This window comes from Adiantum capillus-veneris, chromosome 7 (genome assembly GCF_014529385.1).
Source record: "Adiantum capillus-veneris isolate H3 chromosome 7, ASM1452938v2, whole genome shotgun sequence".
Taxonomy (NCBI): Eukaryota; Viridiplantae; Streptophyta; class Polypodiopsida; order Polypodiales; family Pteridaceae; genus Adiantum; species Adiantum capillus-veneris.
The window spans coordinates 58,932,185-59,004,273 of NC_140937.1; positions in this window are offsets into that span (position 1 = coordinate 58,932,185).

The following is a 72,089-nucleotide window of genomic DNA, read 5'->3' on the forward strand; positions in this document are numbered from 1 at the left end:
ATTCTTTCTCTGGATATCAAGTAGGCATGGCCTTGCTATTACGCAAATAATTCATGGAACGACATGAATAAACTAAGAGAGTGTTAAAGTAGGTAATCTCTTGATACAAACCCAAGAAAATCTAGTATGAATACTCTCTATTGGGTGTTAGGAATCATTTTCTCATGTTCATGGAGAGATATGATTATTTTGAGATCTAGTTGTGAATAAGATTCCAACTTGAGAAGAGTTGTTGCTTAGTTCTAACACTGATTATGTCTCTAGGAGTGGTATTTTCATGGGTATGATCCAACTAATACACAATCACTCCATCATTGTTGAGGATCACAATTTGATCCCATCATAGTTGTACTTTCAAGGAAAGAATTATGTAATCCACAAAGGGATAGTGAAAAAGTTCAACTTTCCAAGTTGATTCCAAACACTATTAGACACGGTAGATTGTGTTGGTTATCATTGGCTATTAGTTTGAGCAATTTTTGTCTAGAGTCTAACTAAGGCTTTGACATTACAAATTTTAACCAAACGGTTTGGATTGTAGAGCAAAACCCACAGTTATCAGCACAGTACTACTTGATTTTCACTAATCTTTTAATTAGTGTTACTAGGCCTTCTCAGGTAGGAGATTTGGTGATGTGCATTTCACTACAGGTAAATGAACATTGTGTTCAACATCCAGGTACTCATATTCTTTGGCTTTATTTCATTTTTTATAAATATTCTTTGATTCATTTCTTCCAAGTAGGATATATAAGCTTCAATGCTTTCATCCACTTTGCTCTTCAGAGACATGACAAGGTCATGAAAGAGCAAAGAATTTTGGCAGGTAGTGTGCTAGATATATTTCTGCATTATGCAATTAAGGACCTACATGGTAGTGTCTTATTTGGTACATGTTGTCACAAGAGGAGCAGCATGGTCTAGAAACTCATGGAGTTCAGTTAAGCCAGTGTGGAGCAAGGATAATGAGGGTCCCTCTCACTCATGTCGCAGAGTGTTTACATTTACCTCCACACACAAGTACATCTTGTACTTGTAGTATGTTCTTTTTTCGGACATCCTTATTTGAGACATATTCCACATGTGGAGAATATGAGTCTCTGGGACTGACACAAGTGCCCGTTATTTGAATTATGTATCACAACAAAGTCCTTAGGTGCTGGTCAAATCCATTTACTAGACCATTTTGAGCACATTGTATCAGGAATATTAGTGGTCAAAAATTGTCGGACACTTAGTAAGACTTGTTAAGGTTACAAGTATTGTTAAACAACTTTAACAAACGGTTGTTTATACACGTAGCAAAGTTATGTTTAGTTAATGATCTAGTTCATTTGGTACCTAAATGTGATGGATTTTCACATTCTATATGGTCCAAATATGTTGGCACGGCTTTTACGTAAAAATTACTTAGTTATTTTCTAGAGAGCCGTGAGCATAACATTAGAAATAATCATTAGAAAGTACGGTTATGGATATGCAAGTTTGGGTCTGTTTTTTGCTAAATGCATGCACACTAGGTGTTATAAGCCCTAGTGTTTAGCAAAGGCTGATTTGGAGTGGCATGCACATTCATGACATTAGTAGCTTTAAAGCATTCGTACTCTATGTGCACTATCTCTATGCTATCATCAATAGAGGGCATGGCTTGGTTTAGGAGCTTGTAGATCAATTCATTGCAATTAACCAAGATGGTTTCTCCTAAAATTATTGATAAATCAACAATAATACAAGGAATTGTGATCCTTGTTTACCAGTCATTTTGGAGGACTGTTTGTAAATGGTGGGGAAACACACCTCAGTATTGTCAATTATCTAGAGAGGATAGGCAGTTTACAAGTGTTAATCTTGTGTTAAAGGATATGCTAAGTGTGTATGTTAGCACCAAGCAATTTAATTGGAATGGTTATCTCTCTAGTTGGAGTTTGCTTACCATGTGGCAAAGCATGGTACAAAACTATGTGTAGTCTCTTCATGTTCTCAACCTTCAAAACCGGTTATGGTGGGGTTGTTTACTGATCAAGATTGATAACAAGTCAAGGACTTATACTTTGTTGATAAGGTATGTTAGCCAATTAATTTCATGGAAAGTGAAAAGAGGTACTCTTTTGGGTACATCTTAGTTGTGATAACTCGTTCACTCAAGTGAGTTCTAAATGGAGTCTATATGCTATATTGAATGGGCTAGTTACACGCAGCGGTTGTAAAGGGAAAATAATGTAGAAAATCAAGATGTTCTTCTTTATTTCATTGAACTTCCTAATGAACCATATTCCCAATCAAACAAACGGTTGGATCCATGAAGGATGCCACTGTAGAATACATTAGTGTCCTTATGGAGATATCACCACTTTTATTTTTGAGGACAAAAACGCGTCTCCAAGGGGGGAGTAATGCCAAGCCTAGGGTAAGATCGGGCAGGCCAAGGTCCAGGATGGACATGTGGTAAAAAGGGGGGTCCTATTATTAGCAGGTCCTATATAGGACAAGGTTGGGGGGTGAGTTGCATGGTTTAGTCCCATGTGGTTTTATAATTTGGTCTAGAGAGCATTGAAGCTTGAGCAGCAAGTAAAGAAAAAAAGGGATCATAAGGGCAGATGGGAGTCCAGTGACACTGACACATCAATTGAGGAGTCAAAGTATATCTCTAGCTCTATTCATTTGAAAATGACTCAGATGATCAGGTCAAGGGGAAGGAGAAAGGTCCTGGACAAGAAATATTGAGGAAATGTTAAAGCAAACCGCTAAAATGTCCAAGACTACACCCTCAATTGGTAAACTAGAGACCTAGTGTTCAAAGTGCTAATCCAAGGATTACAAGTCTGATGAATTTTCTCAATGTACATATTGAAAGGCGTTTGGCCATGTTGGAACAATTGCAAGATAAGGATCCATCACTTCAAGAAGGGAAAAGGTATGTCTATGATTGCATTGACAAACCTAGAGGTGGCAAAGACAGATGGAGCATTTGACTCTAGAGAGAATGAGGCCAGTACTAGTATTGAGCCTAGAAGAGGAAGACATCAAGGGGTAATGGCCAAGGGCAAGATAGAGTTTATTATGGACAAACTAATTTCAATTATTACACTAGTGGGAAGTACGATCGTTTTGCAACCCAATTTCCTGATAGCGTGAATCCCAAAGGAGTTGAGAACCAAAGCCAATAGAACTTGTTCCAATGCATGTCATCACCAGAAGCAAGGGAGTGGTGGTCAAGGACCTACCAGAAGAGACTACAAAGGAAAAAAATCAGACCAAAGAGGCTAGGAGATATGAACATCACATAGCTACTTGGAAGTTGGAGGGCAAAGCTAAGGTGGTCAATGAATGGCATGAGAAATGGACTCTGATAGCCAAGATTACTGAGGATCTCCTGGCCAAGAAAATGCCAAAGTAGCCTGGGTGCTTGGAGCTAGAACCATCCAGAGGTTGCTACCACATCCCTGAGTAGCTTAGGTAAATGTATGCCCATAGAAATGTCTAGTAAGGAAGAGGCTACTAGATGAGTCAATAACAACAATAGCAGATAGTCTGGTTGAGGAAGTCCAACAAGTCAGAACAAACTTGGCTAGAGCTGGGAACATTGACATGAGGATAATAAATGCTAGTGAGCAATCCCAATCCTCACCCAAGGGTCAAGGAAGCCAAATAAGTGGCACTGCAAAGAAAGTCAATTTAGATAGCAATTCTTGTAATGAGCAAGACAAAGTTTGTCAAAGTGTGTGAGTAGATTCAAAAGCTCACAATCAAATTAGATGATATCAGACGCACTTTATCAGAAGCACACATTCAAATTAGATGACATCAGACAAACTTTACCAGAAGCTACAAATTTCATAAAAAAGAAAAGAAAGCAGGCAACATAAGAAATGGAAATGGAATTATCTGCCATCAAAGATGATGAGGTGTCAGTCATCCAAGTTAATTACAAGCTTAGAAAAAAATGGGAATCTTTGTCAAGACTAATATTGGATGGCAAGGTAGGAGTGAATATTTTGGGCAGGCATGCTAGACAAAAATGGGGATTCTAGAGATGAATCCAGCACCATTCAAACTATGAGTGGCTGATCAAAGAGTGGTCTAGGCCATTTGTTTGGTAGAAAACTTACTGATCATAGTGGGCAAAGAAAAGTTTAAAACTAGCTTTCTAGTGATGAACATACAAGGTGCATATGGAATGATATTGGGTAGACCTTGGCTCAGAAGTGTTGGATCCATTCACGACTATGCTAGTTAGACAATGACCATTCAAGGGCCCAATCAAAATATTAAAGTCAAGATTGATTACACTAGAAGCTATCCATGAGACAAGAAGAGAACTGGTAAAATATGGAACAAAGAAGTTCAAAGACCATATAAGGTCTTTTGGTAAGAATATCACATTATGGGAATTTCCAAATTGACCGCATTCATGTAATTTGCAAATTATCCACTTAAAGTGGGAAAATAGAAGGCAAACGTGCTGATTTATGGTTGGTAAATAAAGTGCAAATTGTAATGGATTGTGGTGTTGATAAATACCAAAAGTTGATGCACTACATATGAACTCTTATAGATATTCCAAACTACATAAAACAAATGAAGATAAAAATAAAGATCTTGTTTAGAAAATTGACTTGTATAGTCACAATAGAAGCTCCAAATAAATTTACTCCATGTTTGATACCACATCTATACTTTGATCAAAGCGTGGTTGATGTGCACGCATGAGGCCTTCTTTGGCTTTTTGAGCATGCCTTTTTGGAATCTTAATTCTAGAAAATGGTCCTTCTTTGTTGGTTCGTTAAGACCAAACAATTGCATCTATAGTTTCCCACACTTGGAAATCTTTATAGTTGGCAACCCAAAAACCCTTCAAACAATTGTTGTAACCTTGAGCATCTATCATCCCACTCTTTCTTGCACAAGGTGCCCAATATTGGATCAATATTTTTTTGTAGTTTGGTGATGTAGGTTCATTATCAATGTCAGATAGAGCCCCTGCAAGCCAAACTGGATAGATTTTTCTTTCATTTGGAACTAGCATAGCAAAGTCACCTTGATGCACATGACACATAGGGTCAAACTCTTCCCTTGTTCTATCTTGTTGAGACCCACAAAAATGGTCATTCAACTCCTCAAGGCCTAGGAATTGTTTTGCTCCTTGTTGTAAACTCCTTGTACTGGGTTACCAAATTCTTGAGTTTTTGGCCCAAACATTTCATACAAGACTCCATCTGATATGATTGGTTTTCCAATCTCTTCAATTACATTGCTCCAATAATCTATCACGGGTCTATAATACCGTGGTACACTTGAGACATTTCCTAAATTCTACCAGAACTTTATATAATTCTTCAACCCTAAAATCACCTCTTCATGAGACTTTATATATTCTGACATTGGTACACAAGGTGGATCTCCATGCGGTAGCATTGTCTTTCCTTCTGTGTCTTCTCTCCAAAGGCGAATACTTCCACTCCAACTTGAAACACCTACATGTGCCTCATATTGCATCATTGGCGTCTCATCCTGCATAAAGAACCTAGATTGAAGTGGCTTGAAATAGCCAACAAGCATGTCTTGTCCATCACAATATTGCTTGAAATCGGAGATCTTTGTGAGAAAAATGGAGTTGGAGATGAAGATGAGCTGTTTTGTAATGTATCCATCAAATGTGGCAAAGTATAGCTTTGTGTAACTCTCAACTTTTTTGAGAACCTACTGAACATAGCATCTATGTCCTCATGTGTATGCCCAACCATTAAAAGTCCTAGCTAGATGGTTTTGAAAACCCCCCTTGCAACAAGCATTGACAAATAGCAAATAAATATTGATTCTTGTTTTCCCCTGCACAATTATCCAATTGTAGCAAAAAGTTCTTTGGCAACTTGCAAAATGTTGATCCAAATTCCTCCTCTGCAATTTCAGATGATTGCACAATGGGATCTTTTCCATCACCCAAGTTGTGGCAGTCCAAAGCTTCCCTTGAGTTGAAAGCATTTAGTAGTGAAACAGTGCCCCTCGAAAGTCCATTTTCTACTAGATCACCAAGAGGGTGCTCATCTTTCCTCTCTAGGTTATGTAAGCAATTAGAAAGTGAGCCGATTGTAAGATTTGGATCAGCTGGCCACAAACCATTCAAGACAAAGTGGCTGTAATGACCTTCTCCATGTCCATGAATGATCATGCCTATCAATGCCACCTGTAGATTGTATCATGAATCCACACCCTTAGGAACAATGCGTAATCTTGGAATGGCAGTCTTCTTTTGATCCATCTTATCATGGATTATGCATACATATTTTTGTGGTTGAGTTTCAGAATATGTGTGTCATGCATAATATAGACTCCTACAACTCTTTTGTTGTGCCATGTGAAATACTTTCTCCCTCAAGAGAAGAGCTCTCTCCTCAAGAGAGGGTTTAGCTTCTAACCTTGCTTTGATTGAGCTACAGATATTGCATTTAGAGAACTCACTTGTCTTTGTTAAACTGACATGTGGGTACTCTTTGTTCCTGTTAACCCTCACGGCACACGGACACCCTATGATCTATAAATGTTGTATTATTTAGAGTCAGGTACCGGGCTTGTCGGACCAATAGGGAAAGGTAGAGTGATCGCCGATGAGAGGCGCACTTTAACTTGGACATTCAAGGGATTAGTTTGTTAAGCATGGGCGCCCAAGTGTGAATGGGGTGAGCTCCTATAAAAGCCAACTAAACCTAATTTTTACTCATTCTCTCATTTGTGCAATAGAAGAGTGCTCTTGCTCCATCTCCATCTTCTTCTTCTTCACCTCCTCGTGTGTGTGTGTGTGTGTGTGTGTGTGTGTGTGAGAGAGAGAGAGAGAGAGAGAGAGAGAGTGTGTGTGCGATCGAGCATTACGAAGGCACGACGGCCGCGAAACGGTTGAGCGCGGCACGACTGCAGCTTCTTCTTCATCGCGGCGAGGAATCCACCACGAAGGCGAGCGTAGAGCGGTGAGTGACACACCCTTTGTTTTCTTGAGCTTGCTAGTTTAGGCTTGTTGTGCGCTTGGAGCCGTTTGTGGCTCGCATACGGTGTATTGGCAAGTCCCTTGCTTCAACAGTGCGGCAAGGAGCGCACATTTTTGGCGCCGTTGCCGGGGATATGCCCTACACTAAGCTCGGTTAGCACTTTACGCTTCCTTGTGGTGCAATTTCTATCATAGGAAAGGCAGGGAAGGAGTGTATGGAGATTTCTGTTTCTTGCGTTTTCTGCATTTGCTGTCAAGTTTCAATTTCTGCTATTGTCTGCGTTTTTTTCAATTTCTGCAATTTCTGCATTTTCAAGTTCGGCGTCTTCAATTTCTGCAATTTTCTGCATTTCTGCGTTTTTTCAATTTTCTGCAATTTCTGCATTTTCAAGTTCGGCGTTTTCAATTTCTGCAATTTTCTGCATTTCTGCGTTTTTTCAATTTTCTGCAATTTCTGCATTTCTGCGTTTTTTCAATTTCTGCAATTTCAATTTCTGCGTTTTCTGCATTTAAAAAAAAAAGAAAAAAAAATTTCAAAAAATAAATAAATCGGAAATTAAAAACGCGAGTGAGCGGGCGGCGAAATTTTTCGAAAATAAAAAACGTGACCTTAAAACGGACGGGTTGGTTTGTATAAAAGATAGATCGGGATCGGGATCATTTTCCCAAGCCAACAAGCCCAAGCCCAAGCCCAGGCCCAGGCCCCAGTCCTCAATCTTATGATATATACTAGACTCACTCTTATATATATACCCTACTCCCTCAAGAGAGAATGAGAGCATGTGGGACAAGTCCTCCACTCTCCTCCTTTCTCTTCCCACTTGCACCCTTAGACTTTCTAGTTTGGGCCTAGTTCCCTACTGGAAATTGACAGTTTTAGGGATTCCGAGGGCATAGAGTGACCAAACGGAGGGCTGTAAAGTACGGCACGACCCTCTGACCGATACGCTCGTTTCGAGCTATCATACGGCCCATTCCACGACACGCTCTAAAAAATCTAGCAAAAAAACAAACAAAAAACACGCTAAAAACTAGTCACAAGGCCTCTTAGAGCAGCTTTTTGACACCTTAGGGTATCAAAAGCACATGCACTTACGCTCTGGGCGGGTGCTAGAACACGAGCATATTGAGGGTGCCTCTATTCATACGGACACCCATTACCCATCCATGATAAGCTCTAGACCCTCAGCGGGGACACAAGGTAGCACCACCCAAGACCCTAAAATAGCCGCTAGTGATTCCTCCTCCGACTCAGAAATCATGGAAGCATACCCTACCCAAAACACTGAGAGAGAAGGCCATGCACCTCCCGAAGCTCCACAGCCTAGTACTAGTATGTTTAGCCGTTTCATGGAAACATTATGTAGAGCTACTCGCTCGGAACCTGATGCAAATGAAGCACATGAAGGGGGTGGGGAAGTGGACTCTCCTTTCACATCGCACGTGGACCCCACACCCCCAAAGAGTGTCCATGTGGATATCCTACCAACTTCTTACCAAGAAGGCCCTGTTGAGCTGCCTCCTTCAGAAGTTCCCTCTAGAGTACCGTTGGTGACAAGTAAAACCACGGGGAGCAACATTGCTTCTACCTCACAAGAAACCGTTAACACGTCGACTCTAGAAGGATTGTTCATTAATGATCATTGGACATACGACCTCCACACTGAGGTGTTGACGGATCTACACTCTGGCCACGCCTACCATGTAGGATGGATAGAGATTGTACAATCCACCTCTAGTGCCACGAGCATCGAAGATCAACAGAAAATGATCTGTAATGTTATCCATGGCATTATTCAATTAGAAAGGCAAAACCGAGGGGTAAATAATACTCTCAACTGGCCCCATGAGATTTCTGGATACGAGCAAGGCTCAACAGCCTACTCTATCACAAATGGAGACTCCTCTAATGAGCCCCATGGACCCATCTTACGTCATTTCACCTGGGGTCTCTATGCAATCTGAGCCTCCGAGCGAAAATTTTAGCTTCCCTAACTTGGCTCAACCCTCTATCAAGGAAAACACAGTGCTCACTCCAGGGATAAGCTTAACAGAGAATGTACCGATGACATCTACAGTTAGCGCAGTGCCACTACCTAGTGTTGTAGTACCTAATATGGGGCCTCGACCGTATGTGCCTCTAGCCCCTCATGCACACATGGCCCCCACACCTCCAATTGTACCACTTGCTTATGCTCCTCGAGTGCCGCTCCCTAGCTCTTATCCGAGTGGACCTATGCCCGGTTATGTTCCATATCCTGCATCATCTACACATATGCCAAGACCGGTACCCGTCCCTCTCCCACATATGATTCCAAGAGTACCTCCACCGGCCCTGCCTCCTCACATAGGTGACTTGGCAGCGTTTGCTCAAACCATAGGTCGATCTATCGCGGAAAATATGCGTCACGCATCTGATAGAGAGCCTAGAAGTAAGGCAGTACAAATTGCCAAACTCACGCAAAAATTCAATGGGGACGAAGATGCTAGGAAACACATTGAAGTGTTTGAACAAGTATGTGATTCCTTAGGGGAACGCAACGAACTACATAAGTGCAATGCCTTAAGCTTGACATTAAGTGGGAAGGCTGGAGATTGGTATAGGACCCTAAGGGTGGACGAGAAAACAATCTACCCTACCCTTCGAAGGTTATTTCTAAAGGAGTACATACGAGAAGGTGTGCTTTGGGGTGTAGCATCTCAGCTACAGAAGGCCGAACGTAAGGAAGGAGAGTCAGTAAGGGACTTCATTAGTCGTCTAAAGCACTTAAACTCTCGCTGCCCTGTAAATGAGCGCTTCAACAATAACCAACTGCTTGATCGATTCATTCGAGGGTTGAGGAATAAAGGAATCTATAATGGACTAGTGATTAGAGGTATCACAACCTGGGAAGATGTCACTGCCAATGCAATCCAATTAGAGGACAACTTGATGATAGCAGGCATGAGGGTGTCTACTGACACGAGATCCACTAGCTCACAAGCCATTGAGTATGAACCCATGACTGCAAAGCCCATTGCCAATGAGCCAAAGGTATTTGAGACATTCTTGACAGACCTCACCAAGGCAATCCAAGAGTCTCTTAAGGATAATCGACCCCCTCAAAATAGTCACATGTATCCAAGAAGGGAGCAACAATGGTGTTCCATTTGCTTAGGTCCACATAGCACTAGTGAGTGCCCTACGTATAGAGTAAAATTTAATGGAACTTGCAACGCATGTGGTAGGTATGGTCACCAAGCTAAGGATTGTTTAATGATCAAACGTATGATGGCAAATAGACCACCTGTAGCCTGGAAGGATGCGCCTCGAGCTCCTGTATTGATGCCTACTCCACCTGTTGAGCAACTACCGCAACACATGGTCCCTAGATCTCAAAATGTTGTACAAGCTACACCGCTACCACCTCCTGTGCTAGGACCGCAGCCCCCGCATCCAAGAGTCGCCCCTATGAACCAAGTGGGTTGCGAGCCATCAAATGCTTATGCAGATGGCTGTGAGGAGGAAATAGACACTAGTATTGCCTACGGACTTGATACATTGGAAGAGTGTCCTATATACTACATGGAAGATTGTTGGGGGCAAGTCAAGCCGGTTTATCAAGCTGCTGCTCTCGCATCCAGAGGTCAAAATATCAACACCCAGGCTAGGAGGCCACCTCTTCAATGCTACGAGTGTGGTGGACCACATCGAGCAGCGGAGTGCCCTATTAGGCTGCAAAAGAATGCTGCACAGATGCAAATGAATCAAGGGAGCACGTCTGCAATGCCAATACTCACATGTAATCGTTGTGGCATAGATCACTTGATTGCCCAATGCCCCTATAACCCAAATGGGCCTAAAATCACATCCCTAAATTTGGTCGAAATTGCTAGTGTGACATCGCCAATACCACCCGTCGCACCCGCTTATGCGATTACACGGTCCATGCTTCAAGGGCTAGGACATATCCTCGAAGAGAGAGATACCGCGTCAGTTATCCAAGCAAAGAAAAAGAAGACACGAAGGAAGAAGTCGCAGAATACGGAAAATTCAAAGCCAAGTTCCAAAACAAACATAGGAACAGGAGATGACCCCGTGTATATGAATGACCTCGAGGATGATTCAGATTCAGTCGAGACAATGGAGACTAGAACCAATACCACAAAGGGAAAGACCGACAAAGAAAACCGTAACATGGAACCAAATGAAAACCGAATAAGAGAAAACCATAAAGAGCCTCTGAAAACACCACAAGTGTTTCCAAATCCAATCCAAGACGCCCAAGATAAACCGCAGGGGCAAAAAGGGAAGAATCGTAAAAAGAAGATTGGGACGTACCCAAACCCAGTAGACGAGATTGAGCAGGTGAAACATCTAAGAGGTTTAGTGGAGGAGACTCAAAGGAAACTAGAACCAGAACCCATGCAGGTCAAAATTCATGACACAGTGTTTCCCACGCAAGTTCATCCACCCCACATGAACCATAGACCGTTAGCCATATCTAGTATCATCCAAGAAGGGAGTGAGGACGGGACATCAAAAAGTGAGCATACACCCTTCTTGTTGGAAAGGATGTTTAACGAAGGAATACCTGATCCCATTGAGGAATATGAGATTCCATCCTCACCAGTTCCTAGTCAAGGACCTACACCCTGCAAAACGCCAATGAATGTTGCCAAACTAGTGGACTTCATGTCTTCTGAGGTCCGAACCACGATCATAGCAAAGCTGTATGGAGATCCTGAGTTATTCCTTGCACTTCGAGCATTCCTTAACGGAGAGCTACGAACGGGATTACCGCAGTTTGCGCAACCAAATAGGCCTGACTCGATTATGATTGATGAGGAAAATCATGTGCAATCACTTGACTTAGATGGACACGAGTCTGTGATCGAGGTACCCATTAACGAATTAGGGAAGTATTTTGAAGGCGACGAGTCTAATGCGACCCTACCCATCACTACCAAGGGATTAACTATAAAGGGAATTCTTGATGGTGGTGCGGGAGTTAGCATCGTTACAAAAGATTGTTGGGAATCCATGGGAAAACCACGCCTCAGTGTTACTAACATTGTGGTAAAGATGGCAAATGGTACCATAGCCAAACCTATGGGGATGCTCAAGGATCTGAAGATCAAAGTTCTAGGACACAAGGTACAACATACGTTCATTGTAATGGATTTCTCTAAACACCTTATGTCATATGAAATGATTTTAAGACGACCATTCATGAGGGAAGCACAAATGGTTCACGATTGGTCTAAAAATCATGTCTATTTGCAATTCCAAGACTCTGTCCTTAGAGTGGATTTGGTGATTGGTAAGGTACACCCCTTAGGGAGTAAAGCCATTATTGATCATCACTCTGACACCACAGTTCACTCGGCCCCACTACAATATTGTTACACTTGTAAGAAGGATACAGACATTGGCCAAGATTCTCCTTATATGGATATCCTACCTGGGATGACTGAGTCGGACAATGTGGATTGGGTCCACCTAGCATCAACCATAGACACTTGGGGAAATAGGGGGACGACCTGGGTAACACCGGAGGGGGATGAAATGCCTGTACCCTTAAATATGCTACAAGCAATGCATATCGCTTCCGACAAGACTCATCCTAATGTAACGAAGAAAACATACAAGTGGGTCCCTAAAGCTTCTTTAGTGACCATAGCTAGTGCTAAAAAACAGAAGCCTTGTAAGAAACGTACCACTCGCTCCAAGAAAAGTAAGAAAATGTTGCGTTGGATCCCTAAACGACTATTGGAAGCCCAAGGATACTATGAAGGAAATGATCAAATCTGGGTACCCAAACGTAAAGTGTACTCTTACTTGTCACCTGGCCCATGTAAACCCAATCCTGTGGCTCCAAAACAAATTGAAAATCGCGAAAAGGAAAAAATCATGGAATGTTACACACCTGTTCTAGAGCTAGTTTGGGTACCAAAGAAAGAACGATTTGTTCCACCTAGCTCAGGAACAGGGAAATCAAATGAAGCTTCTTGCTCTTCATGTAGTTCCTATACGCGAATAGAAGCTTCGACACAACCTCCACCTACCACTGTACATATCCATACAAGCACAAAAGAGTTTGCACCTTCGGGGGTAAGTTCACCACCTACAACAACGTTGCAAATAAAATCATGGGAGAGTACCTTACCACCCTTGCAACTAGATGAAACGCATAGGGCGGTCAAAAACTATTGGTTAAAATCCTCACCTATTACCAACTGGAACAATTGGTTTCAAAGGGTGACAAGCTCATTTCAAACGATATGATCTACCCAAGGAAGGGGGGAGTGTTGCTGACAGTCATCATTCACTTGCTTCCCTCTCAACCTTTTTCCCTGACCTCTCAATCACCAATCTTAGGGAATGTACATATAAAGCTTTATACTCACAAAAAAAAAAGAAAAAAAAAAGAGCAAGAGCAATTAGCAAACGAGTATGCACATTAAAAGTCAAAACATTGACTCATACCTACACATGTCACATCTGGTACAGTGAAACAGAAACCTATGCCATGAAACACCTTTGATCCTCATCACTTGAGTGATGGAGGGTAGGTAAGATTAGTACGATAGGAGTGTTTCTATTTTAGAGTTGAGAGATTAGCGAAGTTATCTTTTCCCACTAATGTGCCTCCTGGAGGTATTCCTTTTGTTTCCTAGTGTGTACAGGAGCGTGTTGCTATTGATAGGATTTGGACCTTCATGGAACCTTTCTCTCGTTCACACTTCAGATCAAGCGCGACCATCGACACAAACAGGTGTTTCTTGTCCATTAGCATTGCCCTTATGTTTTTGCATCCATGTTTTGTCTGCTTTGATTGTGATTGGTAGCATAATATTTAGCGCATTTGCTTAGTATCAAACATTTAATTCAATGTAATGTTTTGTCATAATCACTTGTTTAGGTGTAAAAATCAAGCAGTCCGACTAAGCTAGTTTGACCAAGCTAGGTATTAGAAATCTTCTCTTAATACCATGGGGAATGCCTTCCTAATAAGCAATGGTTACTTAGGTTCTTAATCCGATTTAGGCAGCATTGTATGAAATGTACTAGGGCTTTCTAGTGGGCTTAACCCTAGTGACCTTTAGCTTAAGTATTATAAAGGGAGTTTACTAATGTGATGAGCCTGGGGAGGGTAACAGTGTTATATGACCCCCCAAAGTTACAAAATTAAAATGCTGAAAATGAACAAACAAAAAATCAAAGTGCCACAATGTAAAATTTTAAGCTGGAAGAGAAATCTCAGCTTGAATTGGTACTTCACTCACATGTATCGCCTATGGTACTAGAGCCCTAGAGGTTCCCAGTGTGGGCGTTTTTCCTTGAAAAGCAAAAAACCCAAGGCATACAAAATAAGCACACACATCAAATGGAATCAATGTGAAAAGACCTTGGGGGGTCAAAGAAAAGGCATTCAGTCAGGCGATGATTTCATGAGAAATTCCTTTTATGGTAGCTTAACTACAAGGTTTTCTAGATATAGCCTCTAGTCAGCCCTCGAACATGAATACTTGGCTCTCGCGATTAAACAACTTAATTGACCACAGAAAATTAAGAAGCTTACCCATGGTATTAATATTCGATCTCTAGTGCCTTTCGACCGTCAAATTAGCGACCCCAGACTTGTTTAATTTTTTACCTTTACATCTGTTTATGCATTTGATTACATTGCAATTTAATGTTCATTGCTAACAAATTGTTTGAAATTCTTTGACCAATCAATTTTTCTACCTAAAACTGTATATGCTTTTTAAGAGAATGCCATTACTGTGCCAATGTTGTTTGATTTTGCAGTGACTGAAGAAGGCTAAGGACATTCATCTCAAATGCTCTTCCACCTCGACGAACCAGCTTCAACTCAATAGCTTCCGAGGACGGAATCTACATCAGGAAGGGGGGCATGTTAACCCTCACGGCACACGGACACCCTATGATCTATAAACGTTGTATTATTTAGAGTCAGGTACCGGGCTTGTCGGACCAATAGGGAAAGGTAGAGTGATCGCCGATGAGAGGCGCACTTTAACTTGGACATTCAAGGGACTAGTTTGTTAAGCATGGGCGCCCAAGTGTGAATGGGGTGAGCTCCTATAAAAGCCAACTAAACCTAATTTTTACTCATTCTCTCATTTGTGCAATAGAAGAGTGCTCTTGCTCCATCTCCATCTTCTTCTTCTTCACCTCCTCGTGTGTGTGTGTGTGTGAGAGAGAGAGAGAGAGGGAGAGTGTGTGTGCGATCGAGCATTACGAAGGCACGACGGCGGCGAAACGGTTGAGCGCGGCACGACTGCAGCTTCTTCTTCATCGCGGCGAGGAATCCACCACGAAGGCGAGCGTAGAGCGGTGAGTGACACACCCTTTGTTTTCTTGAGCTTGCTAGTTTAGGCTTGTTGTGTGCTTGGAGCCGTTTGTGGCTCGCATACGGTGTATTGGCAAGTCCCTTGCTTCGACAGTGCGGCAAGGAGCGCACATTTCCAAATTCTACCAAAAGAAGACTGGGACAGCTTCTTCTCATAGCCCATTTGGCAGAGTGTCGTGTTTATTTCACTTAAAATATCCACTTGTTTGTACGTTGATGGAATCACTAATTGAGTCTCCCTTGAGCCATCTAGTAGTGTTCTACTTCTATGTGGCATCTTCTCTGAGTTGTTATCCACAAACTCATTTAGCAATGCTCGTGGTAAACTAGTATTTTGAAGTCCTCTCCTCGATGTACATTCTATAAATTTTCCTTGTAGTGGTAAAATGATCTCTTTGGTATTCCATGTAGCTCATACCATGCTCTACAGCAAACAATGGAGCCATATACCTTGAATTGGTATTGCCTCTTCTCATCTTTCTGATAGCATGTAGAAAGAACATCATATATGTAATTAGTTTGTGCTTTTTGAGACTCTCCCCAAAATTCTTGTCGTAACCTTGTCAAGATATCACGATCTACAAGCTGGCAACATTTTTTGCACAACAGTCAATGCATGAAACCCTTTGAATTGATTCATTTGATAGATAAAAAGTAGAAGTTGGTGCTGCTCTTGTTTTTTGAATCCTATTGAAGAAAGTATATCGTCTCTTCCTTGACAACTAGACAACATTACTCCCTTCAAGGTTTCATACAACATTGTCATCATTGGACACATCCTCGCATCTTTCATGCATACCATCAATTGGAGCGTTGTAAGGGGCTCCCATTCAAGAGTGCCTGCTTGATGGGCCACTTTAGCAAAGTGATGCTACCCACTTCAGTCACATCCTCAATGCTTACATTTTCCCTTTCAATACCCACACCCACACAATCATCACACCAAGTTCTTGAAAGTTGACATAATCATGTGGAAATACATATAAGATGGTCCCTTCATTCACAGTTTGCATCATTGTATCGTCCTTTAAAAGGACCCTTTGATGTCTCCAAGATTCTTGGATTGATGTTTCCAATTATGGGCTTGTTATAGGTACTTCATCTCTAACTAGAGGATCAGAATGATCCCCTTCTTCATCATTATTGTAGCTTTTATTTGTGTCGATGAAACTGCCATCTATTACAGAAGATCGCATAAGAATCTTTGGCCACTGAACGGCACTCCATAATGAGCCTTGGAGAGATGAAGTATCCATTTCCTTCAAGCATTCCTCCACTAGTATGGATACATCTCCTTGCCCTATCTTTGTACCACCAAAAGTGGAATCTGGATTTGTTCTACACATGCAACCAATTCCAACAGTTTCATTGTCAAGAATCATATGCACTTTCTCCCCAGATTCAAAGTCCATCCTGTAAGTGAGAAAGATGACCTTGTTAAATCCACAGTCATAGATAAATTCTCTTTGATCAAAATATACATTCTCCATTACACAAAATACACGAGGATATGAATACTATAACTCCACCATAGTCAATGGGATGAGTGCCAATAAAGTCTACACTAAACAATTGGCTAATCTTGTTCCTCAATTCTCTCAATTGAAATGGGGCTTGACTTGGATGGGTGGAGGACCTCAAGGACTAATCCCCCATGATACAACATGCAAAAAAATTTCATAGGTTGGTTGAGTGGTGGACTTTGAGATTAACAACCCATGGTGCAACAATGGATTGAACGCTAGCAGTCTTGTATCAATGCTCAATACCTTATTTTAAGAAGTAATAGCCCTTGCTCTTTTAATGGAGTCAATATTGGACAAGTGATGGACGAGCTTGTGCTTACAAAAAAGAGAATCCCCTTGCTATATTAGAGCATAAATAGCACAAGTATTGAACCTATTTTTAATGCCCACTGCCACCAATAAACTATTGTAGGACCCGTTTCTCAATGTCCAAGTAGCCCTTGAGGCTTTCAATGGAAGCAAGGTTGGAGAAGTCGTAGATCTTGGAACGAAAACCCCCTTGATGTATTAAAGCATAGCTTGGAAAATGGGTGGACCTAACTGTAATGACCAATGTCCAAGGTGAACTATTGTACGACCTTGCTTCTCAAAGCAAGGTTGGACAAGTGGTGGACCAAGTTTTGAATCTTGAGACCAAAAACCGCTTGATGTATCAGAGCAAGTGTTGGATCTTGAGACCAAAAGATCCTTGATGTTTTAGACCATAGGTTGGACAAGTGGTGGACCTAGTTCAAATGGCCAATCTCCAAGGTTAGGTGGACGACTACAAATTTGGACGACTATATTAGAGCATATTTTAACTTTAACTTTAATTTTTAATTATTCAATAAAAATTTAAATTTAATAATTTAAATAATTTAAATTATATTGATATTTTTACATTTTAATTATAATAGTGCCTAAATAAGAATAAAAATTTTGACTCAATGACATGCATGGACATAGTGTTTCAAAATGTGTTTTAGGTCATTTAAAACCATTGGTCAAGGGGCGAGAGCCTCTTGTCACCTCGCGGCGCAATTGCCGGCAGCACCCCGAGCTTTTTTCTTTTTAAAGGTACTTCGTACATTAGAATTACACATGGCATGGCCTCTTTATAGCCAAATTGGATTAATTTGGTCAGTTGTGAATCAATGTCTCATACTAAATTGTGGTCTTAATTGCTTACGTGGCATTTATCTAAACCTGGTAGACGAAAAGAGCATAAGTGTATCGTGCACCATGCACACAGAAAGCAACAGAGCATGCGAGCATCGTACATAGGCAGGATCGCTCACATGCAGCATCACACACAAGCCGCAACACGCACACAGGCAGCATCGCATGCGAGCATCGCACACAGGCAGCATTGCACACATAGACATCGCACACAAGCATCTCACACGTAGGCATCGCACAGGTATAGCATTTGCACACATAGTTTGCCCATCGACTTGCACACAGGGTGTGGAGGCGACATCATACACAACATGTACGGAACTGCGACATCCTACATATGACAAGCGTGTAACAACAGGTTTGTCTCTCCTCTCTCTCCCTTCCTCTCTATCTCTGAGTTTCTTTGTGTTTCTCCTTACCTCTCTGTCTCACTATACTTTTGCGTGTTTCTTTTGCACGCTCACACACATTAATTTCTCTTCAAAATACAAGAAAACGTAGACCAAACTTGTCAAATGTGCTCTCTAGCCTCTTCTCTCATTGTGCAGATTCATCAATTTACACATATTTGCCTATATTACATGCACATATGACATAATTTATGCTTGTGTATGTGTATGTGTGTTATTTCATTCTCAGATTCATGCTTGCATTATGTAGATACATGATAAGATGCACAAAAAGCATACATGCATAAGCAAAGATAATTAAAACATTGAAATAATTGTAAACTTGAATAAGTGACTTACTTGTGTGATCTATTAAGGTTGTTTCTTGCACTGAAGTGGTGGATCTTTATTGAGTTTATTTTTCTCTAATCTGCTTGTAAATTTGATTGAAACTTTTGCTTCTCAACAAAAGTAGTTAGTCTACATCTATGCCTATTGGACATAAATGGTTGAAATGTGGGCAAACAAAGAATAATACATGTAAATAAAAATGGCAACCTATTGGGATATAAAGAAATGGTTCACTTTTTGGGAATGAATATATACACTAGAAGTTTCTCCCTCTTTGATAATCTAGGCTAAAGATGCTGGCATTTTTCTCTTGGACATAGCTTGTGCAAGTAGTGGCTCTTGTGTAGGTTGGACAAATAGTGGACCTTGAGGCAAGTAGATTACAAGGACGTCAAAACAACACCTTGTATATTTAATCCTTCTTTGTGTATAGGTTGGACAAGTGGTGAATTGAGGTGAGTTAATTTAAATTTAGGCGGGATAGTTACATTAAAATGTGAGGTCCCCAACCCCAAGAAGATTGGGGCGACTTGATAGATGGCCTTTCTTTATTCTCCTTTTTCGTTGACGACACCCTACTCCGTTTCCACAAAGTAGAGATACGAGCAACAGAAGAGAGGAATCCTCTATCCATCGTGTTCGTGGTTATAAGGGCCATACGCCATAGGCCAGGTCGATAAATCAAGGATTCTAATGAAAGTTGTTTCCTAACATAAATATGAAATCCCATTGACATATTTAGAATCCATAAACAATGCCTTTTTTCCCACATTTAAGAGGCACGGTCGCCATCCATAAACCATAAATATGATATGAAACTTAGTCTAAACTAACTCGACTAATCGGGTCCATAGCTTTCAGGGGCACGTATATTTGGGACATCTCGACTCTTGGCACAATGAGTTTCTAATTTCACTTCTCTTAATAAGAGGAGTGCAAAGTTTCTCGACTAATCGAGACCACCCATCCTTGAGTGGCAACCTGTGCCAGCCCCCACTTTCCACCCCATACTCACACTTTTTATCTTGTTTTCTAATTACTACCGCACTGTTTTACATATACAAACAGTGTTCCTTAATCAATTTTAGACACAGATTCTTTTATACAGCCCTTCAAACAATACCAAAAAAATTCAAACAAGGCCTAATGAAGGCAACCTTATAATTCAACAAAAATAACTTTTCCAATTTCTCATGAGTTACCGCTACCCGCAGACTTTCTCTATCTAACCAACAGAGCCTTTGCAAAGATTTATTTGCTAACCGCGAATTGTGCAACCTTCCCATCTTGCTAACCGCCAGGCATCCCGCTACCCGCAAGGCATCTCTCTAACCGCGAGGAACAAAAGAGAGTGAATAACCTCAACTTAATCTCCGCTAACCGCGGATTCATCTCGCTACCCGCGAGGAACAAAAGATATTCTTTCAACAACTCTTCTTTTTAAATGATTCTTTAAATATGATCAACCAATTCCTCATATCAATCGGTAACAACTTATCAAACAATAACAATTTATTAAGCAATAACAATTCAACAAACAGTGATAATTTATCAAACAGTCCTTTCACTAATCTATGAAAACATATGCTTGTTTCTTGTGATAGAATCACGTTTCTTGGATAGTTTAAGGGATTCCCTATGCTTAACTTCCCAAGTCAACATGAATAACAATGCAAAATTATAAATTTATCTTACTAGATTAGCGACATGTTCAATTACCTCCCGTGTTTGAGGTTGGACGGCTTCGACTTCTTCCGCAACCAATACCTCTGCTTGAGCAACATTTGAAGTAGCCTTCCTCTGCACCTTTCTTGGAGGTGCAGCGACATGAGCGTCCTTCAAGCTTCGAGTCACTCGCTTTGGGGCCATTATAACCAGGTAGAGAAAACTAAAAGAGAGAAAGAGAACTCGAGAAATTAAAGGGCAAGACGACGATGGTAGAGAAGACTTGGAGATGGAGATGGCTTGAAGGTAAGAGCTTGAGGGAGAGAGCTTCCGCTTCCAAGAGTGTGTGTCTGTGTCTCTCAAAGTGAAGAGGGTCTTTATATAGGCTCCCAAGGCCAGCTAAAAATAGAGGGAAGGAAGGAGAGATAAGTTTGCATACGTTCATGGCTCTCTCTCTCTCTCTCTCTCTCTATATATATATATATATATATATATATTTGCGGACACGGAATTCGATGTACAATTTTGGTTCTCTAATTTTAAAAGAAGCTTGGCTTCCAAGACAAGAACTCTAAACGTAACTCCCTCCTCTTTCTTTCCCAAAAATACTCCTAAAATTGCTCTCTCTTTCCTAAAATTTCTCCTTCTTTCTTAAAGGTCACCTCTTATCTCTAGATAGAGTCTTGAGGCTTAAGTTCCCTTTAACCTATTGTTTTCAAGTGAATAAGGTTCGTAATTAATAGTTCTAGAGTCTGATTTTCAATCCGATCATTCCATTTGAACGCATTATGACTTAACAAAATGCGAACCTTAAATATATGCAAAGTGAATAAATTACTTTTATTGAAAAATGTTGGGTATATTATAGATAATCAAAGAACATTGGGCATGACACTTTTTTAATTTCAACGGTAAATTTTAAAATTGGGCGAAATTTTTGAAGTAAAGGGGGAGAATTTGAATTGAAGCAGAATAATTTTGAATTGAAGGTTGGAAAAGTGGTGGACGTTGTACACATCGCAATGAAACATAGGTTGGACAAGTGGTGGACGTTGATGTACAACATATGATGTACAATATATGTTTCAAATGAGCCTAGCTTGGACTGGTGGGGACCTAGCTTAGATAGGTGATTTTCCATGTTCCAATGGAGCCTAGCTTGGACACATGGTGGAGCTTGCTTCTATCCCATGTTTCAATAGAGTTAGTTTGGACAAGTGGTAGACCTAGTTTGGACAAGTAGCATGCCTAGTTTATACATGCGGTACACCTTGCATCTCTAAAGGTTGGACAAGTGGTGACCCTTTGGATTTAACCACACATTGTTTTATGTAGCCTATCTTGCACAAGTGGTGAACCTTTGCCACCCTCCATGTTTCAAAGGAGCCTTGACTGGACAAATGGTTTTCCAAGTTCCAATGGAGCCTAGCTTGGACACATGGTGGAGCTTGCTCTACCCTATGTTCAATAGAACTATCTTGGACAAGTGGTGGAGCTTGGAGAAAACCCCCCCATGTACAACATATCATGGATTTTCCAAAATGGTGAGAAACAATATTGTACCTTGTAGAATTCTTGGACAAGTGGTGGGCTTTGTAACAAAATTCTCCATGTAAAAACACATCAAGGGTTTTTCAATTGGTCAAAGTAAATCTCATTACTGGTTGAAAACACATCAAGGGTTTTCGAATTGGTAAAAAACGGTATCATTCATGGTTGTCTAAATCTGGGGTTTTTCTTATGCTCATGTTGCAAGGGATCCTAGCTTAGACAAGTGGTTTCCTATGTTTCAATGGAGCCTAAATTGGACACATGGCGGAGCTTGCTTCTATCACCATGTTTCAATAGAGTTAGCTTGGACGAGTGGTGGACCTTGGAGCAAAACTCTATATGTATAACACATCATGGTTTTTTCAAATGATGAGAAACAATATCGTAGCTTGGAGGTAGCTTGGACAAGTAATGGACCTTGTACCAAAAGTTTCCATTTAAAACACACCATAATTTTACAATTGGTGGGAAGCAATATTGTTCAAGGTTTTTATTAGCTTAGACAAGTGGTGGCTCTTTGCTTTTGATCATGCTTCAAGGGATCCTAGCTTGGACTAATGGTTTGCCATGTTCTAATGGATCCTTGCATGCACACATGGTGGAGCTTGCTTCTATCACATGTCAATAGAGTTAGCTTGGACAAGTGGTGGAGCTTGGAACTAAATCCCCCATGTACAACACATCATGGGACTTTCAAATTCTAAAAATAAATAATGTAGCTTAGGGGTAGCTTGGACATGACATGGGCCTTGTAAAAAAATTATTCATGTACAACATATTATGGGTTTTCCAATTGGTAAGAAACAATATTATTCAAGATATACGATTGGACAAGTGGTTTTCCAGGTTCCAATGGAGCCTAGCTTGGACACTTGGTGGAGCTTGCTTCTACCTTGTATCTCAACAAGACTAGCTTGGACAAGTGGTGGAGCTTGGAACTAAAACCCCCCATGTACAACATACCATGGATTTTCCGAGTGGTGAGAAATAATATTGTAGCTTGGAGGTAGCTTGGGCAAGTGGTGGGCCTCGTAATAAAATTTTCCATGTACAAGCACATCAAGGGTTTCCCAATTGGAGAGAAAAAATATCATTCATAGTTGTCCCTAGCTTCAACAAGTGGTGGAGTTCTAGCTTAGACAAGTGGTTTCCCATGTTGCAATGGTGCCTAGCTTGGACACATGGTGGAGATTTCTTCTATCCCATGTTTCAATAGAGTTAGCTTGGACAAGTGGTTTCCCATGTTGCAATGGTGCCTAGCTTGGACACATGGTGGAGCTTTCTTCTATCCCATGTTTTAATAGAGTTAACTTGGACAAGTGGTGGAGCTTGGAGCAGAACTCTCCATGTACAACATATCATGGGTTTTGCCAATGATGAGAAACAATATCGTGGCTTGGAGGTAGCTTGGACAAGGATCAAGCCTTGTAACAAAAAATTTCATTTAAACTACACCATGATTTTCCAATTGGTGAGAAGAAATATTGTTCAAGGTTGTCTGTAGCTTGGACAAGTGGTGGATCTCTACTTCTACCCATGTTTCAAGGGAACCTAGCTTGGACAAGTGGTTTCCCATGTCCTAATGGAGCCTAGCTTGGACACATGGTGGAGCTTGTAACTAAATCCCCCATGTACAACATATCATGGGATTTTTGAATTGTGAAAAACAACAGTGTAGCTTGGAGGCAATTTAGATAGGAGATGGGCCTTGTTAAAAAAGTTATTCATGTGCAACATATTATGGGTTTTCCAATTGGTAAGAAACAATATTGTTTAAAATATAACCTTAAAGGTTGAACATTTCATCCCTAACTTGGACAAGTGGTGGAGCTTTTTTTCTCTCCATGTTAAAGGGAGCCTAGCTTGGACAAGTGATTTTCAATTTGCAAATAGAGCCCAACTTGGACACATGGTGGAGCTTGCTACTAAAGATAATAGGCTACACAATTATCTTCTAGTATTTTCTCATGCCTAGTTTATGCATTTGGTATACCTTGCATCTCTAAAGGTTGGATAAGTGGTGGCCCTTTGGATTTAGCCACACATTATTTATGTAGCCTAGCTTGGACAAGCGGTGAACCTTAGCTTCCCTCCATGTTTCAAGGGAGCCTCAATTGGATAAGTGGTTTTTGAAGTTCCAATCAATCTTAGCTTGGACACATGGTGGAGCTTGCTTCTACCTTATGTTTCAATAGAAATATCTTGGACAAGTGGTGGAACTTGGAGAAAAACCCGCCATGTACAATATATCATGGATTTTCCAAAATGGTGCGAAATAATATTGTAGCTTGGAGGTAGCTCAGAAGTGGTGGGCCTTGTAACAAAATTCTCCATGTACAAACACATCAAGGGTTTTTCAATTGGTGAGAAACAATATCATTCATGGTTGCTAAATCTTGGACAAGTGGTGGGGTTTCTCTTATGCTCATGTTGCAAGGGATCCTAGCTTAGACAAGTGGTTTCATATGTTTCAATGGAGCCTAGATTGAACACATGGTAGAGCTTGCTTCTATCCCCATGTTTCAATAGAGTTAGCTTGGACAAGTGGTGGACCTTAGAGAAAAACACTCTTAATTAACAATATATCATGGGATTTCAAATGGTGAGAAATAATATCGTAGCTTGGAGATAGCTTAGACAAGTAGTGGACCTTGTAACAAAAGTTTCCATGTAAAACACACCATGATTTTGCAATTGGTGGGAAGCAATATTGTTCAAGGATGTTATTAGCTTGGACAAATGGTGGATCTTTTCTTCTTCTCATGCTTCAAGGGATCCTAGCTTCGACTAATGGTTTTCCATGCTCTAATGGATCCTTCCTTGGACACATGGTGGAGCTTGCTTCTATCACCTTGGAAAAGTGGTGGAGCTTGGAACTAAATCCCCCATGTACAACACATCATGGGAATTTCAAATTGTGAAAAATAAATATTGTAGCTTGGGGGGAGCTTGGACAGGATATGGGCCTTGCAAAAAAATTATTCATGTACAAAATATTATGGGTTTTCCAATTGGTAAGAAACAATATTGTTCAAGATATGAACTTACAGGTTGAACATGTCATCCTTTAGCTTAGACAAGTGGTGGAGCTTTTTTTCTCTCCATGTTTAAAGGGAGCCTAGCTTGGAAGTGACTTTCCATGTACGAATGGAGCCTAGCTTGGACACATGGTGGAGCTTTCTACTAAAGAAAATAGGCTACACAAATGGTGGATCTTCTTGTATTTTCTCATGCCTAGTTTATACATTTGGTACACCTTGCATCTCTAAAGGTTGAACAAAGAGTGGCCCTTTGGATTTAACCACACATTATTTATGTAACCCAACTTGGACAAGTGGTGAATCTTTGCCTCCCTCCATGTTTCAAGGTAGCCTCAATTGGACAAGTGGTTTTCCAAGTTCCAATGGAGCCTAGCTTGGACTCATGGTAGAGCTTTCTTCTACCTTATATTTCAATATAACTAGCTTGGACAAGTGGTGGAGTTTGGAGTTAAACCCCCCATGCACAACATACCGTGGATTTTCCAAATGGTGAGAAATATTATTGTAGCTTGGAGGTAGCTTGGACAAGTGGTGGGCCTTGTAATAAAAGTCTCCATGTACAAACACATCAAGGGTTTCCCCATTGGTGAGAAACAATATCATTGATGGTTTTCCCTAGCTTCAACAAGTGGTGGAGTTTTTATTATGCTCATGTTTCAAGGGATCCTAGCTTAGACAAGTGGTTTCCCATGTTTCATGTTGCCTAGCTTCGACACGTGGTGGAGCTTTCTTCTATACCATTATTTCAATAGAATTATCTTGGACAAGTGGTGGAGCTTGGAGCAGAACTCTTCATGTACAGCATATGATGGGTTTTGCCAATGACGAGAAACAAAATTGTAGCTTGGAGAAAGCCTCAACAAGTATTAGCAGGCCTTGTAACAAAATTTTTCATGTAAGACACACCATCATTTTCCAATTGGGTGAGAAGAAATATTGTTCAAGGTTTTCCATAGCTTGGACAAGTGGTGGATCTCTGCTTCTACCCATGTTTCAAGGGAGCTTAGCTTGGACAAGTGGTTTCCCATGTCCTAATGGAGCCTAGCTTGGACACAGGGTGGAGCTTGCTTCTATCCCTTGTCAATAGGGTTATTGTTGAGCGGAGGACCACATCTATACATTTTTGCTCACACTCATGTTTTTGTAAACACTTATTGTAATAAATGTCTTTTCGACATTTCATTTTTTTCATGGAGCCGATTCATTGTAATTAGCGGGACTCAATTGAGTTTCCAGCTTGTATTCCCCAAGTAGTTTCACTTGCTTATGTAATTAGATTAGAGATGTTTTCACACCTCCAAGGCTGAGGTATAAGAGCCAAATTTTGTAAACCTAAGGACACAATTTTGAATCATTAATCAAGGTGAGTTTTTGAGCGCCGTGACTGTGTCTGAGAGAGTGAGAGAGAGAGAGAGAGAGTCTATCCTCTTGCTACGCAAGCTATGGAGCCGCCATTGGAGAAGCGACACAACCATTGTGTTAGCAATGGCGAGAGCTACGCACTGATACCAAGCGTGTGTGCATTCGACTTCTACGTGTGTGCATTCAACTTCTACGCGAGGTGAGCTTCCACGAGCTTCTATGTGAGTTTTCTCCCTACCTGTGTGTCGGAATTGAGCGTGCCATATATCTATAGAACCGTAGCGAGTAGAGCTACACATTAGTACCATCGGAGTCGAGATTCAGTCACATGTATTTTTTTGGCTTGTCTTCATACGCGTTTACCGCATGGAGTGGTTACAGGTTGAGATTGTATTGTAGATTCATAGGGTATTTTCCTTACCTAGTGTAGAGACCCCCCTTTGAGTTTGAGGCTGATTCGATGACTCTAGATCATGTTTCGCATAGCATTCATTCGTAGTACGGATTTCAGTCACTTTCGTATTTGAGAACTTAGATTTGATTTCCTTGGTAGTGATTGTCGTTAGAAGGCGTAGGTGATTTGACACTCATCTATTTGTTTCCATGCACCTGCGGGTCAAGCTCCGTCCTCGTCTGACAATCTTGTTTGTTGGTTGAGTTCTCGCTATCATAGCCACCGCTAGCGGCATAACCGCCACAACATTTGGTGCCGCTGTGCCGGGGACGAGAGCCCTAAGTAGGTGACCTTAAACTAATCCTACAAGGTGATTTGTTTTGTTACTTTATGTAGTTTAGTTAGAAAGGTCTAGGAGTGGTGGACTCCGAGGATCTTTGAGAGGTACTAGGAAACTTGTGGTATTCCTAGGTTTTTCGCATTTGACAGTTTTTCAGTTTAGATTAGATTGATTTTTGTTGGTGTTGTGTGGTTGTTGAGATTGAGGTATTTACTAGTCTGTGTGTGGCAGTGAATCTCCTTATACTCACAATTGCAAAAACTCATTTTATGATTAGAAGTAGCTTAGGTGGGACTTGATTTGATCCTTATCTAGAGCTATTAATCAATGATTTATTTGCTTGATGTGTTTGTTTGCATGTTAGATCACTAAACCGTTAATTTGGTAGTGAAACTTGCATCAACAAAGTTCAGAGAAATTTTACGTGAGACTGAGTGTTGTTGAGCACTTAGGAGAGCTCTTGGGGGCTAAATAGAGACCAAAACAAAAAATTGACATTACCAGAGTGTTCAGAAGGGGGTTATACCCTAAGATCAACTTAAAACAAGGGCTTTAATAACCCTAGAAACTCAAAATACCAAGTCAGAGTGCAAAAAACGCAAAGAATAGGAAAAATTGATTCAGAGCTCATTTTTGCATTCAGACTTGATAAAAACACTTGAAACTCAAAGATAAACACTTGGAGTAGCTTAAAATTGAAAATTGGGCAAATCTGTGAAAAAAGACATCATACGCGTATAATGTCTTTTGGCACTTGCTGAAGTGATTTTTCAAATTTGACTTGACAAGGTTGTTACAAATACTGTGCAAAGCTCAAATATCAATTTTGGACTGAAATTGGGCAAAAAGACATCATACGCGTATAATGTCTTTTTCCTAATTCTGGGCATATTTTGATATTTGCTAACATAGATCCTTTGTGCTAGTTGTCTAGAGCTTGTATTTCAAGTTTCGTGCTAGTTGTCAAAAATCGAGAAATTGCCAAGAAAAGCCTAATCTGGCCATAACTTGCACAAACAGAGTTCAAATTGAATTTTGTGAGTGGACAGTGTATAAGGGTGCTACTGGGAGTGAGCAAAGCAAAAATATCCAGAATCTGTGAAAAAAGACATCATACGCGTATAATGTCTTTTTGAGCAAATCTGATACAAAATTTTCACTTGAGGTAACAGAAGTCTTCCACCTGACAAAACAAACCATTTGACCAAGTATCATTCACTTTGGATCACTTTTGATAGAGAATTGGGATAAACAAACTGCCGAGACTGAAAAGTTAGATTCCTCTAGGGGGATTGATGAATTTGAGATCCGGTAGATATCTCCAGAATAACCAATCGAGACAAAGAGAACAAGAGAGTGTTATATCAACCAAGGAGAGTGTAAACCAAGGTGTAGTACGACCGTTAGAGCCGATCCCTAAAGAAAGTAATTCCGATACTTCTTCAGAGAGATCTTACGAGTATTTCACGGAACACTTGAGACATTTAAACCTAAACGAAAGAGAAAACATCGCAGCAGGACCATCAAACCCTTCGGCCACAATGAAGCTATTGTTCATCAAGTATCTGTATGACAACAAGCAAGGTGCCAAGATCTACAAAGATGGTATGGACCGCTATTGTGTGAAAATAGAAGATAGATCGAGTGAGGTTAAAACAAACAAAAGATAGATTAGAGAAACTTGAGAGTCAAAACGGAATACGAGAAATGGACTCTAAAAAGTCGAAACTAAAGAGCGTCAAAGAGACAACGAGCGTGAGCTCAGGGGGATCAGTGTTAGTCAACAAAGTACACGAACCACTGGACGCATTGATGAGAGCTTACGAAGCGAGATTAAAGAGCAACCAAACACAAGAACAACGGTGGTTGACTTATCCAAACGCGGAATTGGAAAAGCAGAGACTCGAAATGTGTCAGAGAATGATCGAGACTGCACAAGCCTTGTTAGAACCACCTAGAGAACCAATGAATTGTGGAGTAGAAAACCCAATTCATCAAGAGACTATCCTCTCATGGGTAGTTGAAAAGCCTAACAGTGCACAAATGCCTGAAAAAATGCACGGGGATGAACGTATAGTGATGAACACAACATATCAAGAAATAGAGAGTTTTCATCCTGTGATACAGAGGTCTTAGAAGAGATGAGGATTACAATGAGTTTTGGAAACAAGTGAGAGAGGCGAACTTTGCAAACGAGCTGAGTTGTCAAGCTAACCAAACTAATGGGGAAAAAGACATCAGGAATCCTCCCATAGAGGAATTTGAGGCAGGATCTCAAGTGGACTTAGATCTGCATTCTTACTGGGGAGATGGAGGCTCTGTTAGAACAGTAGAGAGTAAACCTCATTCGCTGAATACCTTACCTTCATACTTAGGAGAATACGAAGCAAAATATGAGATTAGAGAACTTCCCTCACGAGGAATCTCTTCAAAAAAAGTTATGGACTCGCAAGGATTGATAGAGATTTTGTCAACACCAGTGATATGCACTATCACCCTAGCTGAGCTTTTGAGACTACGACCAAACATGTGGGCAACTGTAGGAAAATGCTTGGAGAAATTTGGGATAAAAGACCCAACTGCAAAACTGCAAGAGGGCATACGAGAGCTGAGTAAGTCACAAAAAAAGCTAAGCCTGTACCTTTGAACAAGGTCGGAGAGTATTGCGAAGGCGAAGAGGGGAATACAACCTTATTAGTTGAATTCCAGGGAGTTAACACGATGGCAATACTTGACAGCGGGGCTGAGGTAGCCATTGCTACGAAAAGAATCTGGAAAAAATGGGGAAAACCGGCGATAAGAAAAACGAGGTTGAAACTACAACTAGTGGACGGACATATGGAGAGACCTTTGGGACTATTAGAGAAAGTCATAGTGACTTCTTGCGGTCTTGGCAGTCTCCGCACTAGAAAATTGCGTTTATTTTATCAGAGCTCAAAAGGTATATCATCAGGGAAAGCTCGCTCGAGGGTTTTATCTCTATTCGCAACCTCTTCTTCTCCCGGCTTAGAGCAAAGGGCTACCCGGCATCGTTCCTTAAAGCGTGCTTTCTCTATGTTGCCTATGCTTCTAGGCCCGCTTTCCTTTTGAGAAGTAACCTCAAAAATGCAACACCTTTCGTTATCAAAATCCCCTTTACTCCCTTTACCCGCCAACTTAATTTGGCCAAAACCGTTAACCAACCTCTCTCTAAACACTTGGAAATCCACTCCGAGCTCCCCCCCTCTACCAAACCCGTCATTTGCTGGCTCAATTCGCCCAATCTCGGCAACCTTCTCTCGAGTTAGAGCCCTTCATCTTCCCCTCCTCCCTTTCCCCCTTCTTCTACTCCCTTAAACCGAACTTTGGCCGCTTCACCTTGCTCCAAAGAATCAAACTCATATCACCAAACACAACCCCCCCCCCCCCCCCCCCCCCCCCCCCCCCCCTTTTAAAAATTTATGTCCTAATCTCCACCTCCTGGTACCATCTTGTAATTGGCACACTTAAACCATCCCTTTTCATCCTTTTAAACCCCCCTTCCCTCTTTTTCCTACCCCTTGATAGGGATTTTTTCTAATAAAGAGGCCTCCTCTCCCTTCAATCCTTGTACCTACCTCATTGGAACCCCCTCCACCTTCTTGGATGGTTTCCTATTTAAACCCACCTTCACCTCTTGTTTGGGTTACACCACTGAAGAGCTTAATGTGAAACGCGTTTGGTGTTAACCCATTTTGCATCATTACCCCTTCCCCTCCTACTCTAGCTCTCTCCCCCTCTCTCTCACCGCTCGCTTTTTTTTTTTTTGGCATTGGTGTTGAATCGCTCGCTTAGATTCTCCGTAGCCGCTTAGGCTATTCATAAATTTAATCTCTATTATAGATGCAAGGAACCCTACGTCGATGAGTTGACAGAGCGGAAAAGACTTTATGTCTTTACCTACACAGAGGGATCAGAAACGAAAATTATCGCATACGACAAGTATGGAAGACGATACGCAGCAATCGATAAAAAGGAGTTGGAAGGGTATACGTACTTTGGGGGACCACTCCACCATTATTATGTCACTCCAAGCCCACTGAGACCGACACCTACAACTGTCATGCCAGACCCGATGGCAACAGGTGGAGAGAAAACTCACGTAGCTGATTCTTTCAGTCGACCTCAGTATTCTATGCCAAGCCCCATGGGAACATTACATTCTAGAAAGTCAATGGCTACGAATCGAGGTAGTGCAGTTCCATTCCCTACACATACTACGGTAGGTCCGATGTTTGCAGCAGCACCATCACATTTGCCTCCTAGTAGTAGATTCGTGGCAAGGGAGCCAACTAGAGCAGCCCATGAAGTCCATGACGTGAGAGGAAGTTTTAGTCGGGATACAGGAGCAATGAGATTGGTGGCAGACAATAGACGCATGAGACCATCTCAAGTGGCCAAGTGTATGCCGAAGAAGTATAGTGGCTCAGGAGATCCGTATGCACATGTCTCACTCTTTAAGCAAATCTTAAGAGCTGAGCAGATAACAGATTTCCACACACAATACGAAGGATTTGGTCTTACTTTAGAAGGGACGGCATTGACATGGTTTCAACCACTGAATGGCAGAGGTTTCTATGACATTGACCATTTGCTGCTAGAGTTTTTCGAGGAATTTTTGAAAAGAGGGATCAAACACAACACCGTATCCCAAATATATGCTTCAAACAGAAGGAGCAAGAAAAGATGAAGGAAGCTTCGCTTCGCTTCAAACAATACATAGAGAGATGTCCAATACGGGAACGATCGCAAGATGATAGACTATCTGTCCTCTTTATAGAAGAGCTGAGAAATGACACTCTCAAGAAAGACTTGCCCTTGAATGCTTGTACAAGTTTTGAGCAAGTGACCAGAGAAGCATTGTACTTAGTGGATAATTGTGCGGTTTATGGAGAGGTGACAACGGATACGGATGTCGCATCCAGTAGCTAGTGAAACGACTAGTAAGAAGAATGTCCAAACAACAACAGTGCCGAACATGGAACAAATGATAGAGGATGCTATAAGGAGATTAGCACCATATCCTAAACCAATGCCAAAACTAACGAAATGGTGTGCAATTGAACAAAAATGGATGAATCACTCAACAGAGGAGTGCTATTACAACAAGGGTTAGGTGAAGGAGCATCAGTATGCGCCTCCGGCTCAAATAGCACCACCTTAGGTACATCCAGTACCTCAATACCCAACGGGAAATGTACCAAGACCTATGGGGATAGAAAGACCACAACCGGTATTGGGGCAACAACCACCTCTACTAGGAGCGAGACCAGTGGGCATTAGATATGCACCCACCCTAGAGAATCAGGAAGAACAAGCTTTAGTGCTTGTTCAGACTTATTAGGTGAAGGCACTCACGAGCGGAAGTGCGACGCGAGAGAGAGTGCGAGAAGAAGAGCAGGACGATATGGTGAACTCGCTCTACTGTAATGTGTAGAGCATAGTGAGTTCTTATTAGGTTTTTACAAAAGAATATGAGTACATACCTGGCGGCCTGCCCACTTACCTGGGCGACCACATTGGGCTTTATACCCCAACAACCTCCCACTTAAAGTCCAATGTGGTACTTTAAGTGTGAGAGAAGCTACTATACAAGCTAATATACAAGAGATGTAGAGAAGTGATGTACTACCCTACACCTAACTGCTTGCGAAAATGCGCAAAGCTCTCTGAGGGAAGTCCTTTTGTAAGTAGATCAGCAGGATTTTTTGTGGTGTGAACTTTGACAAGCTAAAGTTGCTTATCCTCGAGCATTTCCCTGATGAAATGATACTTCACATCCACATGCTTTGTCTTTGAGTGATAAACTGGATTGCGAGCCAATTGTATAGCACTTTGACTATCACAATATAACACAGGCATCTCTTCTTTGATTCTCAAATCTGTTAGTAGTCGACTAAGACAAATTGATTCTTTGCATGCCTCTGATGCTACAACATATTCAGCCTCTGTAGTAGACTGAGTAACACAATCTTGTAATCTAGAACGCCATGATACTGCTCCACCAGCCAATGTAAAGACATAACCTGACGTAGACCTTCGGTTGTCTAAGTCACCTGCATAATCTGAGTCTGTAAAACCCTTTACACTTAGCTCCTGACTCCCATAGCATATACGCATACTCTTTGTAGCTTTCAGGTATCTCAATATTCCTTTCACTGCCTCCCAATGTTTCTTGCTTGGGTTTGACATGTATCGACTTACTACTCCCACTGCAAATGCAATGTCTGGGCGAGTAGCAATCATTGCATACATCAAACTACCCACTGCAGACGCATATGGAATCTTATCCATTTCAGCCTGTTCTTCCTCAGACACAGGACAATCTTGTTTGCTAAGTTTCACATATGGTGGCAATGGAACACTCAATGCCTTTCCCTTCTCCATATTGAAACGTTGCAAAACCTTGTCAATATACTCTGTTTGAGATAACCAAATCAACTTCTTTGATCTGTCTCTCTCAATGCGCATACCAAGTATATGACTTGCCTCACCCATGTCTTTCATGTCAAACGATTTTGCCATCTTTGACTTCAAAGATGAAATTTCTTCCAAGTGCTTGCCAGCAATCAACATGTCATCCACATACAAAATAAGGATCAACCAACTACCATCCTTAGCCTTCTTTGTATATAGACAGTGATCGAACTCACTACGTTTTTAGCCTTGAGAAAGCATAAACTTGTGGAATTTATGGTACCATGCCCTCGGTGATTGTTTTAAGCCATAAAGACTCTTTAACAACTGGCATACCCAATCTTCCTTGCCTTTCTCAACAAACCCTTCTGGCTACTGCATGTAAATTTCCACATCTTAATCACCATGCAAGAACGCTGTCTTGATATCCATTTGGTGCAACACCAAATCTAATATGGCAACCAATGCAAGAAAGCATCTCAATGTAGTCATCTTGACAACCGGAGAGAAGACTTCATCAAAGTCAATGCCTTGTTCTTGCTTAAAGCCCTTGGCAACAAGCCTTGCTTTGTACTTTGGCTGACTATCATGAGCGGTGATCTTATACCTGTAAACCCATTTACAAGGTAGAGCCTTTTTGCCTCGTGGTAATTTAACTAGCTTCCATGTCTGGTTTTTATGTAGAGCTGTCATCTCTGACTGCATGTCCAATTGCCAATTCCCGGAGTCCTTCATTTGCACTACTTCCTTGTAACATGAAGGCTCATTGCAATCAGTCAACATGACATAGTTCATAGATGGAACAAACCTATCAGGAGGTCGCGTGACACGTCCAGATCTACACACAATAGGTGGCTCAAGCTCAGCCACAACCTGTGGTTCCACTCTATCCTGTCCTTGCTCCTCTTGAGCCCTGACATTTTGTCTTGCACGTGCAGGTCCATCTTCTTGGAAGACAACTCTTCTAATCTCCTCAACCCTCTCTGGTTTAGAATGATATTTGGATTCATTAAAGTGAACATCATTGCTGCGGACAACCTTTCTGGATTCGGGATCCCAAAGTCTGTACCGCATCTCACCAGAATTACCATAGCCTAGAAAGATGCACTTTCTACTCTTTGGCTCAAGTTTGTTCCTAAATTCCTTTGGAACGTGAGTATATGCCTCACAGCCAAAGACTCTGAGATGCTTGTATGAGGGCACCTTGCGTGACCATACCATCTCTGGCACTGAATCCTTCTGCAAAACCTTGCTAGGAGATCTATTTACAAGATGAACAGCTGTTGATACAGCTTCAACCCAAAACCCATTTGGCAGTTGTGCATTAGACAACATACTTCTGACCTTCTCTTGTATGGTCCTATTCATCCTCTCAGCAACACCATTTTGTGGAGGATTGTAAGGAGCAGTAAGTTCACGTTTTATACCTTTTGACTCACAAAAGTCCTGAAAGGCCTTTGAAACATACTCTCCACCATTGTCAGTGCGTAAGCATTTAAGCTTCTTGCCACTCTGATTCTCCACAAGTGTCACAAACGTTTTGAAAACACTTAACGCTTCATCCTTGTGCTTGAGAAAGTAAACCCATACTTTCCTCGAGTAATCATCTATAAATGTCATAAAGTAAGAAGCTCCCCCTAGAGATAGGTTAGGCATAGGTCCACACAAATCACTATGAACAAGTGCCAACTGTGTATCTCTTCTACTGCTTCTATGCTTATGTGGCTGCTGTGTTTGCTTACCATACAGACAATGTTCACAGAATTCAAAATCATTAAATGAAAAGCCAGGCAAATAACCAGAACGAGACAAGATTTCCATTCCCTTCTTGGACATATGTCCTAACCGGCTATGCCACAAAGAAACGTTCGGCTGCTCGGTTACATTGATTACATTTTTAGAGACATTTGATACATAAATCATGTAAAGTCCTCCAGACTTTACTCCATGTGCTACTGTCATAAAACTGATTCCTCTTTCCACCTTTGTACTTTTCTCCAGACTTGCTACGAGATTGATTCCTCTTTCCACCTTTGTACTTTTCTTTGGTCCTTCCCCTGACAACTAAGGCTGTTCCTTTGCCTTTGTCCATTGTCTTTCTATTGGTTTCTTCAGTAAGCAGACTTCCTTCTACACCTGCTATGTTCAAACCATCTGGAGGTGCAGAATTACTCAAAATTGTGCGAAAAGTGTCCCAACTTTCCGGCAATGTGATCAACAGGAACATAGCTCTAACAGGTTCATCAAACTTGACACCTTGAGCTGACAACTGACTATAGATTGTGTTGAATTCATTCAGATGATTGGACATAGGTGTCCCTTCTTTCATCTTCAAGTCAACAAGCTTCTTAAGCCAGTATACCTGTGAAGCTGCACTTCTCTTCTCATAAAGATCACTCAGCTTTAACCATGCTTGATAAGCCGACATCTCGTCTGCTACATTGAAGTAAACGCTTTCTGCCAAAGTCAGCATAATGGTAGAAAGTGCCAATTCATCCCCTTGAGCTTTATAGGTTTTATCTGCTTCTTTTGTACCAACACGTGCCAAATCTACTTCTTCCACAATGGGAAATTGGTTCCATCTAGCTTCTTGATATTGTAAAGAGCAGTGTCTTGTGATCCAGCCATAGCTACGCTTCACAGTGGTTTACTTTCCTGGGAAAAATTCGGCAGAGTTTCCCCTGTAAACTGACCTCTGAACTCATATCAACCTGTCAAATGAACCAAGAAAGCTTTAGATTCTGCATAAATTTCGGCAGAGTCTCCTTTGTAAAATGGCTCTGGTGTACTCAAAAACAGAACAAAAAACAGCTCAAAAAACCACTGTCTCTTTGACACTGTAAGCTGTGGGTAAACCTGTCCGGCACATGTACTGTCTCTGACTGTCCAGTCACTGTCCTGTAAGCATAGACTGCGACAATGCCTCAACGGCAGTAAAGCAAAGATGCAATCCCAACTGTCTAACTCACAGTCAATACATCCTAGCTGCCTATCTAAGGGTGCTCGAGGGATCGCTCCAAGACCTGTATCACCGAAAGGATCTCAACATTCGAGAATCCCCAGCTCAATAAAACCTCACTCGACCCTCAACCAAGGGTGCAGTAAATCTGACAGTACATAGACTTCCCACAAAGTCATACATCCACAAATTTCCCACTATATGTTGTAACCACTACGACGGTTGTTTGCTGCGTGACTCACAGCCAGCAAACCCTCAACAGACATACATCATCTTTGACAATACATCCCATGTGGAAGTACCTGCAATGTCAGGATGAAATCTGGAATATCAAGCAGCAAACACAAGCTACCTGATGAACTAGTGGATGTCGCCTACAGTCTGTGTGTAGATGCGCCCGTGTCGTATGTGACACGCCTCCAAGAACTGTGAGCCGTCCTTCAATGTGTAGACAGCCACAAATCAACAGTCTGGGAGTGTCGATATCCTCAGCACCTGCAGTCGTAGGCCGAAAACCCCAAATTTGCAGAGTCGGATCTGCACCCGTCGAGACCACGTAGTCGAAAATGGCCTGCGTAGACCTTTGTCGAAGCCGAACGGTGGCCGAGATGACCTCAGAATGAAATTCTGACAACACCAAGCCCCTCGGACTCACCCACGAGATTTGAAGCCGTGTCTTCGCCTGTCGAATTTCAGTCCAATCTGAGTTGGTGACTCTAGCCTCCTGCAGTGCTGCCCCGAGCCTCGATCTGAGCTCTGATACCAGTTGAAGGAGTACGAGCGGAAGGGCGACGCGAGAGAGAGCGCGAGAAGAAGAGCACGACGATATGGTGAACTCGCTCTACTGTAATGTGTAGAGCATAGTGAGTTCTTATTAGGTTTTTACAAAAGAATATGTGTACATACCTGGCGGCCCGCCCACTTACCTGGGCGACCACATTGGGCTTTAAACCCCAACATTAGGAAGATTCCGGTGCACTCATGGCTCCTACTATGTATTACCCACCTGAAGAACCAAAATTACCAGAACCTTGGAGCATGATAGGAAATGTTGGACCACCAACATCCGCACACGCCTCAGATGAAGAGAGGTATAGCTTGGATGCAAGAACACTTATGTTCATAGCTCATGGAGGGTTGTCAAGCCAAAGACCAACTTATCCACAAATGGAAAATCAAGGGACACAAAGACCTGCATTAGGACTCTGTTATAAGTGTGGAGGTGACCATTTGATGAATGTTTGTCCACACACAGAGATCATTAGAATAAATGCATATTGCACAGAGTGTGGTGTCACTCACTTCATTGAGGATTGTTCAAAGAATCCCAACAAAGTGCAAAAGACGACATTGAACATGATAGAGTCGATTCCTACTAGCAGTGGGTCTGAAAATGAAACTCTGATACCAACGCAAGTTGTTACTAGAGCTCAAGCGAAGAAAACCACTAGAGAACCAGAGAATGGAAAGTCAGAGATTGAATTGGCTAGTCAAGGACGACGAAGCCATAGAAACACATGGAAAGCTAGGAAAGCACGCATGAAACTAAAAAAATAACGGCAAGACGTGATTCTAGCTGAGGGATTAAAACAAACAAAAGATAGATTAGAGAAACTTGAGAGTCAAAACGGAATACGAGAAATGGACTCTGAAAAGTCAAAACTAAAGAGCGTCAAAGAGACAACCAGCGTGAGCTCAGGGGGATCAGTGTTAGTCAACAAAGTACACGAACCACTGGACGCATTGATGAGAGCTTACGAAGCAAGATTAAAGAGCAACCAAACACAAGAACAACGGTGGTTGACTTATCCAAACGCGGAATTGGAAAAGCAGAGAGTCGAAATGTGTCAGAGAATGATAGAGACTGCACAAGCCTTGTTAGAACCACCTAGAGAACCAATGAATTGTGGAGTAGAAAACCCAATTCATCAAGAGACTATCCTCTCATGGGTAGCTGAAAAGCCTAACAGTGCACAAAAGCCTGAAAAAATGCACGGGGATGAACGTATAGTGATGAACACAACATATCAAGAAATAGAGAGTTTTCATCCTGTGATACAGAGGTCTTACGGAAGAGATGAGGATTACAATGAGTTTTGGAAACAAGTGAGAGAGGCAAACTTTGCAAACGAGCTGAGTTGTCAAGCTAACCAAACTAATGGGGAAAAAGACATCAGGAATCCTCCCATAGAGGAATTTGAGGCAGGATCTCAAGTGGACTTAGATCTGCATTCTTACTGGGGAGATGGAGGCTCTGTTAGAACAGTAGAGAGTAAACCTCATTCGCTGAATACCTTACCTTCATACTTAGGAGAATACGAAGCAAAATATGAGATTAGAGAACTTCCCTCACGAGGAATCTCTTCAGAAAAAGTTATGGACTCGCAAGGATTGATAGAGATTTTGTCAACACCAGCGACATGCACTATCACCCTAGTTGAGCTTTTGAGACTACGACCAAACATGTGGGCAACTGTAGGAAAATGCTTGGAGAAATTTGGGATAAAAGACCCAACTGCAAAACTGCAAGAGGGCATACCAGAGCTGAGTAAGCCACAAAAAAAGCTAAGCCTGTACCTTTGAACAAGGTCGGAGAGTGTTGCGAAGGCGAAGAGGGGAATACAACCTTATTAGTTGAATTCCAGGGAGTTAACACGATGGCAATACTTGACAGCGGGGCTGAGGTAGCCATTGCTACGAAAAAAATCTGGAAAAAATGGGGAAAACCGGCGATAAGAAAAACGAGGTTGAAACTCCAACTAGCGGACGGACATATGGAGAGACCTTTGGGACTATTAGAGAAAGTCATAGTGACTTCTTGCGGAATTGAGTACGAGCATACTTTTGCTATTGTTGACTTTGGCAAGGAGAATAACTATGATATTATACTTGGAAGACCGTTCATGAGACAGTTGAAAATGGTCCAGGATTGGGGTTACGACCACATATACTTGAGACATATGGAAACCACTACTCGTGTGAACCTAAAAGACCATAGCTACAAGGATGTAAACCGAACACCAGTTGAAGAGTTTGATTCAGCTACTTTGGCAGGATCACAGTTTCTAGCTTGGTTAGGCAAACCCAAAGAGTTATGGATGTGGGGAGCTTCGAACTGTGGAAGTATGAAGCGCGAAGAATGTGTTTTAGATAGAGAAATTGAAGACGAAACTTATATAGGTGAACCCTTTCCAGAGGATGCACTGGAACCATTAGAATGGACACACATTCTAGCAACCCTAGATGTTTGTGTGATCCAAGATGGTCCCACAGCAAAGTTCTGTGACAAAGATGGATATGATGTGGTTTCGTACTTCATGATGAGAGCTGTACTCGAAAAGGAGACTGAAAAGATTGATACACCAGACAAGGAAGATGAAGAGGAGATGTTTCACGACATTCCCGATCATCCAGAATGGGACAATGAAGCTAACAATGAGTCCACAGACAACTCAAGCGAGAACAATGAAACCATAAAGGATGTCAGATTCTACGACTTCCTAAATCATACTAAAAAACACAATAAAGGCTACAGAGAAAAGAGAAAAACAAAAGGGGTTAGAAACAATCCGATGCCTAGGATAAGAAGGAAAAACCAACTCCTAATGCTAGTAAAGGCGGAAGGTTGTGTCAAGGACAAGATTTTTGGAAAAACGAGAGGAAATGTGGAAACGAGCTCACGGAAAGACAAACAAAGCTCAAGAAATCAAGTTCAACCCAGTGAAACAAAAACCGAAACAGATAAAGCAGAAAAGAACATGAGAAACAAGGAAAACAAAGAGTCCAAATTAGAACGTCGAAACAAGTATAGAGAGTTAAAGAAAACTCTGAAAGAAGTTTGGACGACTGAAATCGAGAATGGTGAGGACGAAAACGCCAATATCAAGGGAAACATGGATGTTCCATCTCATTATAGGAAATTTACGATAGAGGATAGGAAGGTGATATTAACCCAGCCTATCAGAGAAGGAAGGAGAATGAATCCTATGATGGACTGGAGGACGCTAAAAAGGTTGAATTAGCAGCTCCAGGAGAGGAACCGAGACCGGTATACATAGCTACAGATTTGTCTCCGGAAGAAGAAGAGAGACTTTTGAGTCTTCTCAGAGAATACAGGGATGTGTTTGCATGGTCGTACAATGACTTGAAAGGAGTCGATCCGTCAATATGCCAACACACAATCCCTTTGAAACAAGACGCTAAGCCTAGCAGACAGAGACCGTACACGTATAATGACACGTTTGCTAAACGAATCAAAGAAGCAATAGACAAGCTAATGGAAGCTGAATTCATATATAAGATTGAACACACGGACTGGGTATCTCTGATTGTGGTAGTGCCTAAGAAAAATGGGAAACTCCGAGTGTGTGTCAATTTGAAGAAAGTAAATGCTGCAACAATTAGGGACAATTATCCCTTGTCAATAACTGATCATGTTCTAGAATGTGTATCGAAGAAAAGAGCATATTCCTTTCTAGATAGATTTTCAAGATATAATCAACTTGCCATTGCGCTAGAGGATCAACACAAAACAGCTTTTGCAATGAAGTGGGGAATTTATGCGTATCGAGTTATGCCGTTTGGTTTAACTAATGCTCTCGCAACATTCCAAAGGGTGATGACGCATGCTTTCAAAGAGTACTTGAGGTTGTTTCTAGAAATATACATGGATGACCTGTGTGTACACTCTCTTTTGAGAGATGAGTATCTAGAACACCTAAGAAAGGTATTCGAGAAATGTAGGACATATCGCATTTGTCTCAATCCTGAGAAGCGTGTGTTTATGGTCCGGCAAGGCAGAATCCTGGGACATATTGTCTCACATAACGGAATATCCACAGATATAGAAAAGATAAAAGTAATAGTGGATATGCCTAGACCAACCAACGCAAAACAAGTGCAGAGCTTTATGCGACATTGTGGATATTATAGACGATTCATTTACATGTACGCTATAATAGGCCAACCACTTTACAGGCTAATAGTGAATTTCGAATGGATAGAGGAGTGTGAAGAATACTTCAAGAAACTGAAAGAGGCACTCATTACTGCTCCAGTTTTGAAATCACCAGATTGGGAGAAGATATTCCATGTGCATATAGATGCTTTGGCATATGCAATAGGATGCATCCTGGCTCAGCCAAAAGAAGGAAACATGTATTTTCCAATCTGCTATGCTAGTCGACAGCTCAACAATGCTGAAAGGAATTACACGACAACAGAGCGAGAGGGATTAGGAATGATTTATGCTGTGAAGAAATTTCGGCATTATCTTCTAGCCAATAAGTTTGTGTTTTTCACAGATCATCAAGCCTTGCTCTACCTAGTGAACAAACCATGCAATACGGGACGGATAGTGAGATGGTTTATCATCTTATTAGAATTCGACTTCACGGTAGTAGTAAAGAAAGGAAAGACACATCTTAGAGCGGATCACCTTTCAAGGTTGACGAATGGAGAAGATCCTATAGGTGTAGATGACAAAATGCCAGATGCGTACTTATTCAACATAGAAATGATACCAAAGTGGTCTCAGGATGTTGTTAGTCTATTAACTTATGGAAGAGAGTTTGATAGAAAAGAATACAACCAGAAACAAGTTACTATTCAACAATCCAACAATCTTTAACTGATTGTAGGAAGGTTGTATCACTTAGGAATCGATAACATTTTAAGGTTATGCATCAATCGTGACATATATCTACGAGAAGCACATGTTCAGGAATGTGCATTTCATTGTTCAAGAAGGAACACGTACAAGAATCTGTTACAACTGGGAGTCTACTGGCCAGGAATGAAAGAGAGTGTACATGAATATGTCACAGTATGTATTACATGTTCGTCAAAACCGTCAGCTGAGTATTCAACATTGTATCAGATAATGATCGCTCCTGAATGGAGTCAATATATTGTTGAATATTTCACAAATAGAACTTTTCCAGAGGGAACCTCAAAAGCGCGTCAGAGAGCTATACGGACAGAAGTGTGAGATTATGCTTTAATAGAAAATCAACTCTATAAGAGAGGAAAGGACAACCAGCTTAGGATATGCGCATCAGAGTCAGAGTATGTGGTAATCCTAGAGCAAGCTCATGGAGGAGTAGGTAGAGGCCATTTCTCAGGTGATAAGACAACAAAAATTGTCTTAGCTATAGGAATATGGTGGCCGACATTACACATGGACGCTGAGGAATACGTAAAACGATGTGATGACTGTCAGCGGACAAAAGTACCACTGAAAAGAGATGATATGCCACTTAGACCAATGATGGGAGCAAGAGCCTTTGCAAAATGGGGGATTGATTATGTTGGACCTATCTCACCTCCTGCATACAAGACTCATGCACAATACATCATTGTGGCGACGGAGTATCTAACAAAGTGGGTTCAGGCAAAAGCAACTCAAAAAGCAGATGCTAGGACCACGGTACAATTTTTGTATGAATACGTCTTTGTACGATATGGATTACCAAAAGAAATTGTGAGTGATCGAGGCACACACTTCATAAGTGAAGTGATAGAGATCCTTCTAGACGAATTCATGGTAATACATCGCAAATCAGCTCCATATCATCCACAAGCCAATGGACAAGTTGAAGCGACGAACAAAACCATATGCACGGTCCTTACAAAGATTGTATCTGAGTCGAGAACTGATTGGGACCAGAAATTGCATTCGACATTATGGGCGTATAGGGTAGCATATAAAACATCCATAGGAACGACCCCATATAACATGGTTTTTGGTTTGAATGCTATTTTACCAATAGACTTTTTAATTCCAACACTGAGAGTAGCTAAGGAATTAGAGTGGACAGGACATGAGTTTTCAGATAGAATAGACGACCTTGAAAAGCTAGATGAGCTTCGCTTAAAAGCCGTGGCTTCAATCTGCGCTCAGAAAAGGCGACAAAAAGAGTTCTTTGATAAGCATGTGCGAACTAAAGAGTTTAAGATTGGGGACTTTGTCCTAGTATACACTCCAAAACAACATGCAAAAAAACTTAAAAAGCGGGGGATGGGACCTCTTGTGATTTAAGATCTATCACCAAGTGGGGCCGTCAACCTTGCTACATTATACAGAGAAGAAATGCCAAACTGGATTAGTGGATGCAGATTGAAGAAGTATCAGGTATTATTAATTGCCTGTGAGTAAGTAGAATAGGGATTTTTCAGCCTTGCAGTGTGCCTGCCTTTGTGCAGTTAACGGGGCATCACCGTCGAGAGCTATGGTCTTAATAGTGGAGTCCTACGGGGCTTGCCTACGGCTTAACCACTATTGAGCTATTAGAAGCTTGACAGCAGCCGGTGCTGTTTTGGTGTTGAAGGACCCTCTCTTCTATTCCTTGCAATTAATGGTATTCGAGCCGCGGGTACAGTAGCTTGAGTGCTTTTTCTAAAGGGGTAAAGAGGAGTAGCAACTAGGGCTTGAAGTGCCAAAATACACCTAAAAAGTTTACACCTAAAAGTTGTTAGAATGGCTGACAATAGTAAAGAGAGCGAAATTAATGTTGATAACTTTGATTTTGCTCATGAGCAAGCTACTAATGATGCTTCAATGCTTGTTAACTATCTTGTTTCTAGGCTTCAACAAGCCATGGGCAATCCATCTCTCCAAAGTGAAGTGCAATGGCAGCCCCGTGCTCACGGGATTCTCCAAGCGCATCACCATGACGAGAGAACACCTAGGAAGCCTCCTTGTGAGACTCCCAAAAGAGGTCTCTCTCCGATTTGGGAAGAAGAAGAGAATCCTTATAAAGGGCTCAAGAATTTACTTCTTGATGATGCATCTCCTTCCCAAAGGAGAACTCAAGAGCCTCCACCGAAGGAACGAGAAAGAAGCGAGTCTCCCGTCACCTCGGCGGAGATGGCTCCACGAAGACGGCGGGCTAAACGCTCTCCATCACCACCAAAGCGGAGAAGACCATCATATTCTTCTCATCACCACAATTCAAAGAGGGATGATAAAAAGCAAGAGAAGAAAAAGGCGAGAAAGAGGACACCCTCTTCTCCATCTTCTTCATCCTCTTCCTCTTATGAAAGCTATGGTGAAGACGACAAAGATAGAGACAAGAAAAAGGCGAGAAAGAGGTCACCCTCTTCTCCACCTTCTTCAAATTCTTCACCTTCTGAAGAAAGTGATGGTGCAACCTTTGAACCATCAAAAAGAAGAGGCCATAGGAAATCCTATGCCGCATGGAAGAGGTCGTCCAAGCTGAAGAAATTCAAAGAGGGAGGGAAGAGCATCTCTTTCCTTACCTATGATGGTACCTTTGGTGCTACGGACAAAGTCTTGGCCTTTATCCAACAATTCAATGCGGCGTTTGGAGATGAGGGCTTCACGGAGTCCTCTAAGCTGCACCATGTAGCTATGCACTTTCAAAAGTCCGCCAGACAATGGTGGTCTAGCCTATGAGCCAACGGTGAAGCTCCACGAACATGGAAGGCTTTAAGAGCTTCCATTATGAAGCAGTTTTTGGCCACCGATGCCAAAGACAAAGTACTCACCGAATGGCGAAGCTTAAAGCTCTCTCCCAATGAATCCATCCACAAATATGTAGACAAGTTTTGGGACTTACAACTCAAAGCCACTGTCTTCAAAAAGTTGGATTTTGGAGAGCAAAAGCAACAGTTTTGTGCGGGCTTAACCGAAGAAATGGCGGAGTATGTCAACTCCCAAAGGCCACGTACCATATCGGCGGTAATACACCATACTATGGTGGCCTCCAGAATCAATTTCCAAACGGGGGTTAAAAGAAATAATAAGCCCCCGGAAAACAAGGGTTCCAATGAGCTTAAGGGGAAGGACAATGTCCAAAAGTCTCCTAAGGGCAACTCCAACAAAGCTAAAGAGAAGGGAGTTTACAAAGGTAAGAAAAAACTCTCCTGAAGAGCTTGAGCGTTATCGCAAGGATAACCGGTGTTTCAAGTGCGGCGAACAAGGGCATGCGTACCGCGCTTGTCCCCAAAAGAACAACCGCCAAGATCCTCCTAGAGCTTCCTTGGTTGAAATCCAAGAGGAGGAGACTCACCAAACAACTCACAAAGGATCTCCTCTAGGCCATGCTTGGGGAAAGGTAAGAGAACATGATGCTTTTATTCTCTTTGACCCTGGTTCTACTCACAATTTTATATCTATAGAGTTGGCCACCAAGCTAGGCATACAATCCTACGAGATGGGAGATATCCTACCAGCAGACAGTGCCTTCAAGGGGCAAGAAGCTTCAGTCACTCCCTTAATCGAGAAATTGAGGCTTCATGTCCAAGGCTATGTGGACAAAGAGGACTTCTTTATCTCTCCTCTCAAGCATGAGGATGTAATCCTAGGGGCACCATGGTTTGACCGCCTGGCTGCCGATGTTAAATTTCCTGAAAGGAGAATCTCCTTTAAGTTTAGGGAAAAATACATGTATATAAATGCTAAGGAAATGGGTAACACCATCCCCATTGTACATACATCAGCTTTCAACAAGTCAATAAAGAGCTCTATTTCCGTGTACATGATTTTTGTTAAAGATTCTCAAAATGAACTTAATGCTTTAACAAAAGAAAATAAAAGCAACCAAAAGGAATTAGAGTTATCCAATTTTCTCAAGGGGTTTCAAGATGTTTTTATTGACGACATCCCTTGTGAGCTACCTCCTAAACGAGGTAATGATGACCATGCAATTGAACTTCTTCCAGGAAGTTCACCGCCTAATAAACCTCCTTATAGAGTTTCTCAAGCTCAACAAGAGGAGATTATGCGGCAAGTGCATGAGTTAGTTGAGAAGGGTATGGTTAGGCCAAGCTCATCTCCATTTTGCTCATCTGTGCTATTAGTGCAAAAGAAAGACAGCACATATCGTATGTGTGTCGACTATAGAGCACTAAATAGGATCACTATCAAGAATAGGTTTCCCGTTCCACGGGTAGAAGACCTATTTGATAAGCTACAAGGATCGACCTACTTCAATAGGATTGACCTAAAAAGTGGCTATCATCAAATAAGGATAGTTGATCAAGACATTGTAAAGACCGCATTTCGTACTACATTTGGTCTTTACGAATACATTGTCATGCCTTTTGGCTTGACCAATGCACCAGCCACATTCAACCGCTTGATGGAGAAGCTGTTCAGGCCTCATCGAACCTTCACTGGAGTGTTCTTTGATGATATTATCATCTACTCTAATTCATTGGAGGAACACAAGCAACACCTCCAGGTAATATTTCAAGTTTTAAGAAAGAATAAACTTTATGTTAATCGAAAGAAAAGTGAATTTTTCTTGCAAGAGATTCAATATTTAGGTCACATTATCTCTCAAGATGGCATCCAAATGGATCCATCCAAGTTAGAGGTAATAAAAGGATGGCCTAAACCAAGGAATCTTCATGAACTAAGAAGCTTTATAGGTATGTGTGCATACTATAGACGCTTCATAGAAAAGTTCTCACAAATTGCGAGACCATTACATGACCTAACAAAGAAAAGCGTTAGGTATACATGGTCTGCTAAGGAGAACAATGCTTTCGAAAAGCTTAAAGAAAAGCTTATCTCTCAACCTGTGCTTACACTACCGGATCTCTCAAAACCATTTGAGGTCCAATGTGATGCTTGTGGTGATTGCCTTGGAGCTGTTTTGCTCCAAGAAGGGCACGCCATAGGCTATGAGAGCCGAAGGCTCGACCTTGTTGAGCAAGCTCTAGGCATATACGAAAAGGAACTCCTTGCAGTTCTACATGCCTTAGACTCATGGAAGCACTATTTATTGGGGACTCCTTTCATTCTGCGTACGGATCACCAAAGTCTTAAGTACTTCATGACGCAGACCAAGCTCTCCGACAAACAAATGAGGTGGGTAAATTTTCTTTCGCAATTTCATTTTCATATTGCTCACATTGCTGGCAAGCACAATCAAGTAGCCTATGCACTCTCAAGACGGCCGAGAGTGAATGCGGTTTCCATAGCAACTCACAATGATCTATCTTCAATGATACATGAGTACGCTATTGATCCCGACTTTAGAGATGTGATTTCAGCCCTGGCATTAGGGAAGAAAGAAGAACCATTCACTTTACAAGATGGTTATCTTCTCTATGGTAATAGACTATGCGTTACTAACTCACTACGTGAGAAAGTAATGTATGAATCTCATGCTCCACCTTATGCGGGGCATAGAGGCATTCAGTGTACCTTAAAGGGAATTGAAACATATTTCTATTGGCCTACCATGAAAGTGAACATACAAGAGTATGTTTCCAAATGTGTGGTATGCCAAAAGACAAAATTTGATAGAGGGAAGCAACTTGGATTGCTTCAACCCTTGCCATTCCCTAATTCACCATGGGAGAGCATATCCATGGATTTTATCTTTGGATTGCCTAAGTCTATCCATGGGAATACGGGAATATGGACGATAGTAGAAAGGTTTAGTAAACAAGCTCATTTTATACCTGTCAAAAAGACTATCAAAGCCCATCAAATGGCAACCCTCTTTATTTCACAAATTTTCAAGTACCATGGCTTGCCCATGTCCAATGTGTCGGATAGAGATCCTAGAATGACCAGTAATTTCTGGAAGGGTCTCTTTGAGAATTTAGGTACAAGGCTAAACTTCTCTTCGTCCTATCATCCACAAACGGATGGCCAAAGTGAAATAGCTAACCTAACAATTCTCGATCTACTAAAAGCCTATGTAACGGAAGTAGATCAAAGATCCCAATGGGAGAAGTACTTACCCTTAGTGGAGTATGATTACAATAACACTGTACATACTTCCACGGGAAAAGCACCTTTCGAGGTAATTGAGGGAAGATAAAAAAGTCCCTTGCTACTTAAGGTACATGGGAAGATCTTCGCTGCAGATGAGTATAGCCGAGACCTACAAGAATCTTTTCAAAAGATTAAGGATGCTATCTGTATCTCACAGCAAAGGCAAAAGGCTGCTGCTGACAAGCACAGAAGAGCCCAAGCCTTTAAAGAAAACGATTGGGTCTTGTTAAAGTTTCCAAAGGCTCGATTAAGGCACACGACAGGCAAGAATCCTACGGGCCACCAAAAGTACTATGCGAAACTAGCAAAAAGGTACTATGGTCCCTTTCAGATTCTTAGGCCAATCAATGAGATGGCCTATCAACTCAAGTTGCCCAATCATTGGCTCATACACAATGCTTTCCATGTGAGCCTATTAAATCCTTACAAAGGAGAGCCACCTCAAGAACCAACTATTGAAGACCCACCGGAGATCGAGGACCAAGAGGAGGTGCTGCAGCCCGAGTCCATTCTCCGACATGAAGACAAGGTACTAAGAGGCGGTAAGACTATCCGACAATATCTTATTAAGTTTAAGAATTATCCTTTTGAAGATGCTAGATGGATGCAAGGCATACAATTAAAGGATAACCTAAACCTTGTCAATGCTTACAATGCTTCCCAAGAGTAAGCAAATGTACAAAATGTTAAAAATGAACAAAGTTTTTGTCTTATAAGACTCTCTTTTTCTTTATTTGTGCACAAAAATGAAGTAGTATGCATGCTTAGATCAAGTTTGTGGAGACGACGTCTCCCAAACACCAAGTAGAGCTTGTCACTCTACTATGGAAGACTGATTTAACTAATGTGTAGACATGCTTGCGGCAGCCTCAGGCTCTCAAGCACCAAATGGACTAGTCATCCATTATGGAATGATGTCGTAGGGTAACATAGGGATCCTCTACCCGCTAAGAAAAGGACTCATGAATATGCTTTATCTTCTCTACACCATAGTCGAGGACGACTATGATTTCAAGAGAGAGGTAATGTCATAATAATCAATATCTAATTCTCCTAAATGATTTTCTCATATTAAACTGATCATTTAATGTGGGGAAGTGCCAGGGGAGAAAAAGCTAGAATATTGGTTAAGCTAGCAGACCGGCCACAATAGGGATCCAAAGGGGGGGCCATCTGCAAAAGAGCCATGTGCAACAATGGGCTAAAAAGACCCTAAGGTTCAGCCCATTATGACTTCCAAAATGCTAAGGTTCCAAAATTCAAAGGTTGTGTCCAAAGGGTTAAAGCTTAGGGGGAATTGGATGCTTTGTGTGCTCTCCAAAGTCAATGCACATCCCTACATGGGAGGGGGCGAGCCCTTCTTCTAGGGGATGAGAGAGAAAGCCACACACACACACACACAAGCCCCTTTACACAAAGGGAATTAGGGACACATGTCAGCTCCCTAGCCCAGATGCCCACAAGGTGTGCCCAATTCCTATTGGATGACCCTTGAAGTGGACCAATGAGAATTAAGCTAGAGTAAATCTAGTTTAATTAATTTAAAAACATTTAATAAAAGAAACCAATAAGAATTAAGTCTCCTAGAAGACTATTGGGTAGTCTCCCAAAGGGTCCAATGAGCATTCAGGAGCCCCATGGCTTGCCTGATTCCTATTGGCCAGGAGGCAAAGGGGTCCAATGAGAGTTTAGTTTAATTATTTAATTACCTAAAGCTCTCACAAAGGGGAAAGGGGGACACATGTCAGAAGGCTATCACTTATGCTGCTTAATTGTAATTGGCTTGACTTGGGGAGGGCCAATGAGGCTTCAGCAAGAGCAATTAGCAAGAGGGCTCGCCCAAGAGAGAGAGGGGGCTGATTTTTGCAAGGCATTATCTCACACAAGCTCATGTGTGAAGAAAGAGAAGACTATCTCTTCCCAAGCTTTAATGGAGAACTCATTACCTACTCCAGGCTTGTGAGATAGAAGCCTACATCAACACTCTCTTGGCATGTGGATGCAAATCCAACCAAGAGCCAAGCTTCAATGCATGCTCATCTCCTCTACCAAGCTAATTACTAAGCTAAGCTATGCTACATATGAGTGATTATGTGAGGAGATGTACATCTTTCTCGTAAGATACTCCTTCTTCCTCTCAATCTACTCTCATACCCTGCTAGCTCTCACCATCTTCGAAGGTGTGTGAGGTCTTGGGTCTGAGAACGGGGATAATTCAAGTTGTGTTTGTTAAGTGTTTTGCTTAGTGCATGAAGTTTCCATCTTCATTGCACTAGCTAGTCTTGAAGGAACACAAAGAATTGTATTGTACAATGTCTCTCTTGATGGGAGAAACCATAATACAAAGCCTTTTGGAGGGGGGACCGGCTCCATACAAACCCGGTCCTCAAATGTTGTCAATAGCTTAATTTCTCTCTCTTTTGAAAGTATTGTCGATGCTATCTAACTAGGTGTTATGCTTTTTGTTGCTCTCTCCACCCAAGCACTCTTGTAATTCTCATTAGGAATCCATTCTAATGAAATGCCCACTATGTTCATGCTAATTTCCGCTACACATAAGTTATTAGGCCATTAAATGTTACAAGCTAACTTGCTTTCAGTTAGTTTGTACAAGCAATTGAAACATGAGACTAAGCTGCAAACTACCAAACAGGAGTTATTCAGAACACTCAATTAACGCAATCGGATGCACAGTACTGCACGTACAGATAAATCAATATGTGTATCCTCATATGTTTTATGTGGTTGAAGACAAAGCTAAGCAACATCCGTTGTTGCTAGGACAACCATGGCAAAAGCAATACAATGCGATGATTAATTGGAGCTCTAATTCAGTTAACATCAAATATGAGGACGAAAGTCAATCAATTCCATTTGCCAAAGCAACCGTACAGGTGCAAGCCGAAGAATTCAATGACAAGGGTAAACGACCTCAAGAGATTAAGCAGGAGCAATGGCAACCAAAAGCCACTTCTACAAAACAGGAATGCTCCTCAAAGAAGAAATCTCATACATGGGTAAAGAAGACAAAAAATACAAGCACAGCTCAACCGTGGATAAAGATAGACTCAAAGTTGGTATGGAGGCCAAAGAAGGTTGTGCCAGAGAGAACAAAGGTGGAAAAAAAAGTCGTCAACACCAGACAACAAAGTGATTTTAGACAATCAAATTCAGTGAAACAGATCTGGATTCCAATGAAGTTGAGGACAACACAAATACATAGCTAGGAAATTTGGATTCCAAAGATTTGTAAGCAGAAACTCCCTTCAGTACCATCAACAGAGAATCCTAAGTACTCAAGGACAAAGACATCACAACCTAAAGTCAAGCAAATTTAGGTAGCAAAAAAATTGTGGCAAGCACAGGAAAATCGAAAGCAGATATGGATTATAAAAAAGGATAACAATGTAAAGAAGAATCCAGATAATGATTCTACTACAAAAGTGCTATAGACAACCCAAATATTGCCTAAAAACCTGACAATCAAACAAAGAGCGGCATTATTGGAAATATTGCTATTTCATCGATCTACAATTGAATTGACCAAGCATGACCACAACAAATACAATGCTTCACCCTCAGACACTTCATAGTCGTCCAAGAGGACTCAGACTAGGAGGGGGGGAGGTATACAGGAATTACAAGCAATAAGGACAAAAAGAAAAAGAAAATGATATTACAAAGGCAGTGTCTTACATGATTTAGAATTTTTATGTTTGATTGCGGATATTGATAATATTTATGCCCTTATATACTTTGTTTTGTAATAATAAGAAATCAAATGATGAATTTGAGACTCTAAGTTTGTAAATACGACTAAATATGCGTGTTTTTGGAGCCAAAAAGTGGTAGTCTAAGCCGAGAAACCACAAATAAGTGTATATACATATACACAGGGTTACCACCTAAATATTGTGTATTTTTGGAAATTTTTAGCTTCAATTTGCTATTTTTCTTTATTTTTTAGGATTTTCTTTATAAAAGTAAAAGAAAAATAAAAAAGCAGGTGAAACGAGATCAGATAAAAGAAAAGAATAGATGGTGATGATCCTAATGACAAGGGCAACCCATGGTAAAAATTGGGTACAATTCGGGAAAAGTTGCGGAAAGCCCGAAATGGCAGAATTTTGGCAAAGTGGACAGATTTCTCAGAAACAGGTCAAACGGAGTCCAAATTGAGAAATTTCAAATCCTAAAGAACATTTCACGATGAGATAGGAGCACATGTCAAATTTGGTAACAAGTGAGCCAGGAAGTCCAAAGTTAAGTATTTTTGACTTCACTTACAAGCTCATTTGCACTAATACCCACTTGGAGAGAGCAAAGAGCACACAGGAGCATCCGACCTTCTACAGCCTTCTACGACTGCTGCGAGAGCTCAGAGGACTCCAGATATGAGAGGTAGACTCATTGCCATAAGCTTTTGATGCTTACCACTAACTTTTGTCGCGAAAGCTAACCAAAACAAAGAAACAAGAGCACACGGGGAAATGGGTAGAATGCTAGGTAGAGGCACAACCGCCTAACCAAACCATGCAAGAACCAATAGGTGGCTTACCCTAGTGTAGAAGATGAGTTCCTAACTCTCAAAGTACGAGAAAGACCAACTGAAAAAACCCTAGGTCAATAGAGCCTGCAAGTGGCAAATAGGAAAAAGTTGTCGAAATGACACAAAACTTCTCAGGAAGCTTAACAACATCGAGGACAATGCAACCATGGAGTATTTCCAGCTTTGGACCACCAAAAGTGGGTCAAAACAACCGATTCGGCCGCAGACACATAAAGCGTCATTTTGGCATAACGGCCAAAATGGACGACCGATTGCCATGAAACTTCACAAGCAGCTTCAAATAGCCATCAATGATACATGTGTACAAGCAAAACCCAAGAGAAAGCCGTTTCACTTACCAATGGTGAAAAAGACGCTTTCGGGCAACCAAATGGCTAAAGGTGGAAAAGAAGGAACCAAAGTCGAGTCCAACCACATAGACGGCTTCCCAACACCTCAAATAAGCTCGGGATGCAACTCTCGAGGAGAAAGATCGAGGAAAATCAACTCCAATACCAAAAGACGACTTCGGAGACTGAAATGCGTACAAAGGGGGCTTTTAACTAAACTGATGATTTTTAAGGTTGAAAACTAGTTAGCAGGGCTTAGAGCACTAGCACAAACCATGCTTTGCACAAAAAAAAATTAAAAAAATCAAGAAGAGACATCATACACGTATGATGTCTCACTGCATGATTTTCACATCATCTTGAACACATGAATGCATAGCCTCTTTCTATATGCTAACAACATCAAATGTACAAATTAACATGAGATTTGGAGTTAAAAAACCACTTGGAAACTAAAAAGACGCAAAGTAGGGCATAAAACCGACTTATGGCCCTAAATTTGCCAAAATAGCTCCAAACTCAATGAAACTTTGTAGGATTGTTGTTCAACACATGCACAAGCTATCTGGAACCAAAAAGACATCATACGCGTATGATGTCACTTTGCACATATAGAGCCCAAATTGATCATTTCTCATCATATATCCATTATATATATCAAATACATGCCACATATGAAGTTTGGTACCATTTGGTCAAGGGGATCACTCCATTAGCCCAATTAGCGGAAAATCCTTTATTTAAAGCCTAATTTTGCCAAAATTCATCATACTCAACTTCAAGTCAAGATTTGAGTACACACAAGCCTTTACTATCATATGAGGAGCCCACAGAACCAATCTCATGCAAAAATGACACAAAAGACATCATATGCGAATGATGTCTCCAGAGCCAATTTTGGTCCAAACTATACCCAAATTTCATAAAATCATTGTCTAAGCCTATATAAAGCCAAATCCAAGCTTACAATGCAAAATGGTTCACCCAAAAAGACATCATACGCGTATGATGTCTCCCTACTTGATTTTTGCATTTCAAAGTTGCAACCACCACACAGAAGTGATCTACATGCCAATTGAGAGCCAACCACCAAGTTTCATCCAATTTGGATCACAAAATCCAATTCCCTCTCAATATCTTGCAAAGAGCCTGAGCAGGACTAAAATGGCCATAACTTGACCAAATGGGACCCAAATTCAAAACCAGGCATATAGAATGAATGTATGCACTATCAGCTAAGCACAACCAATATCAAGCCATTTTGACACCCAAATTGCACATTTTTCCACATGCATTGCATCCTTAGGCCCTGAATAGCTTATGTTTCAATTTTTAAGTCATTTGGATAGTTACAAGCTTAATTTTGGCTTTCAGTACTGAAAAAGACGCTAACTTCTGAAATTAGAGTTACGGGATCCATGGATTCGGGGAAGTCGTCAGCAAAGAGAAAAAGGCCGACACTCAAAGAAGCAATAGCAGAAGCCGAGCCATTTTCTATCCCCCCAGAGACTCTCAAGCCCACAAAGACTTGGGTAGAAGAAGCAGTGTTAGAAGAACATGGGATAAAGATATACCAAGGTACTTTCAGAGACCCACGGGGACAATCCGTGGATATCCCAATGATTCCCCAAGAACTGGTGGACTACAGCAGAACAGAGGAGATAAGCAGATACGTGGAAAGGACAGATCTCCACAGTTTTTTCACTTCCATACCATCAGGAGTAGACACTCAAAGAGTGTATGAGTTGGCAACCACCATACAGAAAGACGAAAAGGCTAAACTCACAGCCTTGGACGGGGAAAAGGTTAAAGTGGTTATCAGGGCCTCAGCTCATTGCAGATGCTCTGAAGCTGCACACCAAAGGATGCTCAGTTAGAGAAAGACGAGAAGCCATAGAAGTGTATGGGCCAAAGAAGCAAAATGCCACCTATGAAGACATGGCAGATCCGAGAGCGGCAAAGCTTTGTCGGCTCTACAACCAATTTTTACACATATGCAGCAAAAGGCCACAGAAGTATACCACACCACCACATGATGTTGCCACAAAAATCACTTGGGCAATAAAGAGCAACATCCCGAAGGAATTCAATTATGCTTAGCACATTCATGAGCAAGTAATTGCTTTGCAGAACGAGAAGCCAAAGTACATTGGAGGAGCCGAAGTGTTGACTAAGATAGCTTATGAAGCTATCGGAGCAAGGGACCAGTGGCCAAAGGCTCCCTCGCAAAACCAATGGCTAAAAGAGATAGATGAAGATGAAGACCAGCCAGAGGTCACAAAGAGAGTGTCAACAAGGACAAGGTGGAAACTAGAAATTGTTTCCGAGCCAGAAGAAGAAGAAGACAAGCCCCTCAAGGAGAAGACCAAGAAGAAACCCGCTCCAAAGCAAACTAAGAGCCAGAAAGCCGCTAGAATGGAGAGGCTGATTGAACAGTTTAGAGCCGAGCGAGCTTCAAAAGGAGATTTTGAGGAAAAGTGGGTATCCGACCCAACAAAAGTCGGAGCCAGCTCAACAAGACCAAATATTGATCAGTACAATAAATATATCAAGGCTTATGAAGAATCAGAAGCTATCTTGGAGTAGCAACCAGTAGAGCCATACACTGAAGCAAAAGTTCAGCACCTTAAATCTGAATTAAAAAGAGGTGACAAGGGCAAGGGCAAGGTAGAGGAGCCAAGTCCTGAAGGAAAGAAAAATATAGTGGAGGAGACGACTACTGAAGTTGAGGTGGATGTGCTAGAAAAGCCTAGAATACAGCAAGAGGAGAAGGCAATGGATCCAGTTCAAGAGAAGAAAGAGCAATATGATGCTCTAATAGACACAGGATATACTTAAGAAGAGGCCCTCAAGGTTGTGTACGGCATTGCCTTAGCACAGGAAGAACGGAGAGGAGGACCAAGAATAGATTCGACAGATTGCAGAGGTTAGTACTTGAGAAGGCAGAGGATGAGCTTGAAGATGAGGATGAAAGAGATATCCAGAAAGTGCATCAACTATTGCAGCAGATCAAAGCCTGACCAAAGACAATGAGGGACAGCAAAGAAGAAGCCGAAAATGAAAGAGATGGACTAATCCTCCAACTTGCTAATGCTTCAAGAGAGGTGGCTAGTGCACAAGAAGTCAAAGAAAGAATTGAAGATGAATTGGAAGCTACAAAGGACGATCTCATTGAGCTATGAGAAATGATGGAGTTGCAGGAGAATAAAATCCTAAGGCTTAGATCCACACCAAGAGCTAGAAGAGCAGGAGTAGAGCCAGAGGGAGAAATAGTCCCCGGTCTGGAGGATCAAGTCCGGAGCTTGCAAAGAGAATTGCGGCTAGAGCAAGTGCAGAGATTGCACATTGCGGAGGGCTCATTGGCTGTAGAAGAACGACTTGCATCCGAGAACCAAGCACTGAGAGTGGAGAATGAGGCCTTCCGAAAGCAGCTCCAAGATCTGCAAGACAAAATGATAAAAGATACAGAGGTTTAGCAAGAAGAAACAGGCGGGGCAGCCGTGGAGCTACAAGAGACTGGGGAAGCCACAACTAGAGAAGATCCAGCCCCAGTACACGAAGAGACCACAACATCAAGGACTATCGAGGAGGAGGAAAATAGATTGCACGAGCAGATAGAGCAGGCAACAGAGGAGAGTGCAAAGGCAGCCATGGAGTGGGAAAGAAGACTCTTGCTCTCCATCGGACTTCAAGGATTGGATACTAAGGTGATGCAAGAACAGTAGATGCAACCTGCATTGCCCCTTCCTCTACTAAAGTTTGAAGTGCTGAAAACAAAGAAAAGGCTAGAATAGGAGCAGTATGTCGCGCTATACAAAGGCGACATCACAAAAGAGGAGGAATCAAAGAAGATAGTGGACTCCCAGCCAAGATGGAGGAAAGGGTGGTTGACAAAGTACCCAACCTACCTAATCTATTTGGTGGAGGCACCCAAGGAAGTTAGAGAAGATGCAACATTCTATCCAGTGCCACGAGTCAGGAGTTGGCAAGAACATGGCAGAATCACAGCAAAGAAGCCAAATTGGCTTAATTACCCCAGGATGCCAGGACCGAAGGTGGGAGAGAGAATAAGTAAGGCCTACATGGTGAAAACCCTAACGGGCACCATTAAGCTCTTTACTGGCTCTCCTGACCTTTCGTGTCAAATGCTCAAAAAGATTTGCAGAACATTATTGGCTTGCATTGAAGTGTTCGCGCCGGATAAAGCTGCCAGCTCAACATTGTTGTCAACGGCCGACACAGTGACATATATGATGTGTGATCTAGCCTTGCAGCCATCTCCAAAAGTATTACACCTCTTTTATCAAAGAATCATGTTTATGCCGAGCTTCCACATGCACACCTTTGAGGAGGCATTCTACACTGGTTTCTTTACTCATGAAAGTAAGATATTTGGCCCTACACGGACCATTGGAAACCTGAGATACGAGTCACATCTTCAGATGGTGAAATCGATGGGACTCCACTAAAGAAAAAGCAAGGATGTCATGTCAGAGACGACATGAACGCGGAGGGGGGGAGTGTTGAGCGGAGGACCACACCTATACATTTTTGCTCATACTCATGTTTTTGTAAACACTTATTGTAATAAATGTCTTTCCGACATTTCATTCTTTTCATGGAGCCGATTCATTGTAATTAGCGGGACTCAATTGAGTTTCTAGCTTGTATTCCCCAAGTAGTTTCACCTGCTTATGTAATTAGATTAGAGATGTTTTCACACCTCCAAGGCTGAGGTATAAGAGCCAAATTTTGTAAACCTAAGGACACAATTTTGAATCATTAATCAAGGTGAGTTTTTGAGCGCCGTGACTGTGTCTAAGAGAGAGAGTGAGAGAGAGAGAGAGAGTCTATCCTCTTGCTACGCGAGCTACGGAGCCGCCATTGGAGAAGCGACACCGCCATTGTGTTAGCAACGGTGAGAGCTATGCATCGATACCAAGCGTGCGCGCATTCGGCTTCTACGCGAGGTGAGCTCCCACAAGCTTCTATGTGAATTTTCTCCCTACCTGTGTGTCGGAAGTGAGCGTGCCATATATCTATAGAACCGCAGCGAGTAGAGCTACACATTAGTATCATCGGAGTTGAGATTCGGTCACCTATATTTTTTGTCCTATCTTCATACGCGTTTACCGCACGGAGTGGTTACAGGTTGAGATTGTATTGTAGATTCATAGGGTATTGTCCTTACCTAGTGTAGAGACCCCCCTTTGAGTTTGAGGCTGATTCGATGACTCTAGATCATGTTTCGGATAGCATTCGTTCGTAGTACGGATTTCAGTCACTTGTGTATTTGAGAACTTAGATTTGATTTCCTTGGTAGTGATTGTCGTTAGAAGGTCAAGTAGGTGATTTAACACTCATCTATTTGTTTCCATGCGCCTGCAGGTCAAGCTCCGTCCTCGTCTGACAATCTTGTTTGTTGGTTGAGTTCTTGCTATCATAGCCACCGCTAGCGGTATAACCGCCACAACAATTATCTTGGACAATTGGTGCATTGCATCACTGTTGTGGTTCATCAACACAGAGAAAACTAAACCAAAGTACTACCCTTAACCTCACATAACTCAAGACGACATTCAGATACAACAAAGTGATACACAGAAGAGATATGATAGAGCATGAATGTAACTCAAAACAGAATGTAGATCCACTCTATTCATCAAGAAAGGAACTACAACGTCAACCCATTGCAATCGGATCGATACAAGCGCAGAGTGAGGTTCTAAGTCTGCTTCACCTGAATGTGGTTATAACAACCTTTGTCTTAGAATACAACCAACTATTAAATATCCAATTTACCACAATACGATTGACCATAATCCGATCTATTACAATCCAACAAAGTATATCCGATTGACCAAATCACTGACATAGTAGTATGCCTGTCAACACATGGCACGTCCCAGTGGTGGATTTCTGAGAAATCCGACTCAAATCCATATATCCCTTGATCAAAAAGAGATAGACAAAAAGAAATTGAGCTTGGACCACACTAGACTATAGAATCTGCTTTAACAACATCTCCAGATAGAACTTCAGATACTAATTCCAAGATAGCATGATCTTTCAACACATCAGTCATATCTTGTACTCCAACCTTCTCAACAACTTCAAACACCTGCTCAGGTTCAACCTCCATTGAATGCTCATCAACACCTTGACTTCTGAACTTTATTATCTGTCTCCAAAGTTTGGACACATACATTAACCAATTCCTTCTTCTCAAAATCTGATTTCAATAAAGGTGCTTCATCCCTGTGCAAACCCTGTATTTTGTATTCCTCAAGATGTTTTAAACAAAGGTCCTTCTCCTTCTTCAATTTCTCTACCTCCTGTTTCATAAGTACTTACAAAACAAGTTTTTACAACTTCATAGGGATATTTGACTATAGAAGTCAATCTCTCCCGCATAGCTTTCCAGACATCCTGCATCCCTTCCACCAGTTGTTGCCGTACCATATTCAAATTCCCTTCATCCATAAGAACCTCGGTGACACTAATCTCTTCATGAGCTAAAACCTGTTTCTCCAATTCCTCCAAAGGCTTTAACCTATGCTGCAACATCTCATTCTTAACTTGTACTTATATACTTCTCACAGCAGTTGGATCTAACTCAGAATTCACCCTTCCTTCCAAATCCTTGGTCCACATCTGAAACATACCCAAGGACATCTTTACCTTTGCTACTTCATTCTCATGCAACATCAATTGGTTCCTCAAATCTTTTTGATGCTTCACTTTCAACTCCTCCAATTCCAATTTCAAAGCATTTGCTAAATCTGATTGTTCCTGCAGCAAAACTTCAGATACTCCTGAGTTAGCCACAGTCTGCATTTGCTCCTCCATTTTATGCTGCTGGTGACTAACAAAGTGCTGCAAAGTTTGTAGCATTTTCATAGTTGTAGATGCATCAAAAATACTAGCTTCAGGTTTACATGAAGTGCTTGTCCCAACTCCTACAAAATCTAAGGATTTAGCTACACTATGAACAATAGCATCTAGCTTCCCTTTCTTAGGCATAGTGAAAGTTTTCCCAATCAGGTTAATAGGGTTCTGAGCATCCACAACTAACTTTTGGTTCAACATTGGCAAATCTTCCAATATTGGCCTATACTCAAGACTAGTCAAAACCTGCTCAGCCTCTTGTTCAAAGTATCCAGCTAACACTAAATCCAGAATAGTCTTCAATTTCTCTGAATTTCCTGTAAATACTTTTTATTTTTTGAGATTTCTTCCCCTGATCAAGCACTTGATCTGACTCAATGCTTGGAGCAATGTTAGGCACATGAAATTCACCTGTATTTACCTTCAAGGCAAAAGTAAATAAAGCACCTAAAAATACAGACAACCTACTGTTAGACTGAGTCTTCCTCTTGTTTGGACTAAAAATCTCAGCATGGATTCTGTCATAAATCCAATGGGCCCAACTCACTTTTCCTCCATTCTCAGCAAACCATAAAGGTGCAAAGTTATCCTTGGACATGTAATCATACTTTTCCAAGAAACATAGTCTTTCCAAAAACCATTTAAGCTGCTCCCTCTTGCTATAGTCAACATTCTTAAGCATATAATACTACCTTCCTCCTTCTCTAGGACCAAACTCTCTCTTCAAAGCATCATCTGAGCATTTAGGCACTACAATAATAGAAGTTAAAGGCAACTGAAATACTACAACAATTACCTCAAAAGATAAAGTGAGCTTCTCTAAAATTACTCCTTTTGTTTTTTTCAACAACTCCATCTGTGTTTTTGCATATACGTTAGCCTTCCAGTCAATCCAAGGCAAGATAGAAAAACCATACAACCCGATGGTCTTCAGCCATTTCACATTCCTCTCAGCCTGGCAATCTATCTCCGCCTTGATATCTGTAAAGGGTTCCATCAAACTTTGAAGCATCTTGCTTGCAGACAATGGAGCCCCATCCTCCTCAGGCAACAGCTCGGTCTCATCCTCAGGGTCTGAAATATTGGCCCGCACAGTGACTCCCTTTCTTCTCGGTTGCAGCGTTGAGGACTCCCCTTGATCATCATCACGTGGAGGCTTCATGGTGGGAACGGCCTTGGCTTTCAGCATGGTGGAAGGTGTGGAGGACGAAGCGATTTTGAATGCCTGTGGGATATACATGCAAGACAGTTTGATGCAAGAACTCACACAAACATACCCGCTTTTGAAATAATTGAAGTGAGTAATGCTTACCTCACTTTAATCATAGCCCTTAGTGGAGAATAACATGCATGCAAATCAAGGCCATATTTAAATCCACACATTTAAAATGTTCGATAAAAGGATATTTGATGTAGCAAAATTTGATCCAGTAAAATCCGAGCCAGTAAAATCCGACTCAAGGTCTCTGAACTATAAGTTTCAAAAAAGTGAGCTGAGACTCAAAAGCTATGAGACCTATTATCAAACACCTATGCAAAATTTTTACTTCATGTAGCCCATAAATTACCCCCAATGAAAACCTAGTACTTTTTGAAAAAGTCTCAACAATCACCTGCTCCATCGAATTATGCAAGAACCCAAGAACTTCACAAAAAGCACTATCTACAACAGTAGATGCAAGCCAATCTAAATGAGGTGGTTTTCTTTGAAATTTTTTTAACTTGAAACCATTGACAAGCTTGTCCACTTTAGTTCCAAATACATCAGCCACAAGAAATGTATTTTGACCCAAATCCTCAACAATCTGATAAGGTCTTTTATATCTCAAATTCAGCTACCAGTATGAGGACCCAACCTAGAATTGTAAAGCATAACCCAATCTCTAACCTGAAAAACTTTGAACTTTACATTCATACTTACCCAAGCTTTCCTTCTTCTTTGAATTACCTCTGTGATGTAAGAACTAACCAACCTGTCTTCCTCTAGTTGCATCAAATACTTATTTCTATGTTGAACTGATAATTTAGGAGTCATTTTCTCAGCAGTGACTCTGAGACTAGGGACCACAAATTCCATAGGTACCATAGCTTCAAGACCATAGACCAATTTGAAAGAAGTCATACCTGTTGTCACCTTAAAGTCTGTTCTGAAAGACCATAAACCAAAATCCAAACTTTCATCCCAGTCCTTCTTATTCTCCTAAACGATCTTCTTCAAAATTTTAATAAGTGTTTTGTTGGTACTCTCAGCTTGTCCATTTGCTTGAGGATGATAAGCTGTAGCTTTTTTGTGCATGAGGATGATAAGTTGTAGATTTTTTGTGCATAATCATGTGAATTTTGGTAAGCTCAAAATTAACTTCATCCAAAAAATGTGTCCCCCTGTCACTTACCAGCTCAACAGGACATCCAAACCTGGTCATAATGTTGTGATACAGGAACTTAGCTACACTCTGAGCCTTATTGTCTTTTAAAGCAACAGCTTCCACCCACTTAGTACAATAATCAGTGGCAACCAAAATATACTTGCACCCTTTATTAGCAGTAGGTTTTACAAGCCCAACAAAATCCATACCCCACTTTTGAAATGGTTCCAATGGTAAAATAGGATGATTTGTCATCCCATCCCTAGAACCAAGCTGACCAAATTTTTGGCATACCACACAAATCTTAGCATAGGAATGAGCATCCTTTAATACAATATGCCACCATAAACCAGCCTATAAAATCTTTTTACCTGTAATGTCACCTAAAAAATGACCTCTTGCTGCCCCAAAATGAGCTTCTTGCAACACACCTGACTGCTCAAAATCAAGTACACATCTCCTAATTACCTGATCAATTCCTTTCCAATATAAGGCTCCAACAATAAGCAGAAAAGGTCTTCTAGTAAGAGAAAATTTCCTCCTTTGATATGTAGAAAACTCACTAGGCATGCTGCCAGCATTTAAGAAAATTAGCATCTGATCATATCAAGAATCAAAAAGAGAACTTTGTACTTCAAATAATTCTGCATCTAGTAAATCATCATGAAATCCTATAGGTTCTTCTACTGTCTCAATCCGACTTAAATAGTCAGCTATGGCATGCTCTTTTATAGGTGTATGTACAATTGCAAAGTCAAACTCGTGTAACAGCAATATCCACCTTGTCAACCTTTCTGTAAAAGTAAAGGCCTCTTGATAAGATATAACAAAGCTTGGTGGTCAACATGAAATATAACCCTATTGCATAGAAGGTAATGCCAGAATTCAATCAAAGCATAGACCATTCCTAAAGCTTCTCTCTTAGTAACTGCATAGTTCCTTTCAGCAAAGGTTAAAACTCTGCTTGCATAATAGAAAGGTTGGAACCACCCTTGGGTCTTTTTGCATCAAAAAAACTCCAATAGCCACATCTGAGGCATCAAAAAAAACATGGAATGGCAATATCCAATCAGGACGTTGCAATATAGGAGCAACTGACAACATTTTCTTCAGTATCTGGAATGATTTTCTTGAGGTTCAGACCATACAAAATCTACATGTTTTTTGATCAAGTGAGTAAGAGGAATGCACACATTGGCCAAGTATCTGATGCAATATAGGAGAAATTGACAACATTTTCTTCAGTATCTGAAATGATTTTTCTTGAGGTTCAGACCATACAAAATCTACATGTTTTTTTATCAAGATAGTAAGAGGAATGCACACATTGGCCAAGTATCTGATGTACCTTCTATACCATTTGATCTCACCTACAAATGTGCTCAAATCTTTAACATTGATAGTTTCCTAAGCTGATTGAATCACCTCAATATTTTTTGCATATATGGACATCCCCTCCTGAGGTACCACATGGCCTAACAAAACACCATTTCAAACAGCCATTACACTTTTGTAAGGATTCAAAGAGAGTCTGAACATCCGACATCTTTCAAAGCACAAATTTAGATGATGAAGATGCAAAAATCCCTTTTACCAACACTGAGAAGTCATCCACAAAAAGTCTCATAAAATCCCTTTTACCAACACTGAGAAGTCATCCACAAAAAGTCTCATAAAATCCTACAGATAAGGCTAAAACGTTTTATAAGTTGTAAAATTAAATGATGGTGGTCCATTCTTGAGACAAAAATTCATAAATGTAGATGGAAAAGCTCCCCAATCTGTTATGAAGACTGTTTTGTGTTGATCCTCCTAAGCCACTTTAATCTGATTATATCCTAAAAAACCATCCAAGAAACTATACATTTCTTTCCCTGCTACTGCATCCAATATGGCATCACAAAATGGCAATGGGAAAGGATCTGTAATAGTAGTTGCATTCAACTTTCTGTAGTCAACACACACTCTAATTTTCCCATTTTCCTTGGGTACCACAATGATTGGTGACAACCATGTAACTTCATGGATTGGTTTGATAAACCCAACTGCTAACAACTTATCGATCTCTTGCTTGACCTGTTGTGCAAATTTAGGATTCATCCTATATCTTTGCTACACAATTCAAACTGCATCTTCTCTCAAATTGATATGATGTTGATGCAACATTGGATCAATCCCTTTAACATCTGAGTAATCCCAAGAAAATACATCCTTATATTCCAACATCAACTGCAACAAATCCTACAGAAATTCTCCACATAAATAGTGACATTGACCATTTTAGGATCATCCTCAGTTCCCAAATTCAATTCCTTTAATTCATCTTGCTGAACTCTTTTAGAGCCACCAAACCTTTTGTTATAGATCTTCTTCACCATGTCTCTGGCATCCTTTTCTTCCTGTTGAACTTCCTCTTTAGTACTAGAAGATACACTTTGATCCATTAACTTGAGTATGTGAGATCCTTGAATTTCCTAACCCAAAACATGTTCAAAAACAATCTCTTCATGTTGTTGTTCCTTTTGCAAGATACCTGCAATATCCACCTCAAAAACTGGAACCACATTCGGATTAGCCTGCAAAAAGGCTTCCTCCTCATCATCCTCCACGTTTGCAGCCAAATTAATAGATTGGGCAAACAATGGCCTTTCTTTGCCACGAATATGCTTTCTCCCCAACATAGGAATAGTGATTACATGTTTACCCTTGGTAAGAACCACCTAATTCTCACCCCAATCTTGTTTTACCTTGGCTAACCTGAACCAAGACCTTCCCAACAACATTTCATAAGAAGCATATCCTTCCTATCCTTAGTACTACAAAATTGACTTGAAACTGCAAAGCTGCAATCTGAATGGAAGAGTTCCTCAAAATACTCACAGGCTGGACCCTTCTCTGATCTACCATTTTGACTTGAAAAGGTGCCGATTCCAACTTCCCTAAGCCCCTTGTAAGATACACTGACTCAGGTAGAATATTGATTCCAGATCCTCCATCCAACAATACCTCATCAAATATCCTGTCTTGTAAGGTAACTTTAATAATAGGAACTACAAAATCCACATCAGAAGGATGAATTTTATTCACACTAGGTTCCCCCATTTACTGAGTTAAAACTTCATAGTGCTCACCCACCAGTTTATGCAACAACCTTTCGTTAAAGGCTGGAACTATAGAAAGCATTTGATCCAAAGATAAATGTAAAGGAGAATTAATGAGTACCTCAAACCAACCAGGTTCAGATACTTCAACCCTCTGCTGGAATTGTCGTGGTTCATCGAAAGAATCAGAATTATCCTCCAAAATTTGATGTTGCTACTCCTTCTGAACATGCTTATGCACCCAATCTTGTACCCCTTTTTGCTGCTCCTAGTCAATAGGACCCTTGGCCTTAGACCCTAGACCTTAGACCTTATTACAGCCAATAACTCAATCTCCTGCTCCAACTGCTTTGGATTATTGCAACTAATTTCCTCCTCTTCATAATCCTCAATTTGGACTATTGAATCTGATCCAATTTTTGGTCCCTGATAAATTGGAATATCAATGATAATGACATTAGCTTGTGCCTAAGGTTGATTTTGGGGAGGTTGTGGAGGGCCTGCTTTGCTGGTTCTCCTGATTAAAAGGAACAACTAGAATACCTCTTTCTTCTCTATGTTTTACCCATAACGCACAACAAAGACCAACCCAATGATTAGGATCACCATAGTAAACACAAGGCATCATCCCTTGGGGTCTTCATTGATTGTTTTCTTGGCTTCTCCCACGTTGTCGTGCAGCTCCGCTGCCATGATGAGAAAAAGAGCAGAGAAATGCAAGCTAAGCTTCTTTGAAGCTTACACATTAAGTGAGCAGTGATCAGGGCTTGATAACATGTCAAGCTTAATGATTAATGTATGCCAGATGCGGCTTATAAGGGCCAATAGATGCCTCAATGATGCCAAAAATGAGTATTCTTGCAGTGAACACATATGAGAGATTATGATCCAGAACTGTAGTGCTTGAAGTGCTCTACCGGCCTGTCTTTACGACTCATCGATTGGAACTACGGTGAAGAAGTTATGGCATATTGAAATTTGAGTCGATTGAAGATCCGCACCGGATTGGGCAACTGCTGAGGTGACAGAAATGAAATGAATGCACGGACCTGAAGTGCTCACTTTGTGGACCGCATCAGTCTTTTCAGATCAGGGATCGGAGTTCCAGTTGCCAAGATATCAGCCTTTAAAGATTCACCGGGGGCCGGTTCCGTACCAGTGCAGTCCGCTCGATCGGAGTGCCATTTGGGAATTTTGACCTGCAGCCAGGGTTTTGAACGCAGTAGAGGCAACAAATTTCTTGATGAGATTGTTGGCAAGGACTGCTTGGAAGAGAAGTCGTGCTTGGCACTGTTTTGGTCGGCATGTCATCCCTTACAATGGTTGTGGCCGCCCACTGGAGATGCTTGGCGGTGCCTTGGCCGAAATGTATACCAAATGTGGTACCTGAAGACTGTCAATGGAGAAGCTTAGCATTGACTTGGCTGACATTTATGCCGAGTGTGGTGCCCAAAGCCCATGGCTAGGCCGCCGGCTTATGGCGAGGCCGCCCACTTCAATTAAGGCCGCCCAAAGCCATGGTAAAAGTGGCCCTAAACTTAGGGCGTGTGTGAAGCCAAGGAGGAAAAAAAACGCAATGGCGTCCACAACAGCAAAAACGGCAGCGCGCAGGAAAAGAAAGGCTCGCGCCGGCCAGTAGAAGCACCGGATGATGTGGAGCAAGAAATGAAGATTGAACAGCAGCCCATGGTGAACCCTTTCGGTGCCAGTCCTGTCGACTTTCGTGCTGGTCGGATCCTGGCACAGCCATGTCATAGAGATGTTCCCACGCCATGTCATTAGCGCCGGCGCCACTGCCTAGTAAAGGCATGCTAATAATAGGGATTTTTTTTGCATGGGAAAGGGGATTCCAAGCAAGCCAACGAGGGCAAGAAGGAAGCAAAGGAAGAGATAACGAAGGAGGGCATCAGAAGCATAAAGAAGATGAGAGAACGGGGAGGAGGAAGGAGGCGCTCTCTCTCTCTCTCTCTCTCTCTCTCTCTCTCTCTCTCTCTCTCTCTCTCTCTCTCTCTCTCTCTCTCTCTCTCTCTCTCTCTCTCTCTCTCTCTCTCTCTCTCTCTCTCTCTCTCTCTCTCTCTCTCTCTCTCTCTCTCTCATGCTTGATTGCAAGCCAACGGAGGCTTCAACGAAGGGAACGAGGGCATGAAGTCGAGGAGTTGTTGAAGAGGGTAACAGGAAAAGAAATAGGACTCGGAGCGAGCAAATCAAAGCCTCTCTCTCTCTCTCTCTCTCTCTCTCTCTCTCTCTCTCTCTCTCTCTCTCTCTCTCTCTCTCTCTCTCTCTCTCTCTCTCTCTCTCTCTCTCTCTCTCTCTCTCTCTCTCTATCTCTCTCTCTCTCTACTGGGGAGAGCAAGCTCGAGGCTTGAAGCCGGTGAAGCACTAAGAAAGGGAAATCTTGCACAACCAAAGCAAGAAGGAATTTCTCTCTCCCTCTCGAGCTTGGTGGAAGCAACAAAGGCTCTCGAGGTGAGATTGGTCAAGCCATGGCTCGGAGCTTGGTCAAGGCAATTGCATGCAAGGAAGGTGCTTTATAGGGGATTCCAAGTGAGGCTTGAACAAGCCAAAGCAAGAAAGGCTTGTCGAAGTCGAAGCAAAGGAAGGGAGTAAACTTGAAGCAAGCAAGGGCGAGCTTGGTCAAAGCAACCGAGGGAGTAATCTTTAAACAAGCAAGTTGAGAAGTTGGAGAGGGCATGAAGCATTAAGGAGGAGCTCGGCAACATAAGGTGAGCAAGAAAAGAAGGGGATCTAGGGACTTGAAGGGAAGAATGAAGTCCAAAGGGCAAAGGCAAGAAGAGAGTTGGAGCTCGGCAAAGTAGCTAGTTGGAGCTCGGCAAAGAAAGCTAAATTGAAGCTTGCAGAATCCAACGGAACTTGGAGCAGATAAAGCAGTATAAGAAAATTTCCATCACCGTCATCAGCTAGAAATTGATTTAACATTTTGTTAAGTCCGATGGCATTAACGGCCTGGTTAATACTGTAAAGCGAGAGCTTAAACTCCTGGTTAGCAGATGATCCAAGTTACGGCGCTGTTAACAGCCCGCCTTGCTAAGGATAAATTGTACTCAAAGTAATATTCAATTAATTGATGATTGCGGTGATTGGCAGAGCTGTCATTGTCTCTTGTTCTCTCTCTTTCACACCTCCCACAGCCAGAGGCCCAGCGCCTGCCCGGCTCACGTAGCGAACACATACCCCCCGACATCTTTGGTGAACCCGACGCGAAACGAGCCTGGGTGGGAGGTAAAGATGGAGAATTTAGAGCAGATGATGAAGATGATTGCAGAATTAAGTGCGAACGGTTTTGATAATAAGTCAACAGTTTCAGATTTTTTGAAGATGCTTGAATTGGTTCAAGGATCTCTGCTTGAAATAGAGACCGTAAAGAAGAAAAATGAAATGGATGAAGCTTTGGAAGCAGCTTTAGATGCGGTATACGATGAGAGGCGAGTCTTTGATGGATACGATCCAGAGGGCTACCTAGAGTGCTACGAGCTGGAGACCAAGGTAAGAGGGATACCAAAAGAGTTGATGATCAAATCTTTTGAGCAGTTAGTGAGTTCAGATGTGAAGGAGCAGATTCAAGAAGTTACCAAAGCTTGCAACGATGACTGGGAGTATTTCAAAGAAGCTATTGTGCAAGCACGTTATGAGCAGTATGAAATCTATCAAGAACAGAGTTCAAGTCTACCAGACTACGCAGATATTTGAGGACAAGTACGATCAAAGTTAGAAGCTGTGATTGATGAGTTTATTGTGCAAGATGCTACTTTTCTTACAGGCTAATGATGAAGACATAGTCAAAGCTGTGTATGAGAAGTTGGGGTTTGCAAATGCCTTGCATGAAGTAGAAGTCCTTGAGGGTGAGTCTCTACAGCCTCAAACTACGCAGGGTAAATTTTTCAAAGAATCTACACATGCAGTTAATTGGGATACACTGAATGAATTTTGCAAAGAACCTATGCATGCAGTACATGAAGAAAAGAAATCAGGGGATGAAGACAATGAATTGGCTAAAGCTCAGGAAGATGTGCAGGTGAATGAGTGCAGTCATATTTAGATAGACATGCAGAAAGATTCAATTACAGCTGATACTTTTGCTACTGAACCAGAATTAGAGAAAAAAAATTCTGGTACAGATTCTACCATAGAGGTGATTGATGAGACTGGTACAGGTTTTACCAAAGAGTTGATTAATGATACAGATGTCATAGGTCAAAGCAGGGCTGCTGTTGAGAGCAGCAGGACCATGGTTTTTGGTATACCAGATTTATCGAATTTGGATGTACCAGATTTTGAGGACTTGACTAAGCAAGAGTATGTGCTTGAAGATCTGCAAAATGTTGATTCAGAGGGGGTGCAGACTCCTTCATTGACAAGTTTTTGGGAAGCACAACTACAAATGTGGAAAATTGGTCTTGAATGTGGTGATAATGAATCAGAGAGGGTGCAGACTCCTTCTTTGAAAAGTTTCTGTGACCTAGAGCTACCGATCTGGCAGACTGATCCTGATTTTGATGATGGTGATTTAGAGAGGGAGCAAACTTCTTCTCTATCAAGAATTTGTGAGACAGGGCTCACACTATGGCAGAATGATCATGAACTTGATGATGTTGATTCAGAGGGGTTGCATAGTGAATTGCAATCTCTTGTTGATGAATATGATTGGTTTCATTGTGCCGATGATACAGACAGGGCAGTAGATAAAATTTTCAATGTGCATGCTGAACTTTGTGCTATAGAAGTGCAAAGATATCTGGATGAGGGTGAAAGACTTAAAGAGCAGTTTACTGCAAATACGTTTAGTATGCATGTCATATGTGAAAATCCTTGTTTATTGCAGCAACCTGAGATGTGCAGGATTGAGGAACCTTCTCAAGCGGTGGACCTAGACCTTATGTTCTTACTGGACGAAGCTTTGGAAGGGTTCTCAAATACAGATGCTAAGGATACCAATCAATCCAAAATCATGCATGAGCTAGTTTGTTCAGATTCAACAGATGATGAATTTATGTAGCTATTAGATGATGCACTACTTGATTTTGAGCCTCTACGAGATAGAGAATTGTTTTCAGATGCATCTTTTGAGCCTAATGAAGAGGAATTTACCAGAGACTTGATGTATTCATATATGCATGATTGGGATTCCAATACTAATGAGAGTGAAGGTGAACTGCCAATGATTTTACCTGTGATTGATGATCGACAATTGGATGAGCCAGTTGCACAGGGGATATGGCAGTATCTAGTGCTACCTGATGCTATATGGAATCTGATGCTACCCTATGATGTAGGGGATTTTGAGCTAGCTTTTGACCCAGGAGGTGACATATATATGTATGGTCCTGAGCAATTGACTTTCATGCCATATGATCCAGGCAGTTTGTATGGAGATTTGTGGGCTAATTTATGTTTATGCTCTAATAATTGGAAATTCTTGTATATTCCCTATTATCCTGGAGGATGGTGCAAAATTTTTAAAGGAATGCTCACAGTGGGGCAATTGATTGGGTTCCCGTTTGATCCCGCGGGCTACTAAATTGCCAATTGCAGATTTGAAGAGTACCAATTCCTGTTGTAGCAGGTTGCATGGTACAAGATTTTGTTTTCTAGATTATGCCGAGTCAGAATAGGTTTGGTTATGCAGTCAATAAGATTACATGGCTGGCTTCCAGTTGATTTCTTTGGACAATTGATATAGAAGTATCTTCACATCTTTTGAGTTGGTTCTGCTAACAGAACTTGAAGTAAAGGACTTGGAAGCCATTCCATGTGCAAACAGAGTAAGGCATACTTGAGCTTGACAGGGTTCCTTAAAGAGAGCTTAATGGTCAAGCCATGTGCATCATTAACTGGAGCACTTGAGTCTGGCGGGGTTCACTAAGCAAATTATCCATGATTGAATGCTTTGAAGATACGACAGATACAGTTCAGAGAATTTTGATGGGCAGCTACCTAATGATTAAGCTAGACAATTGATGATAGGGTATAAGCCTTCTTTCACTTTTTTTTCATATGTTTACCAGTGCGTGAGTCTGATGATGGGTAAGGAGCTTAAGGTACCTGTAGCCGATGCATATTCAAGTGCTATTGGCACAGACCAGAGGCAATGCAGGTTCAGAGGGGGTGGATGTCGTGCAGCTCCGCTGCCATCATGAGAAAAAGAGCAGAGAAATGCAAGCTAAGCTTCTTTGAAGCTTACACATTAAGTGAGCAGTGATCAGGGCTTGATAACAGGTCAAGCTTAATGATTAATGTATGTCAGATGCAGCTTATAATAAGGGCCAATAGATGTCTCAATGATGCCAAAAATGAGTATGCTTGCAGTGAAAACATATGAGAGATTATGATCCAGAACTGTAGTGCTTGAAGTGCTCTACCGGCCTGTCTTTACGGCTCGTCGATTGGAGCTACGGTGAAGACGTTATGGCATATTGAAATTTGATTCGATTGCATATCCGTACCGGATTGGGCAACTGCTGAGGTGATAGAAATGAAATGAATGCACGGACCTAAAGTGATCACTTTGTGGAGCGCATCGGTCTTTTCAGATCAGGGATCGGAGTTCCAGTT